Here is a 69473-nt window from a genome sequence, read left to right as displayed (position 1 = left end):
GTCAAGTTACCGTACTTTGTAAAGATGTTCTTTGAAGTGTAAGTGGGAAAGCCCTTGTGAGCTTTGCTGTAAAGCCCCTGTATTGTGCTCTCTTTCAGGTGGGATGTGTGTGGGCTGAAATTCCGAGCTGCGGTTGTGCATGAGAATACACCCTTCGTGGTACCCCATCTCCGGGACGTTCTCAGCTCTGTGCGTTCAGTCCCCCAGGAACCGTGGACCTTAATTTACCTTGTTAAGTTCAGACCACCTCTTCTTTCCTCTCTCCTGCCCATTTCCGTGTTCTTTCTGTCCTTCAATACTTCTGTAGCTTCCCATCATGTTCTGTTCTCCCAGCAGGTCTCATTGTGTGCAGAAACTGGTGGGGGTTGTGCTGTATCCCCACCTCCTGCTTCCAGTGGGTGTTGTGAGAGTGTCACTGCTCCTGAGTCTTTTTGACCCAAAGGCTTATGGCAGGTAGACACATAGCGTTGGATCACTTTTTTCTTTCCGGTGAAATAAATGGTTTTTCAACTTAGGGAATGTGTGCTTTGAGAGAGTTCTTACTTGGGCTTGTGTCTGGGTTCTTTATTTGTCTCTGGAAGAGAAGGGGAGGGTATAAAGTCAGTTCTGGGTGAACGTCACTGCAGTTGTTCTCCTTATTGTAGATAGGATTTATAGGTGCCAAAGGTAAAAGAGGGCTTATATAGAAGAACCCAGGTAGGCAGGCTTATTCCATTAAAGACTTTCTGTCTCTCATACACCTTTGTTATAAAACCATCAACTTACTAGGAGTTTTGAGATGTGGGACTTTTCCCTGCTTGAGAAACAGTTGTCACCCACCCCTTACTACTAACATTCCAACCACCCAATCAGTACATCTAGTTTGACTTGCTTTCCAAGGAAGAGGTCTAGAATAAGGAAGGGTTTGAGGGAGCAGGAGGTCAGCTTTCACTTCATGCCATATGGAAAATTAAGTTGTGGCTCCAACAGCATTCTGCTGTTTTCCTAGGCCAGTAAGCAACACCTTTTGATGCCTTTCACCATCTATTTGTACAGTTCTGCCAAAATCCAAAGAATTCCTCAGTGGCCCCACTAGTACCTCATTTCCTTTAGAATGATAGGCATAGAAGAAGGACCCAGAAGTGAGCTTTAGATTATTTAACAAGGATGGGGGGTGAGTACAAGGAAGAGCCACTGCTTCTTAGTTCCATGCTTTTATCAAAACAGACTGTCTTGCAGATGTTTTTTGTCTGTACTTTCTTGCTCTAGTTTTAATGTATATAGTGGGGTTCTGTCTGGTTAGGGCATTTCCCAGCATCATTCAACAAATACTCAGCACCTACTGTATGCCGGGCCTTATGCTTTTAGGAAAGGTGGGTTGTGGTAATGGGAGATAAGAAAAAGCAGCTGGTTTTTAGTTGAGTAGTCTCTCAGATTTTCCTACTTAATGTTTCTAATTCATAGATGGCTGAGATGGGGATAACAGTACAACTTGTAATTTATTGGATATTTGTTCTCTGAAACCCTGTGAGAAGTGTTTTATGTGTTAATCTCCCAGCCACCATTTTACTGAATATGGAAGTTGTCTTTGGTGAGAGGTCACGTGGTAAAGACAACAGTTCTGGGAAAACTGTTGGTGGAGTTGGGATTAGGGGTGGGAAGAGTTATTGGCTCCTACAGATAAGAAGTGATCAACAAAGAAGATTATGACTAATATCTAGGCTAGGTCCTTGTATTTGTCTTTATCTTCCCTGGCTGGCTTGGTTTTCTGCCACTGCCACTTAGAACCTGCTTTGGTTCCTTTTTTCCGCCAGAGATGGACCCATTACTGATCAGCACTGATGAACATACCCCTTGGTCCAATGGGTGGGGTTGGCAATTTTCAAAAGATGGGCACTAGCAGTGTTCACTGATTGAACAAATAAAAATTTTCAGTGATTTTCTGCAAGGTACTGTTTTAGGTCTAGATCTGGAGCTTATATTCTAAGAGAGGGAGACTACATACTGTCAAGTAGAGCATTTAGATGGGAATGGTCAATGAAGGTGGTGACGTGTCACAGTGGATTAAATATGGAAGTAATATATTTTTGCATGATAAAGCATTCTTTCTCCCTCTGAGAGCATCATCTCCCTGTAACAGACAACCTGAGTTTTTCATGACTGCCAGAATCTGGACTGGTTTAATGCTGTATTCCTACTATAGTGTTGTTTTTTTTGTCTTTTTTTTTTTTTTTTTTGCCTTTTTTTAAAAAATTACTGTTGAAAAACACTGTTAAGAACAGTGGAAAAGTAGTTCTAAAACTTTAAAAAGGTGTTTTGAAATGATTGAATTCGCTATTTCAACATTACATTTTGTGAAATTATTTTTGTGTGAATTTCCAATCCAGTGTATCTCGAGTTGAGGCCAAATAGTCTGCCCTGTGTCATTGACAAAGTTATACTGCTAACGCTTAGCCTCAGGAGTTGTACAGTAGTTTTTTAAGAGTGATGCTTTAATACACTAGCTTTCTGTAGCCTTCCACTTTTTTTTTTTGGCTGCGCTGCGTGTCTTGTGGGATCTTAGTTCCGCACCAGGGGATTGAACCCGGGCCCTCAGCAGTGAAAGCACTGAGTCCTAACCACCAGACAGCCAGGGAATTCCCATGTAGCCTTCCACTTTTCTTTTCGTTCTGTTGAGTAAACTGTGGTTGGCATCCACCTGAGAGCTTGCTTTGCACATTGTGAAGTACTCACTGGTTACCTACTACGTGTAAGTACCATGTGGAGAATAAAGATGATTAGGTGCCTGTCCTTACTTTGCCTACACAGGCAGCTTTCTGCATAGGCAATTTGGGTGTGCAAATAACTGGTATATATGTTAGGTGGAGATAGGAATGGTTACACCATTCTGTTGTGATGGCATCTGGCCAAGCCCGATTCTGGATGAATCAGAGGACTTAGGAGGGCAGTTTTCAGGATGATACTGATTTGGTGTTAGATTAACTTTCACTTAAAAGTCATCCACACACCCTCAAAATTGGGGTTGACTTGGAATGCTAAATTAAACCAGGCTTCTTATCCCAGAGCTACATCAGCAATAAGCTAGACTCTAGGGGGATAGAGTAGTGAGAGGTAGACTGTTTGCATTGTCGTATTAAATGCTGGTGCAAATTACTGAAGTAGAATTTGCTTAGTACTGGAATTCTCCATGTGGTCTCATGCAGAGGCAAACGGAATTCCCAGAAATGATGGCAATGGGAAGTCTCAGGACTGCTTTTCTGCTTTGGCTTGGAGAACAGTACTCTAGGTTGCAGCAAGGGAAAGTTGGGTTCTAGAATGGAATGACTCTAAGACTGATTTTGAAACTTAGCATATTTGAGTATCTTGAGGAAATTTTGGTTCATTTGAAGAGTTAGCTCAATTGCTGATAAGAAAATAGAAAATAAATGAAAAAATGTAAATGCTAATTCCAGAGTAAACAAAAACTCATAAAATATAATTAGGAGCTCTACCGAGTCATAATCATGGCAGCATGAACTAAATTGGGAGAATAGGGAAGTGTGGATGGGTAAGTAATGGGGTGTGTAAGAGCAAAATTAAAAATTTCATAATAGAAATCAATAGATAGGGACTCCTGGTGTCCAACGCGGGGGCCCTGGGTTCGATCCATGGTCAGGGAACTAGATCCTGCACGACACACACACACACACAAAAAAATCCCGCATGCCACAACGAAGATCCCGTACACAGCAGTGAAGATTCTACGTGCCTTAACTGAGACCTGGCGCAGCCAAATATTACCAAAAAAAAATTAATAGATAATTTCTTAAAGTGGTAGATGGAGAACAGTGAGCATCTTACTCAGACACAAAGGTAAGGAACGCTGAAAAGAGCTAAGATCTGTTGCTTCTGGGGAGGATGGGGCAAGAGACGTGAAAGCCTTGTTATATTTGCTAAATCATGTGCGTGGATAATTTTTCTTTTTTTGCGGTACGTGGACCTCTCACTGTTGTGGCCTCTCCCGTTGTGGAGCACAGGCTCCGCATGCGCAGGCTCAGCGGCCATGGCTCACGGGCCCAGCCGCTCTGCGGCATGTGGGATCTTCCCGGACCGGGGCACGAACCCGTGTCCCCTGCATCGGCAGGCGGACTCAACCACTGCGCCACCAGGCAAGCCCGTTCGTGGATAAAGTTTTATGCTAACGGCTTTTTTCTGACTTAAGCCTGAGATGATGGCTTAACTTAGGAAACCTTCCAACTTCTCACCAAATGCAAATTTTCTGACATGAGTAGGGCCTAGTATTATTCACTGGCAGGTAAATAACACCCCTGAGATACAGGATAGGGGTGGTGCTAGCAGTTTGTCAAGGAGATAAGACACCAAAGAAGGAAGGGGCTTAGCTAATGATAAGTAAATCTTAAAGTTGAATTGAGTATGTTACTACTGCTCATGTTTTCTCTAACTTGTCGAGGCCAATAGGGAAACTGAGTACTATGCTCTTAGTCCACTGGGGCTGGTTCTTTGAAGGGCTAAGCCTGCTGGTTCAGTAGAGTACCTCTACTGAACATGCTGAATTGTTTGTACTCAGTTAAACTACGAGATGGGACCTCTCTCATTTTCACTATGTAGGGAATATTGAAACCAGATTGAGTTTGGAGCTTCCTTAGCACCTGGGGTCCCCAACCCCCAGGCCGTGGACCGGTACTGGTCTGCTTATGAACTGGTCCGCACAGCCAGGAGGTGAGTGGCAGGCGAGGGAGTGAGCGAAGCTTCATCTGCGGCTCCCCATCACTCGCATTACCACCTGAATACCCCGCCCCCGTTCGCGGAAAAATTGTCTTCCATGAAACCACTCCCTGGTGCCAAAAAGGTTGGGGACCAATGGTATAGATCATCCAACCTGATCTGTTCCATCTAGCCTATTGCAAGGGGAAGGAGGATCGTTTTTACATACTAGCTTGAGCTGGACTAGGACATTCTGATTTTATTTATAGACTTGAAATGGTTTGAAGAGCAGACTTTCGTAGTAAATGATGAAAAGTTTTCCCTGGAGAGCCAGAGAAGCAGGGAACTAAGATGCCCAAAAAGGTTTCCTGTAGAATTTCAGCATGGCACATCTTGTAAAATTCAGGATGCCCAGCAAAGATAGGGAACCAGATTTTGAATATTTACCTCAATTTAAAAAATTATGGAATGAATATATATATATATATATATATATATATATATATATTTCCCCCACATTTTTTAATATCAGAAATTTGAATGTATCTTAATATCCATAGTTTAATTGGCAGTGTTTTGATTTTAGTGGTACATAAAATCACGATGCATCTTAAAATCAATGATGACCTTAAAATCAGTGGCATTTGGATTAGATGAAATATAGTTACTTTGCATGAGTGCAAGTGTATCTGTAAGTTATATTCCTAGAGATGGAATGGCATTTTACATTTTGCTACATGTCAGATTGTTCTCAGCATTTATTCCAGTTTTTCAAATGTTTCTTTAAACCCTCATCAGTGCATTTGTTCATCTTTCCCAACCCGATGGGTTAAATGGTATCTTATTATAGTTACACTTAGTGTCTATTTTTATAATGAATGAGGTTGATCATCTATATTTTTAAGAGCCATTTGCATTTTTTGTCTTTTCATATCCTTAGTCCTTACCTTTTTTTAAAAATTGGGTCTTCATGTTAACTGACTTGTGGAAGCAATGTATATGTTTAGGAAATTAGCTCTTTGTGGTAAGAGTTGCTAGTGTTTTTCCCAATTTGTCATTTTATTCATGATGTTTTTGCCATGTAAGAAAATAAAATGTATGGTAGTTGAATTTCCAGCCTTTATTCTTAGGACTTCAGGATTTGCATCGTATTTGGGATTTCTGCACTTGAAGAACATAAGAAAATTCCTACTTTTTTCCTGATACTTTAATAGTTTCATTTTTTAACTAAAAGTTTAATCTATTTGGAATTTATTTGATATAAAGTATGAGGTAGATACCTGACTTTGCTTTCTAGGTGGCCACTCAGCTGGGGACCAAATTGAAAGAAATCTCAATTTAATTGCAGTAGAACTAAAGGAATGAAAATAGTGTTAGAACATCATATTTCCTCTTCTGATTATAAGAAGCAAGAAATTTTAGCACTTTTCATGGAAGACTGGAATGAACGGGATACAGATGCGTCCTACCTACTCTAACAAAACCTGCTTATCCAGAGGGAACCACTGCCTTAGACCCTTTAAATCACAGTCTGTAGGGGTTGGCCTTGGGGGAAAAGTCAACCCTGGTTGTAAATCTGTGCCTAGAGTGCTCTGAATAATGTATTTAGGCTTTACTTTATAGAGTATAAATCGGATTTGTTGTGGTTTGGCATGCCTGTCCTCCAGGGATTCAATCTGTAGGAGTCAACCTACAGAACCTACCAAACAACCAATAGTGCTCCCCAATCCAATTGTGACAATGCCCAGGACTTCTCTAATAGTATTGAACCTACAGGGACCCAATGTGCCTCTATTTGTCAAGATGGATGAGAATGACATTTCTCTCCTCACCTATTCCTTCTCTGTCTTACACTGTTTCCATCTCTGGTGGACAGCATGCGGAACAATTAGGGGTAGATACATAAATTTTAATCCCTTTTGAAAATTTTTTTCTTTGTCAAGTTATCCCCCCTTGGCAATCCAAAACAAAGCTTATTTGAGGGTTGCTTTTTTTTTTTTTTAATATTTGTTTATTAGGCTGCTCCAAATAAATTGTTGTGGCACGTGGGATCTTCATTGCAGCATGCAGGATCTTCTAGTTGTGGCAGGCAGGCTCTTAGTTGTGGCATGGATGTGGGATGTAGTTCCCTATCGAACCTGGCCCCCTGCATTGGGAGTGTGGAGTCTTAATCGCTGGACCACCAGGGGAGTCCTTTTTTTGAGGTTTTTAGAACCACCTCATATTTGGTGAAGGAGCTCTTCTACTTGATTGGCGATATATCTGTTCCAGTTTCATATAGGTGCATTGCCGTATTTGGCCTGTTCTTATGTTTGCTATTTTGGAGTTTACTTATGTCCCATGGCCTTTTTCTTGAATTAGGCTTTAAGGCTATAGGTAGCCTTTTACAATACGTAAGTTATCTGGCTGGAAGACATACCTTAGACTTATAAAATTATGGGCCATTATGTTGGCCTAAGTGGAGATCTTATCCCCCAGATGTCCTACTGGGTGGAAGACTTTACCCAACTGGTTTTCTGCAGTGGTTGTGTAGGTCAAGCTATAGCTTATTAGCAGATACCTTACTCTCTTGGTGCCCAAAGCCATGGGTTTTTTGTTTTTATTTTCCCCTCTTGGTGTCCTGTTCGGCTACATTCTCGTGCTGCAACAAGAACAGCCTTAAAAATTTTTTTTAACACCCACCTCCCTGCAGTTTCACTAAAGTATTTGACTGACTTGGAGTGTATAGACCAGCATTCTTACTGTTTGGTCCAATTTTTCATCAGAGATTAATTTCTTATGTAGTTACTATAACTTTGGATTTAGAAAGAGTCATGTTAGAACCATACTGATTTGCTTTACCAAAGTGGCAAATGAAATAATAAACAGTACCTGGGCATCCTCCAAAGTCAGTCATAAATTAACTTAGTCATTAAACAATTTCTTTAAACAAATTTCCTTTAGGTTTTGGTGTTGAATGTCTCTTTCTTTTTAATAAATTCATTTATTTTATTTTTGGCTGTGTTGGGCCTTTGTTGCTGCGCATGGGCTTTCTCTAGTTGTGGAGAGCGGGGGCTACTCTTCGTTGCGGTGCGCGGGCTTCTCATTGCGGTGGCTTCTCTTGTTTCGGAGCACGGGCTCTAGGCGCGTGGGCTTCAGAGTTGTGGCCTGTGGGCTCTAGAGCGCAGGCTCAGTAGTTGTGGCGCACGGGCTTGGTTGCTCCGCGGCACGTGGGATCTTCCTGGTCCAGGGCTCGAACCCGTGACTGACAGGCGGATTCTTAACTACTGCACCACCAGGGAAGCCCTTGAATGTCTTTTAAGATAGCAGATGGATAAGAAACCTGGTTGGCAGTGTTTTCCCCCTTCATCAAGGGGGAATGGGTAAATCATCTCAGTGGTGCACCATTCTTAAACACCAGTTGATACAGAAGTGTGTTTTGTTTTTTTGGTTTGGAGACAATCCTTCAAAAATGCCATCCTCTTAGTCTTTTGAAATTTATTTCTTATCTTCAACTCAGCCATCTTCTGTCATTCCAGATTGCTTTCTTTAATATTCTAATCCTTTTGATCCCATTGGAACTCCCAGCTCATTGATTTTACTTTTCATTGTCCCTCACCCTCTAATGTTATCACCTCCTTATCCAACTTGAAAACCATAGCCAATCACTTTCAGTCCTTTGCTACCCCATCATTTTTCTTGCAAGCCCAAAGCCTACCCAGTCCCCAGCTTTATCATACTTGGCAAAACCACAACCCAGATTAAATGCAGTTCATCTATTCATTTGTCTGACTGATGAGGCTGAAGGTTGCTGGAGAAAAACAATCTCAGTGACTGCTCTCACTTTAAATAAATTATTACAAACGTTATATCTTGTGTAGACCCATAATTCTGTTAGGCAGAATTAGAGAATAGGTCCTTGGTCCATTTGCCCTCCCATTCACTTCCTCTCCTCTCATGCTTATTTACCTAATGAATGATGTGTTTCGCACCTTGCAGAAGAAACTGAAGCAATCAGAAAAGAATTAACATTCTCAGCACACTTATTCACCTTCCAGCATCCCAATTAACTGCACTTATCTAAGGCTAGTTGCTCTACTTATGCATTAGGGCCCTTCTTCTTGTTCCTGTAGTTCTTTTCCTCTCATATCATCCATTTTTCCTTTTTATTAAATCAGTCTTGTTAGCATTACAGACATTCTGTCATTCCCATTTTACAAACGTCTTGACTCTTTCCCCTGCCAATTATCACTTTATTTCTTCCTTTTGTACAAAACTCAGAAGTGTTTTATATGGTTTCTTTCTCTAATGATTGCTTTCCATTTTCTCTTAAACCCTCTTTAATCAGGCTTTTAAAACCCTGCCATTCCACAGGAATGTTGCTAGTGATTTCATGCTAAATCGTGAAATGATTTTTTTTAAACGTAAAAAAGGTCAGGGCTTATTTCTTGTTCATGCCACATGTCTATTATGGTTGACATGCTGGTGGTTTCTCCTCTTTGTTAGTCTTATCACCCAAACTAATGGAAGCTCCACCATCTGAAACTTCCATTCCAACCCAAGACAGACAGTGAACATAGTAAATAAGTAAACTGTGTGTTAGGAAATAAGAGCTTTGTATTAAAAAGGGTAGAGTTGCGTAAGGAGGACTGGGAGAGCTAGAGCAACATATGTGGGTGTAGATTACTGAGAAACTGAGATTTAAATAGACTTGAATGAGGTGGAAGTTGGCCATACAGCCCTCTAGTATTCCAAGTAGAGAGAACAGCTTGAGCAAGGGCCTGGAGGTGGGATTGTAGCTGGCCAGTTCTCAAAGTAAGGAGGCCAGAGGCAAGAGTGGAGTGATGGGGGAGGGTGGGGTAGGTAGAAGAGGTCAGGTAGGTAAATGATCACCTGGGGCACTTCTGGTCTTTACTCTGAATAAAATAGTCTTGCATTGTTTTTAAGCAGAGGAATCTCATGATGTGATGCACTCTGGCTGAAAATGATGGTTATACCCACATTCAGTCCGTTAGGAAATCTTATTGGCTCTACTTCTTAGAATCTTCCTGTTAATATTCTAGTCAGAGCCACCAGCATTTCTCACCTGGATTTCCTAAATTCTTTACTAATTAATGTCCCTGCTTCTACATTGTTTACAACGGGAGTGATCCTTTTAAAACAGAAATCAGATAACATCACAAAATGCTCAAACCCCCTCTCCCCCCAGGGGCTTTTCGTTTCAGTAAGAGTCGGATGCCAAGGTCTGTAAAGCCCTACATGATCTGCCCCCTCCTCTTAGCTGACTTTGTCCTCCTCTCCTTTGCTCACTTGGCTTCAGCCATACTGTACGCCGCACTTTTTATACATCTTATTCAATGCCAGGGCCCTTCCTCCCTTAGTATTTGCACCAGCTAGTCCTCTAGATATTCCTTAAAGGCCTGTTTTTTTTTGTTTTAAAAACAGATTGGGGTTTTCAAGGTGGAAAGGAAGCTGATAAGTTTTCAGGACTGTTAACAATTAGGCTAGGGCCCCTCTATTATCACCAGTTTCCTTGGCTTTACCCACCATGTAGATTCCAGTCCCAGACTTTCTCCTCTATGCTCAAGCAAGCTGTATGTCTACATACGAGGCCATAGAAGCTTGATACTGAATCTATATCCATGGTTTCCTCTAATTTGGATAAGCCCCAATCTCTCCAAATAGTTATATGGAGTTTCTCTTTGGGGACAGTGGTCCTTGGTAAATGCTACCATTTGTCAAGAGGAAGGGATCAGATGAGGAGAGGAAAACTTGATTATATAAGAAGTGACAGTTGGGGAGGACCTCTTGCTGTTGCTGTTACCGACATTGGTTGGGTGTTTTCATGTACTAGAAACTGGACCTCTGCAGTTTTCACATGAAATCACCTCACCCCTTCCTTTCAATTCCCTAGGGCCTACAGTCCTAGAAAAATTGAACCAGAGAATTGAACCTTTTAATTCCCCATGCACACTACCTAAGGCAGATGGTAAGGCTGGTGTTCCCAGCGTTCTCCTGGGCCCTCTTCTCTCTACACTCTCTCTCTGTCTAGGTCAGTGGTTCTCAACCACTGGTGATTTCCCCTCTTCACTCTTCACCCTTTGCCTAGGACATTTGACAATGTCTGAAGTCCTTTTTAACTGTCAAAGTTGGGAGGATGCTACTGGCATCTAATGGGTGAAGGCCAGGGATGCTGCTACACAGCCTATGATGCACAGGATAGCCTCCTCTCCCACACACAGAACTACCCAGCCCCAAATATCAGTAGTGCCAAGGTTGACACCCTGTTCTAAGGGATTTCATTAGCTGCCTTGGCTTTGTGTACCATCTAAAGTTGTGCTGTCCAGTATAAGAGCCACAGGCACATATGGTGCTGTGAGTATGTAATACCCATGGGATTTCGAAAGCTTCATATGAAAAAGAATGTAAAAATACTCATTTTTTAATGATCATATGTTGAAATAATATTTTGGATATATTAGGTGAAATACAATACATTATTAAAAATAACACAATTTCACCTGTTTCTTTTTACTTTTAAAAATGTCGCTATTAGTAGTTTTCAATGATTACCCATGTGGCTTTTGCAGTTCACTTTATATTTCTGTTGCATAATGCTGATCTAGATGCTGAAGACTCAAATTTACATCTCTTGTCCCAAATCTCTTCTCTGTGCTCAAAGTTCAGGGATCCAAAGACCTGCTTGAGCATTCTCCTTGGTTGTCAACAGAATATCTCAAACTTGATGTGTGTGAAATGGAACTCCTGAGTCACCCCACTCCAAAATAATTTCTCCTCCAACCTTCCCTATTTCTTTAAATGGTGTTACCATCCATGTAGCCGCTCCAGCCAGATTCCTGGTAGTCATCCTTGATTCTTCCCTCATTTCTTATTCCCCTCGTCTGTCCCTTAGCATATTTTATATCAAACGTTGCCACTTCTGTCCATGTCTTTGCCACACCACAGTGGAGACCATACAGTCCCACCAGGACTATTGCAGTGGCATTCTGACGTCTCTTTTTCTCCTTCCTTTTTTTCCTCTGGTCATCTTTCAATTTAATCTCCATTCAGGAGCCGAGATGATGTTGTTAGATATAAATTAGATTGTCACTCCATAACTCCAGCTTCCTATTGTGTTTAAAATGCCAGTCCTTAGGCCTTGAAATATCTGGCCTCTACCCCGAACTCCAGTGTCATCGCAGGCCCCCCACCCACCTTTCTCTAACCACACTGGCCCTCCTTTCAGATCCTGTTCACCAAAAACTTTCTTGCCTCAGGACCTTCTTTCTACCTGGAAGGACTTTCCCCTTGACCACTTTAAGATTAATTTCTTACCTTCAGGTCTTAGCTTCAGGATCAAGCATCAGAGCGCCCTCCTTGACAGCCTCTAAGAGATGCCCCCTTATTCTTCCCTGCCATTTTGCCCAGTTTTTGTATTTTGTGGTACTTATCTCAGTTTCTTTGCTTACTCATTTAGTGAATATTTTCCTCACAGAATTGTAAGGGGGACAGGAAACTACCCCAGTGCCTGGCAACAGTGCCTGACATGTAACAGGCTTTTAATAATAGATCTGTATATATGTAAGCTATCATTAGAATGATGTGCTCCTCCTGGGACATACTACCCTCTGCCCTTGCCCTCATCCATTCATTGCCCTAGCAGTTACCAGTCATTCAGGAAACTGAGTGCCAGCATAGGACCAGACCCGGGGGTAGGACTGGAGGATTCCTGGATGGCCCTTGCTAGGGTTGGTGGTGTGCCCCATCCCATAAGTCAGCAGTCAAGAAAGACAGAGGTGGTGGAACTGATAACCTAGGAGGGCCCTTCAGCTTTGAGATTTGGTGATCCCTAAGGGCAGAGCTTGAGTGGGTTTGTGTCTAGGTCCCACAGCTGGGAAAGAAAGGAGGGGGAGCTGGAATCTTTGAAGACTGAAGAGGGAGTGATGACAGCTCTCCTCCCTCTAGCTCCCTACATGGATAGGGTGGAACCCTCTCTTTTGCTTGCACACATCACAGTTCATCTGTGATAATAATGGCCAATTGAGTGCTTTGCATTTACTCCGAACAACTCTAAGAGGAAGTTTACAATGAGGAAACGGGCTCTGAAAGGTTAAATTGCATGTCTAAGACTACAGAAAGGGCTTGGATTTAAGTTCTGGCTTAATTTAAGTCCAGCTCCGGAGCCTGAATTTCAGCCATTAGTCTAGTGAGTGTCCTGAGACATGTGGCAGTGCGAGCTCCACTCCCAGTCGCAGTCAGGGTTCTGACTTCCCTGCAGGGTCCGGACCTCCGAGCTTCCTCCAGCCAGACCTGCGCCGGCCCATCTTGAGCTTGGCTTACCTTGTCCGGTTCAGTGCAGTGTGGTTCCAGGTGGGGGGGGTGGGGGTGGGGGTGGGCGTGTGGCAGCAGTGGCATGGTCTCTGGAGTGTTGGCCACTTACTCAGCTTAGGTGGTCTTGGCCCAAATACCTCTTTGTGTCCCTATGGAGAGGCGAGGTATGATTCACAAACACAGCCACTGAAGCGTATTGGCCATGCCCCAACGTGGAGGGACTATAACGGTACTTAGGGTGGGGAGTGCCTTTTCCCTAACCACTCATTTTCCTAATTCTCATAGCCACTGTCCTGCCTCTGAGATAAGAGCCAAGGGTGGGCCAGGGCCGCTATCACTGGAAGTCTAGTTCACCTTGCCAAATGCAGAGGCTTACCCCGCCCCCAAGTAGGGTAGATAGAGTCTAGCCTTAGGACTGCTGGGTGCCTTTGCCAACTGTTCGTCTCCATTTCAGTAGCTTCTTTCTTTGGCTTTCTGCTGTGGTGAATAGGCAGTAGGAATCGGGGGTCTTTTTTCCTCACCACTGTGTGTTTGTGGGGAGGGTGGCCAAATTATTTAATCTTTCTAAACTTCAGTTGCTTTAATTACCAGGGGAGCCAAAGGATGCTACCTCATTGGGTTCTTGTGGATTAGTAGAGATAATGGGTGTCATTAAATCTGTAGGGCTGTTGTGCGGTTTAAATTTGGCCTGGATCCTCAGAGGGCCTGCAAACCTAAGACACTGCTGACTGAAATCATCTTGCCAGACCTTTCCCTCTTCCTTTGTGGGTTCCTGGGACTGAACAGTCATTTCTTGCACTTCGGTTCTCCTTGGCAATAGAGCATAGCCCTGATCTTAAGAAAGCCTTGAGGTGGATTCCTCTGACAAAGCTGACAGCTCTTCCTAGGAATGTATTTTTATTTCCTCCTTTCTCCTCCCAGGTATGCCAGAGACACTTCATCTCAGGCCCAGATTTGTGAGCCAAATTCTGACAAGCCATGAGGCCAATCTTAGGCACGTTGCTTCCCTTTCCTGGGCTACCTTGCAGCCAGCAAACCCTTTCCTGCCCAGTGGACAAGCTCTGTGCAGTGCATTGAGTGCCCTGAGGGCGTCTTATCTCTCTGTGCCACACTGTCTAACTTCATCGTGGAGGAAAGGGGAGATTGGAGTCCGCCACAGGCCTAAGAGGCAGGGTTTGGGCTGCAGTGGTCTCAGCGTTTGCCAGGCTGGAGCGTTTGCCAGACTGTCCTGCCAGTGATACGGGCTCCAAGTCCATCCATGTTGCTGCAAACGGTAGCTGTTTGTTTCCCCCCACCGCCCTAAGGAAGGTGTTGAGTAACAGCCAGGGGTTCAGAGACACCACCTGGGGGAATCTGGATGCTTTTCTCCCAGCTGCAGTGTTTGAGTCAGTCTGCGGTTTCTTTTGCCTTGTACTTGAAGTACCTCAGAGTGCTGCTGCTGTGGCTGGGCCTTGCTTGAGTGGTGCCCAGAACCCCACCTCCAATAGCTGACGGCTCAAGAAGAAATTCATGGAGAGGGAAGGCCTCAGGTATTATTCTAGCCTTTTCTTTTCTCCAAACTGGGCCAGCGATGTCCTCTCGGCCTTCATCCCTCACAAACATTTCACCCTCTTTGTGGACTACTGATAAGTATTCTCATTTCAAAGGAGAGAAATATTAAAAAAAGAGTTTTAATCTTAAGGCACCAAGAATAAGCTATAGAGTTTTGGTAGGATTGCATAAATAATTGTCCTCTGAACTCTCACAATGCTTTTACATTTTTTCTTTTTTTATATATAAATTTATTTATTTTATTTTTGGCTGTGTTGGGTCTTCGTTGCTGCGCGTGGGTTTTCTCTAGTTGTGGCGAGCAGGGGCTACTCTTCGTTGCGGTGTGCGGGCTTCTCATTGCAGTGGCTTCTCTTGTTGCAGAGCACGGGCTCTAGGTGTGTGGGCCTCAGTAGTTGTGGCCTGTGGACTCTGGAGCGCAGGCTCAGTAGTTGTGGCGCACGGGCTTAGTTGCTCCGTGGCATGTGGGATCTTCCTGGTCCAGGGCTCGAACCTGTGTCCCCTGCATTGACAGGTGGATTCTTAACCACTGCACCACCAGGGAAGCCCTACATTTCTTATAGCAGTTACTGTTTTGGTCATACTTTCTCATCTCTTAAGATCTCTGAGATCTATCTCATCTCCCTCGCCCTTCAGCATTCAGTGGTGCCTAGTGTAAAACCCTTAGGTAGGGCCTGGCCCGCAACAGGTGCTCAGAAATGTTAGAGTGGGAGAGGCACAACCCATCCCTGTAAAGGCTTGATCAGTCAGCCTCAGGATTTAAACGCTGCCCCCTTGAATCACATTTCCTTATGAATGGTTGTTTTCCTGTCCTTGAGGTATTTTTTCTGCCTTTAAAACAAAACATAAACTCTATCGGCTTCATGATTAGGGGAGAGACCTCTGTTATATATCAGGCAAATCTCACTATTCACTTCTTTTAAACTTTTAAAAAGTATTTTAAAAATTGAATTCTTTAAATTCAATAGTGCTTTACAATTTTCAAAAGTTTCACACGATTTCATATAATCCTATAACACTTCCCCCCCACGCCCACCCCTGTACTGCCCCTCTCCTTTCCCTCTCCCCACTGGTAACCACAAGTTGGTTTCTGTCACTAAGTCTGCTTCCTTTTGTTTTATTCACTAGTTGTATTTTTTAGATTCCACATGTAAGTGGTATCATACAGTATTTGTCTTATTTCACTTAGCATAATGCCCTCCAAGTCCATCCATGTTGCTGCAAATGGCAAAATTTCATTTTTTATGGCTGAGTGGAATTCTATTATATATATTTATATACCACATCTTCCTTTATCCATTCATCTGTTGATGTATGTTTAGGTTGTTTCCATACCTTGGCAATTGTAAATAATGCTGCTATGAATGTTGGAGTGTAATGCTATTCACTTTTGTTCTGTCCAATCACAATGATCTTTCAGGAAAAATGAATCTGATCCTGTTACCTTCAAACTTAAAACCCTTTAATAGCTTGCATTAAGTCTTTATTTATTTATTTATGGCTGTGTTGGATCTTCATTGCTGCGAGCGGGCTTTCTCTAGTTGCAGCAAGCGGGGGCTACTGTTCATTGCTGTGCACGGGCTTCTCACCGTGGTGGCCTCTCTTGTCAAGGAACACGGGCTCTAGGCACGTGGGCTTCAGTAGTTGTGGCACACAGGCTCAGTTGTGGCTCGTGGGCTCTAGAGCGCAGAATCAGTAGTTGCGCACGGGCTTAGTTGCTCCGCGGCATGTGGGATCTTCCCGGACCAGGGCTGGAACCTGTGTCCCCTGCACTGGCGGTGGATTCTTAACCACTGCGCCACCAGGGAAGTCCCCCAGTTAGTCTTAAAGATGAAATTCCTTAACACAGCCCGCAAGTCTCTCGTGAACTCTGCTGGAACTTACCTCTTCAAATTTCTGCTACACAGATTTCTCCTGCCACAGAGCTCCCTTTCTGGTTCCTAATGGGCACCACTCTTCCTTGATCAGGATCCTTCACATATGTTGTTTCAACCTGGAATAGCAACTGCCCCCCCGCAGCTGTCCCCCAAAGTCAGTCACTATTTACATGTTTTCAAGGCACCCTGTACTTGTCCCTCTGTTGTGCTTATGACAGACGTGGTCAAAGTTTGCTTTCAACTAGAAATCACATGGCTCATTCATCACCCAAATCTTGGCCCAGAAGCAATTCAAATCACTGATGAATGAATTCCAGAGCTTTTAGTGTGAGAGGCCTAGTGGGATTCTAAAATGGTCTATAATGAGCAACTTGGTCTTGGTGAATAAAAGGAATTTTGTACCCACAACATGCAATTTCTAAACTGAGGTTTAGAAATAAACCTATTTGTTCCTATTCAACAGTCCTCTTATGTTGGCTGAAAACTAACCCCTTTCCCAGTGTCATCTGTTTTGGGTAGAGTGAAAGGATTTTCTAAGGGAGAAATATTTTATATGATTCTTCAAGGCTTTTCTCCTCCTAAGAAACTTACAATATTTTACCGTTTATTATTTTCTAAATTAATTAATTTTTTTGGCCACACCACACAGCATTCTGGATCTTAGTTCCCCGACCAGGGATCAGACTCGTGCCCCCCGCAGTGGAAGTGCGGAATCTTAACAGCTGTCCCAGCGGAAGTCTCTACTTTACCATTTAAAGTGTGCTGTGCAGTACAGTAGCCGCTAGCCACGCGGCTAGTTATCATTAAGATAAAAACTTCAGTTTCTCAGCTTCACTAGCACATTTCAAGTGCTTAACAGGCACATGTAGCTAGTAGCTACGAATCGGACAGCACAGATAGAGAACACTTCCAACACTGCCAAAAGTTTGACTGGACAGTGACGTAAAACTGTTTTGCAGAATCCAGTGTTTTTTCTAGCTTGTCCTGCCAGTGATATGGAAATCAAGATATGTTAAATTTCTGTGTTAACTTAGCACAGAGGACGACCAGAGATTTTGGAGAGGCTAGCAAAAGCTGTACATACTGTATTCCTTTGCTCTGTCCGATGCCTTGCAGATCAATCATCACAAGGAAATCCCAGTATCTCTGCCTTCTTTTTTGTAAAACAAGGACAATCCCACTTCCTTGGGGAATACTGGAGCTAACATGGATATTGTATATACATCATCACTAGGAGTGTGTGCATAGAGAGATTAACCTCTCCAGATTGTTGTATCCTACCCCCAAAAATCAAGGAAAAGTTTTGCTTCACCTATGTCAAAAGTATTTTAAGAAGTACAAAATATGTGGGGAAAGTACTGTATAATTGTTAGATAAAGGTTCACAGAATTTATATCACCATGTGATACAGGATATAATAAAGCTTAAGTGGGGTTGAGTCCATCATTAAACTTGTTTTATGAGGATCTAAGCCATGATAAGAAAATAGCATGTCCATAAATCTTTTAAAAAAATTTCTAGAGGACACATTTTATTGCAGAATATTATCACTGCCAGTTATGAATACCCTACTTGCTTTTCTGCTCAAGATACACGTTTCTCCGTATCATCGTAACTATTGTATTCACTTTAGCCAAAGTCTAATCCTAGTTTAAATTGTGAATTTAAATGAACATGTACTATGAAGTCAAAGTGAGAATCTGACAGGTCCTTTGTTCTGGCTCAGCCTTTTCCTGATGCAGGGTTCTCTCTGTGGGGCTTACTTCTATCACTACTAACCTGGGTTTGCTGGCCTATAAAAGGGGAAAAGCAACTCTGGTTATTTAGAGAGAAGCATCTGACTACCAGGTACAGCATATTTATCAATGTCTCAAGATGCTGGCTCACTTATCTCCACTTAATTGCTGCAGCCATACTACTTATCTCACTAAATCCTTCCTTGTACATCAAAATTTCAGATACCTATTCTGTCACTGAAGTTTGTGGTTTGAGCACAACTGAAAAAGAACCAGAAGATATCGGTGGTAAATAAGTCACACAAATACAAAAAGATACTTAAGTGTTAGAAACGTTTATTTGTCAAAATATTTAAAAAAAAAAGGGGGGGGGGAGAAGTGGAGTAAAACAAGGCTAAATTTCAGCTAATGCTGTACCATGATCACAGGTCAGACATAAAAAAACAAAACAAACAAAACAACAACAACCAAAACCCCAATGGTCCTAGCAGTTTCAGAAGATTAGCTTCAATGTTAGAGTCCAGAGCTAACAGAGAAGAGTAAAAGGCTGCTTGCCACTACATGGTCATTTTAAAGGGAAAGGAGATGTTGCAGGTAGACAGGGAGAAGGGTTCAACTCCTAAGGAAAGCAAGATAAGAGGGATTCCACTGTACAGGAAAAAGGGGATGCCAGCATAATCCTTACCTAGGGCTGCTCAGAGGCTGAGAACATAAGGAATAGAGTGAAAGGCTACAGAGACTAGTATCAGGAGGAAAGAAAAGTCAACTTAGAAGAATTAAATTAAGAAAGAAAACATAGTTGGTCACAAACTCCTTTGTTTACTGAAACATGAAGCAATGGAAACATCCCGGCAAAGGGGACCGCGCGGAGCAAGTTCTCATATATGACCGCAGCCCGAGGGTTCAGTCCGCAATTATCCTACCTGAAAGAGAGCACAACACAAGAGGCTTACACAATGCCTGGAGAGCAGCTTGGCTCCGAGTACAAGGGCCCCGGTCCCGTCCTGTATTCCAGGGGGAAAGAAAAGAACAGAACAAAACAAAACCAAGTCAGACCGGATCAAACTTACAACTCTCATAATTACCTAGGAGTCTTCTATGGCTATATATAGGAATTTACTTTTAGCTATATATAGAACAAGAAGCAGTCTATCTGGAAGACTGCTGTGTTGGTGATAAACATATCTTTCTCACCAATCTTTTAGGCAAGACTACTTCTGTGATACAAGGCTACTGTCGCTGCAACAAAGGGCATACAGATATTATCAAGAACCATAATTTATCCAGAACAATCAGAAGATGCCAAGGTCTCAAATATGGCCAACTGCAGTCTTCTAAATTTGTCTCATTTTTAATCTTTCATAGTGAACAAATTTTCAGAAATGGGTATCACAATCACAAAGGGTATCAAGGAGTGGTTCATTCATCCTCCAACATATCTGCCTATCATACTGTCACAGATTTAGAGCCATAATTCCAGTAGTTCCTTTAATTGACCAAATCTCCCTTACCAAATCAAAAGAAGAAATCCTAAATTCTCTAATTCTTCCACTGATGATGGGAACTCCAGACACCAATGGCTGGGGGAAAAAAAAAGTTAACTCACACCAAGTTCCTCTACTTATTACAGACAAAGGGCCAAATCTTGGTCTTGATCTGTGCCAATCGACTTCAAAAGTTGTGACGTTCTTGAATCAGTTCTGCTAGGGTGAGACCCGAATTTGGATCCCCAACAGTTCTGGAGTATTTCATCCTGGCAGCCTCATTAACATCAGGCTCCTGGGACTGCAACCAACTCAAGGTTATTCAGTCCATTTGAGGTTCACACCTGGAAGGTAAGTTTCTTTAAAAGTCATCACTAAGAAGAGGTTAGTTGAACAACCACTGCTCGCAGTCAAAAACCACTTAAAAAATACCTTAGCAATACCCTTTAAAGACCACAATATACACTAATTTAATATTTAACTTTGGAACATATCTGAGAGAAATATAAGTTATCCGATAGAAGATACCACCTTACTTTAGAGGCATATCCTACTTCATGGCAGATCCAGCAGCAATAAAAGTAAAAATTAATGGCAAACTACACTAGTTGTAAGACTGTCCTCTTCACGCACATGAACACGCACTACACAGCGGTCTCGGGATCCGTCTTGTCATGGTCATATAGGACATAACTTATCACAGGTTCACATCATATTTGCTTCCCACTACGTAAAAGGGCAAATTCCTGTCACTTGGCTTTCTTCTACACATATACCAAAAGGGTACTCAGGAACCCTGAAAACTCAGTGGTAACTCAGTTTAACTTTGCTATGAGGCCTCCAGTTCTACTGATGGTCAATTTCAAGGTAGAAGGAAAACTATGAGAACAGAAAGTTATAATGCAATTTCCACTCAGATGAAGAGATTTATCAATCTCTAGATACTCCTAGTTATTCTTGACATTCAAACATCTTTGCTATACATTTTCTGAAGTAGGAAAAACTGCAAGGTTACCACCAATGGGACTTACACACATCAGAAAATTACCTGTTTTATCTAGCTCCTTAAATGTTCCTCTCAAACAAACAAACCCACAAAATTTGCTGGAAGAAATGGTAAGTGTCAGGCTCTAAATGACAGCATCATAAGCCATGCAGAAATACGGCTTAAGTGCCCACACAGAACACGATGCTCTGGATTACTAACAAGGAAGGGACTCCATGGGACAATGGCATCAAAACGTTCTGCTTTCAAGCAAGTATCCTGGAACTAAACACCTAGAATTTAGAGGGTTTTATTTGGCTTATAGATATGTTAGAAGAGTTTCCTCTGATAAAGGCTCATGACCGAAGTAGTAGTTTTATTAGCAAATTGGATGTCTGAAGTTACAGCTTAAATTCTCACTGGTGACATTCATTATTAACTCCTGAACCTGTACTCTTCAGCGTACACTACAGTGACTTTTGTGGTGGAAAGAGAAAGTGGTTTTGGACTCAGGCACGCCTGAGTTTGAATTCTGGCTCTACCTCTCAACTACCAAGTGACTTTAGGCAAAGGACTTAACCCTCTGAGCCTTAGTTCCCTTCTCCATAAAAGAAAATATCTTAAAGGCCAGCTGTATAATTAAATGATATAATGTACAAAGAGGGCACTCAACAAGTGTTAGTTCTCTTAACTATGTCTCTGTAACCCAGATCTGCTTACACTTGATTAAAGAAAAATATTCTCACTAACAAACTGAGTTGCTGTTGTTCTCTCAGAAGGAACAAGCTGGTTGGTTGGAGTTGTAAACTAAAACCTCAACAGGCCAAATGAACCCCTGGCCTAAGTTAGAGAAACACTTAAGACTAACATGCAATTTATACCTTTTGGATACTGTTCTGACAGCAAACGGATGGCTTTAGCCTCCTCTATGTGTCACAGGTCTCCCTCCTGGGGAACTAAATGGAATCTCTTAACCACACCCACCCCACTCTCACCTCCAGTTTTTAAAAGGCTGAGTACCGTGCTCGGTCCACATACTGCTCCCGCTCATACCGGGCCATGTCATACAGAGAATTCCGTGCAGCTGCTGAAGTCTGAGACAGCTCACTCTCTGGCCCATAACCGTAGCCCTCTCCAACTGTGGGGAGCACAGCTGCAGCACGACGCAGGGGGCTCCTGTCCCTTCCGTAATAGGAGGAAGTGGTGGCAGCGGCAGCAGCCATAGCAGCTGAGGTGGCAGCAGCGCCTGAGTTTGGCAACAGGTGTCTGTCGTAGGGATCAACAGAAGTGGAGTTGAGGTGACTGGTCACAGCTGTGCTCTGGACTTGAGGCAGATGGGACATGGTCTGCTCTGCGTAGTTGTATGCGGAAGCTGCTGCTGCTGCTGCCACTGCCTCGTAAGAACGGACTCGGTAACGCTTATAGTAGTCGAGCGCTCCATACGCATCGTTGTAATACATGGATTCCCCGTAGCCCATGGCGTAAGGTGTGCGCACTGCTCCATACTGTTCGTTATACTGCTCGGTAAAGTCCGCCACACGACCCGTACGATCTACTGGACACTCTTTGGACCAATGCCCCTCTTTCCCACACCGATAGCAGCCACTCTGGTCTCCCATCCCAGGGGCAGTCCGAAGCCGGCTGGTAGACAACTGCACGTGCATTCGTTTGCCTTGAGGAAACAGACGTAAGAAGATTTATTATAACTCATTGACATTCTTTATCCTCCCCAAAATGAAAGTGAACTAGTTGGCAAAAGACACGCAAACATACGCACACTCCTGCAACCCTATTTCAGCAATCCCCTCCAAAAGAAGTTGAAGTTTTAACAGACGAGAGCTAGAAAATTTAAGTTCTCAGAAACCAGTCAATACTCTCTACTTACACCAGTAGATCGGGATTCCCTCCTACTTCCGTCTCCACAACTTTCTTCTCCAACACAGAAATTGAGAAAGTTTCCACTTTTCACTACTAAGACCATTATTAATTCTAACCATTCAAAACCTGACAGTTTTTCCAAATCAAATATCCAACAAAACCTCAGTTATGCCAGAGGAAAGCATCCTACCTCTCAATGATTTACTCAGGGCCACATAAGGCCTAAGCATTTACTGTAGCTTAAAAACCACAGCAGGGCTTCCCTGGTGGCACAGTGGTTGAGAGTCCGCCTGCCGGTGCAGGGGACAGGGGTTCGTGCCCCGGTCCGGGAAGGTCCCACATGCCGCGGAGCAGCTGGGCCCATGAGCCATGGCCGCTGAGCCTGCGCTCCGCAACGGGAGAGGCCACAACAGTGAGAGGCCCGCGTACTGCAAAAACAATACAAACAAACAAAAAAAAAACCAGCAATATGCTGTCCATCTTGTTTCCTCCAGCCATTTTTGCAGGTGTCACCAGAAGGCTATGTTGGGTACACAAATCATACCTGGCTCATCATCTGCTTCAACTCTAGTACCTCTAAGAGTTTGTTATAAGACCCTCCACATTTCAACCCCACCCCCACTTTTTTCAGCAAGGGTGAACCCATGCCTACTGTGGAAAAGAAAACTACTTGACCTAGGCCTGTCAACAGCTAGAATTAGATCTTGAAGCAGTACTGGTTTCTTAGGGACAGTGTGCTTCCATGTAATGGAATGATTGGCATTTCATCCTACTATGTAGTTTACAATTCTTTATAGGGGATTATCTACTTGTTAGAAAAATGCAGCATTTGCCTAAAGGCTTCTGGGCACCCATACAAACAAGCCACATCCATACTTCCAGAAAATGACCAGAACGAGGAACAGCTAAGAGAAGAAACAATCTTTGCCCTGGCCGTGTGTACCATCAAGCCCAGGGACCCTAACTAATGAAAGCATCCAAGGTCTTTAAAAGCAGTTTGAGAAAGGCATATTCTTGGCAGCATTTAGTGCCAAACTGCCTAAGACTCTGGAGGTCAAGTCAATGCTTTACAAATTGTAGCCAAAAGGCAGCCAGTACAGATGTAGAGAACATCACTCTAAAGGGCGGCTCAGAACAAATCCCCCCTCCACGATCAGTAAGTTGCTCTCTCTTTAACAGACCTTGTTCTGGATGCAGCTATGCGATAGGAGGCCTCGTGCTCCACCATCCTGTTGGAAACAGCCCGATTCAGGACGGCAGCCAGAACAGCGCCATGCACTGACCCTGAGAGGGGAGCGGGTTAGTGCAGTAATATCACTTTAGTCAAACTCAGTTCTGCCCAATGTCCAACATTCCTACCACCCCAGTTTCTAGCAGTTGCCGCCTCAAACTTAAAACCCTTTCTTTAGTGGAAACAAAGGTGCTCAGGTTTTTACTTCCAGCTGCTAGTAGAGAGGCAGCATCCACCATCAACACTGATACCGTCAACAGATACCAAATGGCAGTAATTCTCTGAAAGCAGCAGTTAGCCATCCCAGTATTTTCAGAGATTTAGATACTCCCATTCTTAGAAGTTATTATGGGCCAAATGCTAACTGTGCTTAGAACAGAAACACACGGATTTTTGCCCCAATTTATATCCCAAATGTAGAATTCCCTATAATTTAGACTGGAGGATTACAAGTTAACTTGGCTTTCAAACATGCACGGTGACATTAATCTGTGTGAAAGACACAAACTGTGCTCCAATTCTGAAGTTAGTGTAACAATGCCGATCTAAAGAACAGCCAATCCAGAGGACTAGACGTACACTTTTAAGGAAAATATTTAACTTGCTCCTTTATAGATTATGGGTCCATTTTCTTTGAGAACTAAAACCCAGGTTTTTTTGCCCCCACTTTGATGTTTCTATTAATACATCCAGTCTTCACCACTGATTTAGAGCAGAACTCAGAAGTTTATAAACATCTGTGACAAAATCTACCTCTGTAGTAGCTGTGAAAAGGATTCAGGTAAAAAAATTTTTTACCTAGAACTAAAAGATCTGCAACAGAAGTGACAGGTTTTTTTTTTTCACATAATCTTTCCAGAGGTTGTAACTAGGCTTTTGATTTAACTCCCCTAAGGCAGCGGTTCCCAACCTTTTTGGCACCAGGGACCTTTTTTGTGGAAGACAGTTTTTCCAAAGACCAGGGTGATGGGGGGGGGGAGGGGTTTGGATGATTCAAGCGCATTGCATTTATTGTGCCCTTTATTTCTGTTATTATTACATCAGCTCCACCTCCGATCATCAGGCATTAGAGTCCAGGGTGGGGGGGGCCCTGCCCTAAAGTTCTTATAATTGAAATATACTGTGCTTCTCTATTACCTTAAGGATCCAGGGCAAAGAAAATTGAAAGAAGATTAAATTCTACCACTCTACTACACTTTGGCTTTGGAGAGGCCAAAAGCTTTAAGATTTTCTGAGATCTCCAAAACATTACTGAGATGTGTTGCCAACATTTCCCAGAAAACCAGCCCCTGCAAAAGTGTTTTGTTTTGAAACAAAGAGGAGGGCAACTTGGGGTCCTCACTGCTGAGCTCCTATCAAGGGATATAGCTGATATACAACTGTACTCCATTTTAATGCTTGTTTATATATTGGGGGAAAAACGAAACATCTGAACTCTTACATATCATTCCCAATTCAGCTGCCTGAGTTTTTACTTGGGATAGCTTCTTTAGGGTCTTCCAATGCAAACTTGTTTGCTAACTCAATAGTGGTTCAGTTCACTGCTGCCGGTGGAGAGGAAACATCCTGAAAGACCCAGGTAAACTCAGATTCTGCTGCTTTCTTTCAGAAGTCATACAATGAGGAAGCCTATGGCAGCCATTAACACATAAAGGTTCAAAAGATGCCCAAAGTGGCACTCTTAAGAGGCCCCTTTCATTAGGAGATGACTGAAAAGGCTTTATGGAAAAATGTGACAAATTGGTATTTAGATTGTATTTTCTGTAAAACTGCAACTTATTATCCAATGCTAAACTTTCTCTTGTCATCTGGAAAAAAAACAGAGCTGGTTATAAAAATGTCTGTACGTACGTACCGTACGCCGTTGAGTGCTTTTTCCAGGGGCCCAGGCTAAGAACATGAAAAACCAAATAAAGGATCCTTTTCTTCCAATAAAGACATTTAAAAAAAGATCTCATGGATCATTGCGTTACTCAGATATCTGCTTCCTGAATTAAACTCACTATATTAAAACAAACATTCCTTTCAAGCCTACTCCCCCCAGTTAACCGATTTCCATATACTTATTTTGGCCCCTACCCTTTTATTCCATTGCATATTAAATAGGCAAGAACATGCGGTATTATACTAGAATACCTCTGCACTTTGTACCTGAGTTTAATTGCACTTTTTACATTTTGCTTGTTACTTGTCAAGAGAGAACCCCCATTTCCCCAACGCTGTCCATTCACGATCCCCTCCCTCATCAAATGAAAATAATTAAGAATATTTTTAAAGCTGTCTGAAGTGCAACAGCTAATAATGAAAGCCAACTATTACATTTTAAGTAAGTTTCTAACCTTAACAGAAACACTCATTGTTGCAAACACCACTCACCTTTCATCATACAGTGCTTTTACTGTTAAAACACTTTCACATCTTATTACCTCATTCTAGCCTCACTACCATCCTGTGAAGGAGGTACGGCAGGGATCGTTAATTCTATTTTATAAGTGGGGAGAATGAAGCGTTGAGAGGTTAAAACACTTGTCCAAAGTCATACGACAAGTTAACGGTAGAAAGTATCTACAACTTTTGCCCTGTGTTTTAGAGTAGCTAAAGGCCAAGACAACACTGGCTGAGGCCAGAGATATCTGACGCACCATGTGTAATCTACTATTTGCAAACTTTCTTACCCTTTTCTGGTCAATTTTTCCTCTTCTCCATTTCTTTTCTGTTTTCTAGGTTTAGTAGAGGACCCTTAAGTACTTCTTAACAACCCTTTTAGTGGCACTCAGAGAAAAAATGGTCTTAATTTATGAACCTGAAAAGCGGCTATAAACGTGCGGTCCAAGATGATAGGTCAACAAAAAACTTGAAGAACAGCGCTGTACAACAGAACTTTCTGTGACGATGGAAACGTTCCATACCTGCACCAACACACTAACCACTAGCCTCATATGACTTCTGAGTGCTTGAAATGTGTGCAGCACAACCGAGAAACTGAATTTTAAAATTTATTTAATTTCAATTTAATAGCCACATGTGGCTAGTGGCCACCATATTAGCACAGTCCTAGAGTCTTCAGTCAACCTCTTGTGGTATTAATGACAACATATGTATGTTTATTAATGACATAAGTAATTCGATACAACACCCTTACTGGAATCTCCTCAGAAGCAGGACTATCATTCCCATTCAACCTACCTAATATTTTTAGAAATTTCCTTTTTTCCCCTTAGGGTTAAATAGTAGTAGCTGGAGCAGAATAGTCCATGGCATCGCTTTTGGCTCTGCTTGTATAGTTCAGACCGAACAAACCTGAGTATTCAAAAGACACTCCCCCAAATCCAGATTCACCACCCAGATTTATAATATAGGGACTCTTTGAGATGTCTTCATTGTTCTTTCCCACCACAGCCCATCACCCAAGGCAGTGAAGAGTATAAACCCTAAGCACTGAAACTCTCAAAAGGCTTCCTTGTCATAACAAAAAAAGCAGGTAACCCACAGACCTTTATCCTCCCTTCTCCCATGAGATACTCATTTGCCCAGGCAGATTAAACTTCCAACAGCACCCAAATGAATGATGGCCTGCAGGATAAAGTAACCCACCGTTTGCAATTCTACAAAGTTGCTGAGGAACATCTCGGCAAATCTGGAAAGGAGAAGTGTTTGCTTCTCCAAGAGTAAGCTGTGCTTAAGTGTGGTAAACACACAATCTTTCTATCATTTCCGGCTAAAACGGAATGGAAGAAACCACCCTGCCAGCCCCACAGTCCTGTGTTCTTGCCTCTGTCTAGAGCTAGACCTCACTCAGTTTTGCCACCCAGGCCCCAGAGCAGTTCACCTTGAAACTCTGTGTTGTCAAGGCCCCTGATGGCCTCCACTGCATCCTCTGCCCGCTCCATGTGTACGAAAGCATAATCTTTCACGATGTCACATTCGATGACCGGACCATACTCCTCAAACTTGGCCCGAAGCTCTTGGTTGGTACAAGTAGGACTGATGTTGCCTACATGCAACTTGGTTGAAGCTTTGCTCTTATTCTTGCTGGCTTCCACGTTGATGTTCACCCCGTGCAGCTTGTAGTGGTGCAGGTTGCGTATGGCATCCTCGGCCGCCGTCTTGTCCTCTATGTGCACAAAGCCGTAGTTCTTAATGATGTCACACTCCAGCACCTTCCCATACTGCTCGAAGAGTGAGCGGATCTCCTGCTCTGTGGCCTCCCGGGGCAGGTTTCCAATGAACAGCTTCACCATCCTGACAAGAGCCTGGAAAAGAAAAAAGGAGATTTCCAAAAGTTAGGGGTGGAGGAAAAAATTTCAGTGCATTGCATTTTGGATTAATCCTCCAAAGTTCTTGGCACCATCAAGATCCTCACAGAGACGTTCATTATGTTTTCAACAGCGGCAGGAAAGGTTTACTCTTAAGGAGTAGCGTGAGTTGTGTGTGACACTCGAACAGGTCGAGTGTCAGCAGGCAGTGCACAAGCCCATCATCTCCGTTAAATGAGGCGCATTTTAGGTAACAGGGTTAGCTGAAAATACTCTTTTTGGGGGGCAGGTAAGAGAAGAGTCCAAGCAGGGGGCAAGAAGCATATATCTTACTGTCCCTGGTAACAAGGTTTTGGAGGGAAATCTGTGTACCTCTCTTCCGTGCCGCATCACCTTTCAAGATATTCTAAGAATTAAAAGGCCCCCTTTGCCCCAACCTAGGACACCCACGCCCCAGCGGCCCAACTCCAGTTCCTTCGCCCCAACAAAGACTCGACCCGACCTCTGCCCCGCCCCCTCCGGAAACCCGGCCCCGCCTCCTCCCGGTGTCTTCCCCGGACCTCCCGCAGCAAGAGGAGAAACCCTAACCCAGGGCCAACCCCGTCAGCCAGGGGCCGGCCCGGCCCTCTCTCAGGCTCCCCACACACCCACAAGAACCCCTCGCACCTCCGGGTGGCGGCGACGGCGGCGGCGGCGGCTCCCGCGTCAGAGAGAACCCTACAAAATGGCGACGGCCGCTCAAGCCTCAGCGTGACCGGGCCCTTTCTCGCGCGCCAGCTCACGCACGCGCGAGTGCGCGCTGCCCCGCCTCACCCTCGCGGGAGCCGGACGACCAATCCCGCGGCCGCATACAAATGGCTGCCCTGGGCTCTGCTCCCAGTCGCCCCAATACGGGGGCGGGGCCAACTGGTGACGGTACTGCGGGAGGAGGTCAGCCCGCCCCCTGGCCTGACTAGCCAATCACCACCTTGGAAGGTGGGCGGTCGTCGCTCAAGCGTCAGAAGGTTTCTGGACGCAACCACTGACTTGGTGAAATCAGAAGCCCGGGAGAATCACTAAGCGTCACAATGGATCGTGCTGTTGGGCCATGTGGGGGAGCGGGGGGTGGGGGAGGAAGGCGGCTGCGGAAGAAAAAGGGTTATCTCACTGGGCCCCCTAAAAGCGGGTTTTCTTAGCGCCTGCCAGCCTCTATGGCAGTTTGGGACAACATTTTAGAAATAGAGGCGCGCCACATTTTAAGCCAACCTAGTCTTTTTTTGGTAGAGCTTTTATACATAATTTAAAATTTTTAAATTGCAAACACGTTATGCATTGGTGAGGAAAAGGAGAACCAAAGATGGCAGAGCTGAGATGGCTCTAAGAGGCATTCTATCCTAGCTGCACTTAATCAGTCAAGTTTTGTCACATATACATGAAGGCTGGTTTTCTCTCCCTAGCTAGAGAATTAAGCTCTAATTCTGTGTCCTTCACAGTTCTGATCCGTGGTGAGCACACCAAAGGAGGCCCAGAGAGGTTTCTTGTTTTGGGGGTAGGCCAGGTCTCCGTGTCCACACCAAGCTGCTGGAGGACTGGGCAACTGAGTCCCTGAGCCCTTTCCGGCTTTCAAAATTCAGCTGTGGTCCAAGGGCACCTCCTGGTGGTAAAAAGGAAGATATTGAGGTGGATTACTCTCTGTCACCTTTGAACAAAGAGTAGAAGTTTATGGAGATTGATGGACTGAGCTTATCTCCAAGTAGAGCATGCCAGGGTGGTTGTCAATCATCATTACTCCTTGGTATGCTTTCTGATGCTGTTAGGCACAAATTCTGCAGGCTGACCTCTTCCTCTCCAACTACGTTGTTATGTTTCTTTCACTGAATTCTTTGTTTCCCAGCAATTTCAGAAGAGGCACTGTCCTTCCAATTCTGATAACAATCATGCTTGTCTCCCACATAATTCTATTTACCTCTCCCCTTTCCTTCTCCTCTTGGTCGTTTCCACTTTCTCTCTACACTCAGACTTTTAAAACATGTATAGGGACCTCCTTGCCCATATCTGAAATAGCTTTCACTCATCTTCACTGTTATGGTTTTTTAAGTTGGGTTTCTTCCCTGTGTTCCAGGACAGACTTCCACAAATAGAGTCTGAACCTGCTGTCGCCCACCTTCGTGCACTGTGTTTCGGGTTCTGTCCTCCTCTCCAATGCCCCAAGTTTTCTGAGGTCACCAAAACTAATGTCCTTTTAACAGTTTTCACCCTTCTAAAATTTTCATTCATTCACCATCCTTTTCTCCTGTGTTTTTATGCTGTTCCTCCTCATAGCTCTGACTATACCATTACATCTCCTTCCCCCCATCTATTTCCCTGTTCTTATCTATTCCCTGTTACCTCCCTTCCCCTTCCCTCATAGGCAACCAGTAAATGAGTTTAGTGTGTATTATTTTGTTTGTTTTCTTGCAAGACATGTCTTTTTTTTAATTGAAGTATATTTTTTTAAATGTCTTGTAAGACATGTCTTTTTTTTAAATTGATTTACAATGTTGTGTTAGTTTCTGGTATACGGCAAAGTGATTCATTTTTATATATACGTATATTATTTTTCATATTCTTTTCCATTATAGGTTATTACAGGATATTGAATATAGTTCCCTGTGCTATACAGTAGAACCTTGCTGTTTATCTATTTTATATACAGTAGTTTGCATCTGCTAATCCCAAACTCCTAATTTATCCCTCCCCCACCTTCCCCTTTGGTAACCGTAAGTTTGTTTTCTACAAGACGTGTCTTTTTAGTGCACATTTACTTTTTCCCTTTAGAAAAAGTTTTATTGTGGAAAATTACAAAAAGGCACAAATAGAGAATATTATGCACTCCTGTGGACCCCTTACTCAGCATTGACAGTTATCAGCATTTTGCTGATCTTATTTTGTGTAGCCCCTCTACTTTTTGTGTGGGTGGGTAGGTGGGCTGGAGTTTTTTAAGGCAAATCCCAGACATAATGTCATTCGCCTGTAAGGTTTTCACTAACTGCCTCTAAAGCATCAGTTCTATGCTATGCTAATTTCATCTAATATTTATATTTAAAATTTTCCTAGGTTGTCCCAAGTATCCCTTTTTACATTTGGTTTTTCCTAATATGGATATAGACAAAGCCTGCCCATTGTTCATTTGGGTTAGTTAATTTTGCAAATGTTTATGTAAATTGTGTTGTATAGCTCACTGTTTCTCTTTTCACTAAGCACTAAGTTACTGTGTGGTGTCTAACTATTGAGTAATACTCCACAGTGTGCAGCCACCATGTTTTGCCTAATCCATATCCCAGCATAGCACACTCAGGTTGCCTCCCAACTCCTTAGTGTTGCTATAAACAAGGTTGCAGTGGACATCCTTATGTTAATTCTGAGCGCCCTAATGGTTTGGTGTGAGAATTTGAGGGGAGATAAGCCCAGGGGTGGGATTGCTGGGTTGCTGGGTCATAGGATATACTTGGAACTAACTTGTCCAAGTAGTGCCAGGTTGTCCTCTGGAAACCAGTCTACCCTCCCACCTGAGGGGCCCTGCACATCTCAGTGTCTCTGCCAATGTTTCCCATTATCCAGTTGTCTAATTTTGGGCAGTATAATAGGTATAAAGTGGTATATCGTTGCTTTAATTTGCATTTCTCTGATTACTAATGATTCTAAGCATCTCTTATTTCTCTGAAGTGTGGGAGGTTGACTCTTCTGTAACTTCCCTATTCGTATCTTTTCCCCATGTTTCTTGTCAGGTTACAGTCTCCTTTTTGTTTGCAGGACTTTCTTGTATGTTCTAGATATTAATCTCTTATTGGTTTCAAATATCTTCTCTCATTCCACCAAATTATTAACTTTGTCCATGGAGTCCTTCCTTCACTGAACAGAAATCCTTACTTTTTTTTTTTTTTTTTTTTTTTGCGGTACGTGGGCCTGTCACTGTTGTGGCCTCTCCCGTCGTGGGGCACAGCCTCCGGACGTGCAGGCTCAGCGGCCATGGCTCACAGGCCCAGCTGCTCCGCGGCATGTGGGATCTTCCCGGACCGGGGCACGAACCCGTGTCCCCTACATCGGCAGGCGGACTCTCAACAGCTGCGCCACCAGGGAAGCCCGAAATCCTTAATTTTTTTATGTGATCAACTTAATCAATTTTTGTCTTAAAGTTTGTGCTTTTGAAGTTTTGTATAAAATGTCCTTTTCCATCCCCCTGAGTCACAAATATATTCTCCTACATTTTCTTCTATTAACATTAATGTTTTTACCTTTCACATTTAGGTCTGTAGTCCGTTTAGAGCAGTGCTGTCCAAACAGAAATATAATGTGAACAACATATACAAAATTTTCTGGTAAACACATTTAAGAAATAAAAGGAAACAGTTGAAATTAACTTTAATATTTTCAAAATCCAATATAGCTAAACTATTTCAACATATAATCAGTATAAAAATTATTGAGATGTTTTAAATTCTTTTTTCTCCTCTTCAGTTTTCAAACTCTGGAAAACATTTTACACTTACAGCACATCTCAATTTGGACTAGCCACATATCAAGTGGCTAGTAGCCGCGTATGGCCTGTGGCTACCATACCAGATAGCACAGATCTAGAGTTCACCCTTGGAGGTGGGGTTAGGTAAGAACGCAAACATTTTTATCTAAATAATTAATCCATTTTTATCTGTCCCTATTTCCCCATTGATTTGTGGAACCCGCATTATTGTATTTTTGTGCTCTGATCTGCCTCATATCCGTCACTCCGTTCCATTCTGTCATCTTTCCTGGAACTTTCCCTGTCTTCCGCTCATTCCTGAAGGTGTCTCCCAAGACTTACTTCCTGACTTTATGCTTATCCTCTTCTATGTCCTGTCCTTAAGGATTCCTGGACTCAGGTAGCTTCAGCTACCATAAATGCTCAAACCATATTTTTATTACATCTCCATTCATAACGTCTGACCGCATTCTGCAGGACTGCTTCACTTGGCTGCCCTATTTACAAGTTAAAATGATAACTTCTCCATTGGTTCCTCACACCCATATACATTTCCTTCTAAAATCTCCAGTTATTGCTTTCTCTCCCAACCCACAGGCTTGTCACCATGGAGTACAAATACCCAGATTCCCTGAGCACGCCGCAATGTGTGATTTTCTCTTCCTTCATACGGTGGAGATTTTACAGTTATACCTGAAGAACAAAAGAAGGTGTCTGTGTAGTGCTGATGTATTACTCCATTTACTCCCACGACAGATTATTCCAGTTACATTATCCACATGTTTACTTCGGCATACCGAATCTGCTCTTCTTAAGAGAAAGGGATAATTATTCTGTGTACTATCTGGTCTACCACATCTCATGTTTGGAAACGTTCTGGGCCTGCACACACCTGACCCTTTGTCACGGCTGATGATAGTCAGGGTCTGCTCAGCCAGGGCCCTTGGCCGATTATGCTAAAGATGGGTATGCTTTCCTGGAAAGACCTCTGAGCCCCCAAAAGAAATGGTTGTTTGTATATGGGAAGCAATGAAAGAACAAGGCTTTTCCTATAGGAGGCCACCAAGGCAAATACTATTGCCCTGAAACCTCCAGTTGCCGAGCCAGAGACAAGAGGGAAAGCCCCCTGCTCCTTTTTTTTATACTTCACTGGATCTAAAATACGTTCTCCTGTGTTTTCGTTTGCACACTTAGGATGTATCTCGTGGCTTCCCAGGGTGATCTCATTCTATTGGTCAGTGGACTGGGAACCTGTTACTTATCTGATCCCTGTCTGAACTCCCTCGATCCCCTATTGGGGTCCTCTCTATTGAGACAGAAGGTGGCAGTCAGTAATCACCACCTACATGCTCCACTCTCCACTGTCAGGCTGAGCAGGGGCTGAGACTAGGCTGTCTTCCATTCTTGAAAACAGCTGAGAGAATCACGAGTGACGAAACTTGTGCACCAGGGAAGCAGTCATTCACTGCCTCAATACTGCTTGTTAATATCATGGTGAACGTCTCTGGTCTGAAAAGAGGTTTGACACTGGTCATCCCAGCAAAGAGGAGGTCATTGTCATGGGGAAATGAGGAGACTCACAGGATAATGTGGTTCTTGGCGGGATGCTGGGGGCAGAGCGGGAAACCTGACGCACAGGAGACCAGGGCCAGAAGGAGGAACAGGGGCATGGGCAGAGAGGCTTGTGGTCAGGAAAGCAAAGACACCCAGAGGCAGTAAGAGAAGCTGAGCTGTTTAATCACCTCCTTGGCCAGACTCAAGGCCGTGGTTGCCCCTGAACAACTCACACCCGGAAGCTGTTGAGAGTTGCTGGAGATGGAGGGGCTGCTTGAGTCAGAGGATGAGGGAGGATGGGAAGGGGGAGCTTCGGCGTCTCTGACCTGTCATCTGGCAATCTTGCCCCCAGGTCCTGCTTCAGCTCTGAGAGGTTCCTGGCTGGTCCCCAGGGGCAAGGACTCGATGGCGTGCCCTAGCTGTGGCAGGAGAATGACCCCGAGGCAGGGGCAGCCATTCCCCACGTGGCCTATGGAGAGGGTGCTGTGCTGTGGTGGGGATAGAGGCGTAAGGCTAGGGGAAGAGGGAAGAAGGGGGGGAGTGGAATTGGGGGTTGCCTGGGCCCCACCACCAGTCTGGAATTAAATAGCAGAAGAGAAGGGTTGCCCTTGGGGACACTGACTTGTCTCCAGAGACAGTTCCTGGTGATGGGTTGACCTTGGCAGCAGACCCTAGCAGCAGGCAGTTGTCCCAACAAGAGGGTCCCTGTCGACGGTCCCTGGCAGTTTCCTGGACAGAGGGAGGCAGCTGGCCTGGGAGTCTCGCCCCCAACTACTTGTTCTTCTTGAAGAAGCTGAAGCGCTTTTCTCGCTCTCGTTCTCTGCCATCCTTGCTGCGAAGTACGACAGGTCCCTCCGCCCCGACCGGTGATACCGGGGGCATGGTCATGGCCCGGGTCATGCCCCGGGTGGCAGTGGGCACCGCTGGCTCTTCAGGCTCTCCAGAGGCCGAGGACACAGTGGCAATGGCTGCATTCACCACCCTCAACCACGAGCTCATCTCTGCCTGCAGTGGGGCGTGGAAAGACAACTGGTCAGCTTGGAGGATGCTATGCTTGGGTGGCTGGCTCGCCCACAGTGGGGAAGTGGAAGAGGAGGAGGTGGAGATGACTGCCTCATCTCACTGGAGAAAAAGGCCCCTTTAAGGTAGGGAACATGTTTTGGTGTGGCCTTCACAAACATCCAGTTGGCACATTGTGGGTTGTCTGATATCGAAGAATGAGACACTTCAGACAAGGAAAAAGAGAGAGGCGAGGGAAGAAAGAAATGTGCATCTGGAGGTTCTAAGACTTCCCAGAGAGAAGGGGGACACGGGAGGAGAAGGGACAGCTCACCTCATCCTTGGCCTGGAATAAATATTCTTTCCCATCCTGTAAGCTGTTGGGAGAGAGAGAAACTTCAGGGCAGAGCTGAGACTCTGATTGGCCAGATCAGGGCTGGTGAGAGCTCACTATCACCCAGAGACCAGGCTGGAGAACATGCCCGGGAACCTCAGAGCCAGATCAGACACGTTCTGCACGTTCTTCAGAGTCCCAGGACTGTGCCAAAGCACATCCTTCCTGATTGGCTGCCGAGGACCAGGAGCAGGCAGGGGCAGGCCCCCGGAGGTACCTGGAGACAGGGGAGCGCCAGCATCCTGCCTCAAGACCTCCCAGGCAGGATAACTTTTCAGCTTGACAGGCCTGCGTCTTGGTGCTTCGGCTCCCCTTAGTGTGGAATACAGCCAGATCCTCCGCCTCTCCCTCCTTGACCTCTCTGTCCCCTAGTGGCTCCCCTGTGCCTTGTATCACTGTGACCTTCCCTCCCATCCTGAGGGCACGTTCCATTCCTACCCCAGCTTGAAGACATGCTTGCGCTTTCGATAATCAAAGGCAACGCTGCCCTGGGCTCTGGCCAGGCTGACAGGCACTTCTCCGTGGTACGGCACTCCTGCACTGGCTGCCTTAGCATCCTTGTAAAAGCCAAGGCTCCCACGCCGCAGGACACAGTACACGTTCTGCCATGACCTGGGAGAGACATGGTGCAGGTGACGAGGAGGAGACGCAGGTGACCGACTGGCCTTTGAGGGGCCAGGCATCCTGGGAACAGCTTGGCTGTCCAGGGACTCCCAGTGCCACTCCTGTCATTAGGCCCCTCGTCTCTACACCCTCCCGGCCCTCACCTGAGGCCCCACCTGCTCCTGAGTCCTACCCCCCACCCCCCCAGTCTAGGAAGAGGTTCTGGGCAAGCCTCTCCAGAAGGCAGGAGCTGCAGAGGCCGCAGGCACCACATGACCAGACCCAGTACCTGTTGGCGGCCTTCTTGCCAAAGGCCTCCATCTCCTGTTTGCGGCACAGCAGCCCCTCCATCTGTTCTTGGGCAGAGAGCTCCGGGCCGCGGGTGGGCAAGGTGGCAACCCGGGCTGACTCGGATGACCTGCTCTGGGGCATTATAGGAGGGGTTGGGCCCCGTGTCCGGGTCGGCTTCTCTCCCCGTGGCCCATTGGCCTCGTCCCCAGCACCAGACCCCTGTGAAGAAAATGGTGTCTGTGTCAAAAGATAAGATGGGGGCTTCCCCAGTGGTGCAGTGGTTGAGAGTCCGCCTGCCGATGCAGGGGACACGGGTTCGTGCCCCAGTCCGGGAGGATCCCACATGCCGTGGAGTGGCTGGGCCCGTGAGCCATGGCCGCTGAGCCTGCGCGTCCGGAGCCCGTGCTCCGCAACGGGAGAGGCCACAGCGTGAGAGGCCCGCGTAAAGCAAAAAACAAACAAACAAAAAAGATAAGATGGGAGACACCTAGCCTGCAGGTCGCGAAGCTGGAAGTCCATGAGCTGGTCTTGCCACCTCCACGTTTCCTCTGAGTCTCTGCCCTCTCCTGACCCTGCTGTCCCCACCGCCCAGCTCATACCCCCATTTCATCCCATATCTCCCAGTTATCGATACCCACACCTCCAGGAGAAACTCACAGGCCCTTCTGGGAAGCTGCCCTGCTCAAGTCTCTGTTGTTCCACCAGGGGCTACAAGGACAAGACGCTGTAAGCAGATGTGCAAGGGGAGGGGCTAAGATTCTGATGGGGGCACTTGGGGCAGCAGGAGTCACCTGTGGGGCTTCCGCATCTGTGCAGACGCCGTTCACGCTGGCTGGCTGTGAGGATGCTGGCAGGCGGGGCTGGGCTCTGGAACGGCAGAGGTGACAGAGAACGTGAAGTCTGTGTGTTGCTGTGGCTCAGCCCCCTCTTCCTCCCCGAAGTGTCCCACCTCTCACCTGTCCCAGGTAGCATCGGGAGCTGTCTGGCTGTCCAGCAGGGCCCCTTCAGGCACACTGGCTGTGGGCTCTGGGGCAGGGGGCTGTTTCCTCCGTTCCTCTTCCTCCCTCTTTCTTTTCCGCTCCTTCTCCTGCTCCTCCAGCTGTCAAAAAATTCTGAGGTCAGAGCATGGAAGGTCCCAGGCATTGGGGAAAGCTGAAATGTCTCAGCTCTAGTCTGATGAAGCAGGAAGAATGGAGACTATAATTCCAGATGAAGGTGGGGATTAGGAGTTATGGGGGGGATGGTGTCTCTTAGTGCCACCCAGGGAAACAGATGGCTCCTAAAGCTCAGGTGACAACAGGGCACTCTTGGCTTACATCTGGGAGATGCTGGGGCAATGGGAAGAGAAGAAATGCCTTCTTCAAGCAGGAGAGTGCGCAAAGTCTGGGGCAGTGGGATGGGCCCGGTACTCCTGGGGCCCTGTAGCCCTCACCGCCGTGAGCTTCTCCAGTGCGCTGAAACGCTCCTCCCAGGCCACTGCGGACTTCTGGAAGGCTTCGTGCCGCTTGATGAGGCTCTCGACTTCATCGACTGTGCAACCCAGCTCAGCACTTCGCACCAACGGCTCCTGGCTGCACAGCCAGGCCTCCGCCATACCTGCGTCTCTCCCAAACACGAGCACCTCCAAAACTGCAGGCAAATCAGGGTGGGCAATGACAGGGTATTATAGCCACAGCAGCTTCAAGCACAGGGACACAGAGAAAGCCACTGCCCCAGAGCAGGAGCTTAGGGCAGAGCCAGGCAGTGCCAAGGGTGGGGGCCTTGAATTCCACGCCCCAGATTCCTGGTCTCACCTACTCTGGAAACTACAGGGTGCAAGACCCCCAGCCGCTCCCTCACCGCCCAGGGCCTGGAGCCCTCAGTTTCCTACAGCGGCTCACCAAGCTGCAGCCAGTCCATCTTCTCCTGCCACTTGTCAGCTGTCTCCTGGCGCCGTGCCTGAAGCTGAGACAGCTTCTCTGAGATCTGGGTCGGGGCGGGGTGTGGGGGGGGAGATGCGAGTTAGCACCCAGAGGGGCCTTGCCAGGGTCCCTGGGGGTCTCACATGGGGGAACCAGTGATTTCTGATTTCAAGAGGCAGACAGTTCTGGGAGAAAGACAAAACGGGGAGATCCCTGAACAGCACTAAGGGGAAGGTGAAAGGTTTCTGCAAAGAAAGAATGAAAGGAAGCAGGAAGACTCAGAGGAGAAATCAGCATTCAGCCCTCCCCCGTGAGGGCGCCCGGCTACGCCCAGGCCTCACCCACCTCCTCAGCCGCGTAGTGGCTCCTGGCGAGCAGCCCCTGTCCCATGTCGATGCAAGAGGAGAAGCGGTCAGCCCTGGCCTCTATCTCCGCCTTGATGCCTTGGTGGTTCTTGATGACCAGGTCTGCGGAGGAAACATCCCTGGGGGCACGGAGACCACATCACCCGCTGCCCACAACCCTATCCCGGCCACCAGCCCATAACCCCCGGAGGCCGCCAGGCTCTGTGGGCCTCACCGGGGCCGCTCCTGGGCATCCATCTGCAGGTTCACTCCGTCCATCCACAGCATCAGCTCCCGGACAGCCTTGAAGAAGCGGAACTTGTCCGTGGTGTCCAGCAGCAGCTGGCGGCGGGCAGCAGAGCTTCCCTGAAGTTGCGCCCAGGCCTCGGCCACGGCCTGCATGTGGCGGCCGATCTCCTCGGCCTTGTCTCCGGCGTAGGCCTTCTGGAGCCGGTGGCCGTCATCCTGCACCTGCTGGGCCTGCCGGGGCCCAGGTCAAAGTCAGGCAGAGTTGGGAGACTCTGAGGGGCTGCAACCTTCCTCAGTCCTGACCTCTGCTCAAGACCTCCTGCCCATTTTACCAGCCGGAGAAGCAGGGGGAGGAGCTGGTGGGGGGGGAGGTGCTGGGAAAGATGAGGGCTGGAGTCCAGAGTAAGCCCTGTCATACTCTGCCCTATAGGGTCTTACCAGGGGGCCTGGGCTTAACCTGGGGATCAACCCTTTAAAAGGGTCACTAGCCGATGAGCTTTCAGAGGCCTGTCCAGCTCGTGGGGGACCTCAAAGATTGCTAGAGTGAGAATTTCGGCCTGAAGAAGGGACTTCAGTGTGGGGCCGACCGGGTTTAAATGGCTGCAGGAAGGATCTATGCTTATTTTGTGTAGGTCTAACACCTGAGTGGGACCAACAGATGGATTTTAGTACACCATGAAGAACCTTCTACCCACCAGGACCATGTGATAATGTCACGGGCCCTCAAAGAGCCTGGTCATTACAGGTGTGGACGGGGTGGCTAGATGTCCCCTGGCCAGAGACGGTTTCCTGGAACCATCCTAACGTCATCCCTACGTGGCCCTGCAGAGGATGCGACCCCTCCAGCCTCCCCATGTTCCCCACGGAGTCTCCTCTAAGCCCCCTCGTCCCTCCCCCCTGCCTCCATCCATGCTTGAGTCAGACCTGGGCGCTGAGGGCCTGGATGTCGTGCTCAAAGGCACAGTGCCGGCGCTGCAGGGCCTCGGCAGCGTTGAGGTCCCGGCCGGTCCCGTCTGGAAGCTGCTGCTGCTTGTGCTGCACCCGCGCCAGGGCCTGGCGCGCACCGTGCAGGAAGCGCTGCAGCTCGTGTGCGGCTGCCAGCACCTGACCCCGCGTGTCCAGCAGCTCGAGCAGGTCAGCCCAGGCCTCATTGAGACCGTCCTTCCACTCAGCCACCGTGGCCCGGGCGGCATGGCCCCCGGCGATGAGCCCGTTGGCCAAGGCGTTGGCGCTGTCCACGCGCTCCTGGCCGATCGTGCTCGTGTCCCGGGAGAACTCTCGGAATTTGTCCCGGAGCATCTGGCAGAGGAAGCGGTTGCACGGACAGCACTGTGATGTGGTCCCTGACTTGCAGGGCAAGTCCTTTCACCCCAGACTGAGAACCCACTTCTTTCCCTGGGCCACATGAGCCAAAGTAGATTTCTTCAGCAGGGCCGACTTAGGCAGCAGAAGCAACTGGAAGAAGCACTGACCCTGGATTTGACTGACACGCCCAGCCTCCAGCCCCCAGCAAAGGGGAACTTGGAACCTTGAGTCTTCAGACAAGGATACCCTAACTATGGTCCATATTTCGGCACCAGTGAGTGTCCAACCCCCAAACCGTGGGGAGGAATCTCAAGTCCCCAGTGTACTGGTGAGTTCTGCTGGAAAACAGTGATCGGTCATTTCCTTTTGGCCCGCGTCTATGCGCAGCCCCACGTCCTCCTTTCTGCACGATTCTCCCAATTAAATATCTCAGAACCCAGAGGACAGCGTCTGCACGACCTGGTCTTGCACCCCTGCCCCTTGGTGCTCCGCCCAGGATGAAGTGCTAGTCTCCCAGGGGCCCTGGTGGACAGCCAGACAGCACCCCATGCTACCTGGGACAGGATGAAGTTCTAGTCTACCCTTCCCGGAGCCCACCTGTGGCCACTGTCCTCCCCGCACTCACAGTCACGTGCTCGTAGTCCTGGCCCAGCTCGTGCGAGGCTGCCACCACCTCGCGCTCCTGGATCCACTGCTCCAGGTCGTCCAGCTCCCGGCGGAGCTGGCACAGACGCAGGTGCTCGTGCAGGCGCTCCCGCCGCTCTCCCGCCAGCTCCTTCAGGCTGGCGTACAGCTTGTCCACCTGGGCTTGGCGGATCGATATGCGCGTGCTGCGGGGGAGGGGAGGACACACTGCTCTGACCCCTAGTCTATCCCAGAGAGTCCTGCCCCCCAGCTGCTCGCCAAGTCCCTCCTTCTCCAGCTTTCTAGATGGTCGTGTACACATGCAGTACGGAAGGCTCTGCAATCTCTGGGCCTTTCTGGAACTGGCTCCCCTCTCCCCCAGGGACTGGCCTGGGGGTCCAGGTGCTATGCTCACCTCTCTGGGTGCTCGTGATCAATCATGTCTTGGCTGCTGGCTGCCAGCTGGTGGATGGTCTGGGCGTAGTCGGCCAGGGCTTGTTCCAATACCTGATGCTTCTTCACCTCTGCCTGGGCACTCAGCTCGTCCTGGGGGAGGGGAGAGGGGCAGCAGAGAATAGGGGGAGGGGGGAGGAAAGCCGTAGCCTGCGCTCTGGTCTGGCTCTCACCTTGGCCTTCTCCTGGCCCATCATGTGTAACTCCTGCTCGCCCATCCAGGCCTCTGCCTCTGCGGCGTCACGGTAGAACTGCTGGGCCCGCAGGGCCTCCTCCAGTCGCTTCCCTCGAAGCTCCAACTCGTGGCCCAGGCGCTTCCACATTTCCTGTAGCTCAGCCAGCTCCGGGCCTGCTGCCGCCGCACCCAGAGCGCGCTGTCGCTCCGTTAGGTCCGCGATCCGCGGCTCGTGGCCCTGGATCTCCTTCTGCAGGGTCTGTCCGTGGCGACAGAGGAGGAGACTGAAAGGCTTGCCGAGGGACCCCCTCACCCTACATCCCCCCTTACGCTTACTCAACAGCAAGCCCCCCTTCACACCATTGTTTCTCATCCTCCCTGCGTCCTCTCACCTCCCCTCTTTTCTGGCCCATGACGCCCCTTCAGTCCACACGATCTCCCACCAGGGGAACCCACCCTCCCGAGGTGAGGAAAGGCGAACCACTGAAGTCTAGAATTACACCCAGCAACCAGGGGGAGCCAGAGGAACCCCAGTTCTTAAGAAAACACACTTTCAAGTCTGGGGAGGCTCTTGGGACCCTTTCTTCTGCCTTTAGCCTCTGCCTCACCTGGTTTTTCTTCATGAGGAGCTGGACACTGGGCAGGTCCCTGCCATGCTCCATGGAGCTAGCCACGGGGAGCCGCTCCGTCACCCACAACTGGATACGAAAGTGGGGGTTAGTGGAGGTCCGGAGGGCAAAGTCCGAGCTAGGGGTTGGATAGTGGGGACTCCTGGGGGAAGGTTTTCTAGGGTTCCCGGTTCTGGGGCCAAGGGACCTAGAGGGTGTCCCTAGAGGGTTGACTTTCAGTGCCAAAGGGAAGAGAAAACAGAGCACTGCTGGCATTCCCCCCAGCATCCAAGAAGGAGATTAGAGAGCCAAAGACAGCCCCGTCCCAGGCGCCGGAGACTCACGATCTCATCCTCCACATCCCGGTGGAACTGGTGCTGCTCGCGAGAGGCTTGCAGACGCCGGCAACGCTCCTTCATGGGCTGGCACAGGGCCCTGAACTTCTCCTCCACAGCCCGCGAGGTCCTCTCCACCTCCCCTGCACCCTGGTCTTCCTGGGCCAGAGCTTTTGCCTGTGCCTGGATTGCTTCCACCTCCTTCTCTCGCACAGCCATCTCCCTTTCCAGCATCTGCCAACCGGAAGAGGAAGGAGGTGTTATCACCGTGCCTCCACCTTCAAACTCAGCGGAGACTCTGGTCTATATCGAGCCAATCATGAATTCTTATCCCTGGGGCTCAGTCCAGGGAGAGTATCTCTTCATGGCCTACATCAGTGGATCTCAAACTTTAATACATATGAGAATCCAGGGGGTGTGAGAACTGTGCTAGCTATCAATTTACTGTCTCTCAGTCCCCAATCCATCTCAGTTCCAAGTCCATCTTTGCCCATTTTGAGTCACTGGAACTGGACCCTGTAAAAATATTTCTCCTTTGCCAGCTGGTGCAACACTAGGCCTTGTCCGTAGAGGGCGCTGGAGGGACACCTGGATGCACAGGCGGGGCAGAGGCTTCTAGCTACGGTTCCAGTGTGCTTTCCTTCTTGCTCCTGCGGTACAACTGCCCACGGTGTGCAGGAGACCCGGTGGCCCTCACCCTCCAGCAGGTTTTGCTGGCATCTCAGTGGCAACTTCCTGATGGCCAGCCTTGGCCTGCCAGATTCAGACCTGCTCTGGTCTGTGACACCCCAGCAAATTTCTACACCATCCAGCGGGCCTCTGCCTTCACCAGTGAGGTCTGAAACTCAGCCTTGGGGTAGGAGGAGGGCATCCCATTCCTTCCTGGGCGCCCCCTCCTCAGTCCTAGAGGCAGTAGCTGCTCCCTACATGTGCTATTCCTGCATTCTTTAGACCAGGGGTCAGCAAACCCCGCCCCTGGCTGGGTTTTGTAAATCAAGTTTTATTGGCATACAGCCACACCAGTCTTTTTACGCATCGACTATGGCTGCTTTTACCCTAGGAGGACAGAGCTGAACAGTTGTGACAGAGACTGTATGACCCTCAAAGCTCAAAATACTATTTGGCCCTTTACAGAAAAATGTTTTCTGATCCCTGTTTTGGAGTTCTCTTTACCCCACTGGCAGGTAACCCTCTTTTATTAGTTAGTAGTTCTTTTCACTAAAGTTTCCTTGTTCAAGTTTGTGTGTGGTTTCTGTCTCCCGACTTTACTCTGACTGACACACACTCCCAGAGATTCTGACATTGGTGGCCCGTGGAAGTCGCCTTGAGAAATACCAGTGAAGATGCTGTCTGCGAGGGCTGAGGATGGTCTCGTGAACCTCAAGAGCTACTGACTCCCCCCTCGTTTCTTCTGCTGTTCACCAGTCCCACCAAAGGCCCGCCGTGTACCTGCTGCTTCTTGAGCAGGATGTTGACGCTGGTGAGGTCCTTGCCATAGTCGTCGGAGTGCAGCTGGGCCTGCAGGCTCTCCAGCCAGCTCTCCAGGGCAGAGCAGCTCTGGGCAAACAGCTCAGCTCGGTTGGCATCAAAGAGGCTGCGGGCTTTGGCCTGGGTGGTGGTCTCCAGCTCGTCCCAGCGCCTGTGCAGGTCGTCTAGCTTCTCCCACACCAGAGCTTTCAGCTCCGGCTTCTCCAGAGTCAGCTCCCGCCCTTCCTGGGTGTGGGACAAGGAAGGGGTCAGTGTCAGAATTAGATACCACTGAATACGAGCCGATAGCAGAACAGGGACCTAAAGGGCAGCAGAGACCTGAAGTAAGGGCTATCCTACCGAGTTCTTGGGTGTTCTCCAAGCTTTTTAAGCTCTCCTACCCTCACTGCTGAGTAAACCCTACTCCTTCCTCAAGGTCCCATCAAACCTCGTCTCAGGGCTTCCCTGGTGGCGCAGTGGTTGAGAGTCCGCCTGCTGATGCAGGGGACACGGGTTCGTATCCCGGTCCAGGAAGATCCCATGTGCCGCGGAGCGGCTGGGCCCGTGAGCCATGGCCACTGAGCCTGCGTGTCCGGAGCCTGTGCTCCGCAACAGGAGAGGCCACAACAGTGAGAGGCCTGCGTACCGCAAAAAAAACCCCCAAAACACAACCTTGTCTCAGTTAAGAGGCCACTGCGCTCTCTCCTTATTTTGAGTTCCCTGGTGCTTGTGGTTTTCAGTGTCATATTGCACGTGCTATTGTGTTATCGGCCATCATTTTGTGTTTCTCAGCTCATTACCTCTCACCTGAACTATGGCAAGTGACTCTCACCTGGTTTCCCCACTCCCAGCTCTTCTTCTTGAGAACTTTGGTTTCTGGGGAGGTGAGGGCAGCGTGACTTGATCTGTACGCAAGGTGGCCTGGAAGTGCCAGGGAGTTATGCCCCCAGAAGCAGTCCTCAACCAGCGACAGCCAGGGCATTGGTGGACCAACGCTGGGAGCCCTTGCTTTGGTTGGGATAACTCTGATGCATGTTCCACACCGTCGCCCAGGTGTCCCATGAGGACTGAGTGCCAGGTGCCCACTGGGGTAACTGGCATGGCAGTGGACCCTTCACTGACTACCTTCCCTTCTCCGCCTCACCTCCCCACCCGCTACTGGCATTCCCGTGATCACCTCCCGTGGAAGTGGCCTGCACTGGAAACCTTGCTTCTAGGGGAACACAAACCAAGACACTGCCTTCAGGCCAGGATGAAGAGCACCGCTGGGTAACTTTACCAACCGTCGGCACAATCCACTCTGATGCACAGTCCTTACGTGGTGATCGGGGCTTTTCATGACCCGGCCTGGCAGGCTTTTCCCACCTTTCCTTCCATGGCCGCTTCACGCATTCTGTGCTCCTGCCAGAAGGACTTACGCCCTTGCTCCTGGACAGGTGCCCCACTTCCACACCCCTGGTTTCTGGTTTCTCTACCAAGAAACATCTTTCCCTCAACACCTCTGCCTGTCCAAATTCTACTCGTCCTTCATGGACTGCCCCGCTGGCCCCTGCTTCTAGGATTCCCACATCTCCTCTCTCCTTAGTGCCCAGGCTTTATCAGGCTCTCTCATTATATTTGTTATATTCTGCTTTGGATTGACTTTAGCTGTTTGTGTACATGTCTCATATCCTGGCTCCTGTGTCATTCCTTGAGGGTGGAGCCTGCAATGGAATCACCTTTGTTCCCCACTCAGTGCCTAATACAAGGCCTTGTACAGAGTAGCACAAAGTAAATATTTGCTGAACAAATGGAGAAACTGGATCCACACTGGTCTCTTCCTCTTCCCAACCGTCATGCCCTTGAGGGAAGGAAAGCATCTTTTTATATACCTTGCGGCACCTAGAGTGCTGAGCACACAGGATGTTGTCCAGGAATACTTGCTGAGTAGAAATTAAGTTCTGCCTGCGCTCAGCTCGAGGCAGAGGTGGGTGGGAGACCAAATACCGGGAAAGCAAGACTCAAAAACGAGGTTGGCAAACTGTGGCCCGAGGGCCAAATCTGGCCCACCACCTGTTTTTATAAATAAAGTTTTATTGGAACCCAGCTACACTCATTCGCTTATGTATTCCCTGTGGCTGATTTGGCACCACACTGGCAGAGTTGAGTAATAACAGCAGAAACTGCGTGGCCTGCAAAGCCTAAGATATTTTCCGCCTGGCCCTTCAGAGAAGTTTGATGACCCCACTGAAGAGTGCCCTCCTGCTCTGGACCAGGAACAGATATCGTGCTGACCCAAAGCTGCAGTCTGGCTCCGTACTAATTTGCCTTTTCTCAAAGTTCTGGAGTCACTGTCCCATTGACCTAAGACATTTGCTCCCCAGACCATTTCTTTCCACCTTGGAAGTTTGGCACTAAGGGCTCCATGATCTCTAAGCCAGATCCTGAAGCCAGGACCCTCCCCTGCACTGCGGCTGGGATGCTGAAGGGAGGAGGCTCCAAAGGCTTCCTTCTTGCTGCCCCCGTCCCATTGCTCACCTTGTCCACCTTGTCCAACCAGTCCTTGTTGGCGGCCAGCTCGGCCATGAACGCCTGGTGCTTCTGCCACTTGGTGTGCAGGTTGCGGGCCTCATCATAGGACACGTCCTGGGCTGTCAGCATCTTCTCGTCAATCCAGAGTTTCAGCTGGACCGATCATGGAGCAGGGATGGAGAAGGGCAGAATACACTTCAGAGAGAGGGAAGCGTGAAGCGGGAAGGGGGCGAGGGTGAGTCGGGGGAGGTGGGGGATGTGGGGAGAAGCCAGGCAGGGATTCACATGCTCAGGTGACACTGCAGTGGACTGACTCCAGGCTCAGAGAGCGAGGGCGTTGTGGGAAAGGGTGGCCAGGGAACGTCAGAGGCGACGGGGGGACTGAGAGCCTCACCTCGTGACAGTCTTGTAAGAAACACTGCCGCTCTCGGTTGTCCCGAAGACGGCCCAAAAGCTGCTGCACTGCTTCTTGATTCTTCCTGTGTCTGTAATGACAGGCCCCTGTGAAGCCCTTGAACTTGCTATGAAAGAGTTATGACCCTCTAACTAACCTAGAAGCCCTCAGTCCTCCTCCTCTGGGGACAATACCTTCCGGGAGCGCTACAAGTCAACCCAGCAACCCTGAGGCCCAGTGTCCAGCTACCCTAGGAGACTTCGGGGAGGCGGAACTTCCCCGCCTGTGACTCAGTCCCTCTCGGACCACTTGGTTTTTCCTCCTCTGCTTTTTGTCAGCTCCCCACCCCCATCTGTCGGTCTGAGTGCCATGTTCATCCTGTTTTCACCTGGTCCCCTTTAGGGACCCTCATTTGCCCACTGTCCTCATCATACCTCCTCTCTATGGAGTCTGCCTTCTCTTGGATCTTCTCGGCATGGATGTTGCCCTCAGACACCAGCTGGCGCCCGGCTTCCAGGAGCCCGCGGATCCGCTCACCGTTGGCATCCATGGTGCTCATGAAGTCTTCCAGTTTTTTAATGGCGGCATCAGCAGCCTGGAGTGTCCCCGGCATCTCCGTGTGAGACAAAACATATTCCTGTGCGGGAGGGGAGATACCGAGCTCATTTCTCAACCTCTCAGAAGGAACCTACCAAAGGGCCCATCTGAGACATGGAAGCCAACCAGGTAGGGACAGGCAGACTCTGGCTCTGAAGACGGAGGGATGGTGCCTGATTATGTGGGAGTCTCAGAAAGTTAGAACGGAGCTGGGCTGGAGGGCCTTTAATACTCCAAGTCCTGTTCCATCTTATTTATAGCTGCTGATTACATTTCTGTTATATGACAAGCCAGGTTTTCTATTTCTTCTCTAGTCAGTTTTGGTAAGTTATGTTTACATCTTTTTTTTTTTACTCCCTTTTTTTTTTTTTTGCGGTACGCTGGCCTCTCACTGTTGTGGCCTCTCCCGTTGCGGAGCACAGGCTCCGGACGCGCAGGCTCAGCGGCCATGGCTCACGGGCCCCTCCGCTCTGCGGCATGTGGGATCTTCCCGGCCCGGGGCATGAACCCGTGTCCCCTGCATCGGCAGGCGGACTCTCAACCACTGTGCCACCAGGGGAGCCCCCGTATTTTTTTTTTAACGTGTTCTCCCTGCCCATCCTGTTCCCTCACCTACTCCATGTGCTGCGTTTACCTCCTCATCCACCACTCCTTCACATTCCTTTGGTCCCTATTTCCCACTTTTTCCTGGTTGGGACTTTGCCCCCCGGACTCTTACCTGGCTGCTGAGCACGCCCTCGGCCTGGCGAGCATCCCGCAGGAACCCCTGGAAGCCATGGGCCTGGGCAAGACGGCCTTGTCGGCTCTCCCACATGCGGCCCAGCTCCTCCCAGCCGGTTCCCAGCGCTTCGAGTCGCTGCCGTAGGAAGAGGCACTGGGGATCGGCCTGGTCCCGGGTCACCTCCTCACCCACGGCCCGAAGCTGGCTGTACTCGCTCCGGGCCCGCTCTACCTCTCCCCGCAGGGCTGCATGTTGGGCCAGGAGGGCCTCTGCCTCAGGCAGGGTGGCCGGCCCTTCTTCAGAGGCCACGGAGGTCTGCGTGCGGCCGAGCCAGGCCTGGAAGTCATCCAAGCTGCGCAGGAAGTCCTGCAGCCGCCGCGCCTCGCCCAGCGACTCCTCTCGTCGCCGCATGGTGGCCCTGAGGTCCTCCCAGCCGGCTTGCACCTCTCCAAGCCGGGCGCTGATGGCAGGGGCTTGGGCGGGGTGGCCAGCAGCCAGGGCATTTGCCTCTCGGGTCAGTTCGCCCACCCGGGCAGCGATGGCCTCCAGGTCCCTCTCGGTGCCAGCCAGCTTACGCTGCAGCGCCAGCACCCCGGCCAGGTCATTGCCCAGGCCCTGGGTGGACTCGATGACCTTGGTCTTTTCTCTCATCCAGGCCTGGGTCTCTGTGCACTCTAAGTGGTAGTTCTGGATGCTCAGGGCTGACGTCAGAGCTGCCTTCTTGCCGTCCGCCAGGGACCGAAACTGCTGCCACCTGAGGGCAGAGGGAGTGTCCGGAACTGCTCAGCTTTCCCGCCCTGTGCAGGTAGATGGGAAGCTTCTTCCTGCTCTCTCGCCCTTGGTATAACCTACCGCCTGCTTCTGCCGTTTAGAGAGCCTGCTCCCCACTCATCTTCCCGTGACTCCTCCTTGTCTGCTCCCTGTCCAGGCACCAGCCCCTTCAGACGACCTTTACCCCACTTCCATCTCTTTCATCACCACCCCCCTCCGACATATTTCAGATGGCTTTCCCTCCTCATTTTAGCCTCTCTCCCATGCCCTACAGAACTCTCTTCCAGCTGCCGTCCTGTCTGCTGCATCCTTTCTCACCCCACCTGTGGTTGAGCTGCTTCTGGGTGTTGACAATGCTGTCCTTCCCCGGGGGGTTGGCCTTCAGCAACTGCTCTGCGATGTCATTCACAGCAGTAATTCGCGCTGCAAGGGCGTTCATTTCAGGCTCCAGGGTCTCGAACCTGATGGGGTGGAAGAGCTGGGCATGAGTGGTGGGAAGCAGCGGTGCGCTGGTCCACCTCCCTTAGATGCATGCCCACGAGAACTCCTCTCCGTCAACATGAGGCTTATTGACAGGAGTCTCTGCACCTCTTCCCTACGTGGTTCATAGCATCTGTGGATCAAGGGGGAGCCCCCAACTCCCCCCAGACAAGTAGAAAAACTGTCATCTCTAGAGTGGCTCAAAAACATGGTAAAAATTAAAGGTGAGGACCAGCTAGACAACAAGTCAAACTAATCCCTGGCACAGGCCTTCACCCTTCAGCAGAACCTCCCTTATTCCTCCTGGGACTTACCCCTTAGCTGCCTACCTGGGTCCCACCTTACTAATATGTGTTAAAAAATGAGTTGATAATGAAAAAAATTTAAGTGATAAAGATGTGAAGCATAACTTCTCCTGGAACATTTCATATTCTCATAGAGCAGAGTCTGCAAATGGGCCACGTAATAAATATTTTAGGTTTTGTGAGCCATTCGGTCTTTATCACGAATATTCAGCTCTGCTGTTTTAGTGCAAAAGCAGACACAGGGATGACATGCAAATGAATGGGCATGGCTATGTTCCAATAAAGCTTTATTTACAAAAACAGGCAGAGGCTGTATTTGGCATAGGGGTTTCTGACTCCTGTCATGGGATATATTGAAAAAAGCAACAAAACATCTTTAATTACATTTTTAAAACCACCAGGAAATTTGACTAGAGATTGAGTAGTAGGGACTTCCCTGGTGGTCCAGTGGTAAAGCATCTGCCTTCCAATGCAGGGGATGCGGGTTCCATCCCTGGTCAGGGAACTAAGATCCCACACGCCACAGGGCAGCTAAGCCCGTGCGCCTCAACTATTGAGCCCGTGCGCCACAACTGGAAAGAGAAAACCCACACGCCAGAACTAGAGAGAAGCCCGTGCGCCACAACGAAAGATCCCACATGCCGCAACAAAGATCCCGAGTACCGCAACTAAGACCCAGTGCAGCCAAAAAAGAAAAACAAATAAATAAATAAGTAAACCAACAGAAGGAAAAAGAAGATTGAGTAGTAGGTGATATCAAGGAATTGCTAATTTTGTTTTATGTGATAATGGTATTGTGTGTGGTTCTATAAGAAAATCATCATTTCTAAATTATTTTAGGATTTCTTATTCTGTAAATAAAGCTACTTCACGAGGGGTTAATCAGTGTCTCTGTCTAAAAGGTTTATAACTTCAAAGCCTTAGCTAGTCTAAGCCTGCACACACAATTACAAAATAGTGTACCCATATTGCAAATTTCTGTGCTCCTGGAGAATACAGAGGTGAAACGTTAATACTGGGGATTTGCTTCTGAAAAGGACAATTAATCAAACAGAGCAAGATACTGACGACGACTGAATTTGGGTGATGGCTGTATAGGAGTTTGCGGTATAATGTTTCTATTTCTGAGGCTATTTAACGTTTCTCATTAAAGCAGAAACCAGACGACTGGCAAGACTCCAAAGGATGTAGCCAGAGCAGGTGGCACCCGCCATACACCACACACATGGGGACCACCCTATACACTGGCCCCAAACTCGCAAGGCCACTGGGGAGGGTGGGGCGTGAGCAGGGCCCACCTTTGCTGCACGACCTCCAGGTCCTCCAGGCGCTCAGGCAGGGCGAGCCCGTTTAGCCACTGCTCCTTCTCCTCCACCCAGAGCCCGCAGGCCCCCGCCTCGCTGAGCATGGTGTAGAGCGCCAGGGCCGCCTCCAGGGCACGTGCGCGCTCGCCCGCGCGGGCCAGCAGCTCCTCGTAGTGCCTCTCCAGGGTGGGCAGCCGGCCCTGCACCTCAGGCGTGCGGCTCAGCACGGGAGGCAGGGCCGCGGCCTGCTCCCTCAGGGTGTCCAGGGTGGGCCGGTGGCCTCGGATCTCTTCCTCCAGGGCCCGATGCTGCCGGGCCAGGGCCTGCGTGGAGAACTCGTCATGTCCCAGCTCGGGGCTGGACACCAGGCGCAGCGCGTCCACCAGCCAGGCCTCCATGTCGTTTGCGTCCGCCTGGAACTGGTAGAGGCTGGCGGCCTGGGCGAGCCGCTGGGCGCGCTCCTCCGCCAGGGCCTCCAGCTTCTCCCACTGCGCCTGGAGCTCGGCGGTGCGGGCGGCGGCCTGGCCTGCCCCGGGGTGGCCCTCGGCCACTAACTGCTGGCCTTGCTCCAGGGTGAGCTTCAGGGGCCCCAGCCGGCCGCTCATCTCGCCTCGCAGGGCTGTGTGCTTGTTGAGCAGGCGGAGGACGCCGGTCAGGTCCCGGCCGGTTTCTGCTGAGGCCAGCAGGTGCTGCTGCTCCCGCACCCAGGCCTCTGCCTCGCCCACCTCCCAGAGGAAGCGCCAGAGTCGCCGGGACTCCTCCAGCCGGGCCCGCCGAGCCGCTGCCAACTTGCACAGCGACTCATAGTTCTGCTCCAGGGCGGCCACCCGCTCCAACACCAGCTGGGGGTCGCACGGTTTGTACTCTGAAACAGTCACAACAGAGGGCCAAGAGCTGTGGCCCAGCCCTCTCCTGCCCCCTGTGCACTCCTAGTTACGAATCCCCCCACCCCACTCTCTTAGCTCTGTCGCCCACCGTCCACCCATCATCTTTCCTGTCCCCAGGTTTTTCCGGTCTTGCTCCCCCCCCACCTTTTCTCCAGTTCCTCCCCCTCCCGGTTTTCACCTTTTCCTGGGTCGCAGAAGCGCAGTGCAGAGGCGCTGACGGCCCGCACCCTCTCAGCCTGTACCGCAATGTCGGCTTCCACCAGCTCGTGCAGCTGCAGCAGGTCCTCCACTCCAGCCAGATGCTTGCCCAGGTCCTGGGACTGCAGCCGGCCCTGCGAGGCGCATGCAGCATGTCGATGGCCGTCTGAGAGCCGCCCGGTTCCCTCCCAGTCAGGCCTCTTGCCCCGCCACACACAGGCACTAACCTCGTCCCATCTTCCTGGATCAACCACACATCCTGACCTCTTGGGGCGGCTCCAGGTGTTGCACCCAGGTGAGCACACATGCTCCCAGCTGTCAGCCCTCACTCGCACACATAGTGACCCCTGAGTTCTCTCCTGGCACCCTGGCCTCTTTGTACTCAACTCCCCTCCTGCCGAATAACTTTCCTGCTAAACCCTGCTCCTGGAGTCTCCGCTCTGAGTCATCATCTCAGCACCAGAATTACTGCCACCCTCCTGTGGTCGTGGCTCAGTCCCCAGCACCCCAGCAATCGTCACATCTCTGCAGACCTATCCACATCGCTGTCTCTCGCCTAGATCACCGCAACAGCCTGTGACTGGTCTCTCTCTGCTCCCACTCTGGCTGCCCACAGCCATTCTTCAAATAGCAGTCAAAGTGACATTTAAAAAAAATGTAAAAACGCAGAATCATGTCTCTCCCCCTTTTCAAAACCTTCTAATCACTTTCAATGCTCCATGTTACTCTGAGTAAAATCCAAACTCCCTGACCAGGCCTGTAAGCCCTAAGCGAGCAGGCTGCTTCCTCCCTTACCTCATCCCCTGTCCCCTCCCTGTTCTTACAGCAGCCCACCCCCACCCCCCGGCCTCCTTTCTCATCCGGAACATGCCACACGTGAGCAGGCCAAGGGCCTTTCTGTTCCTTCTGCCTGGAAACATTCTCTCCTTAGATCTCCCTGTGCTGGCTCCTTGGGACACTCTGCTCTCAGCCTAAATGGCATTTTTCAGAGAGGCCTTCCTGGACGACTCCATCGCACGGCCTGTCTCCCTTTCCTCATAGGTTTCACGCCCACCTGCTATGCTGTTTATTGACAGGCCCACGGGTTTGATCATCAGCCTCCTCCCACTGGAACGTGAGCCCCCTGAGGACAGGGAGCTGTTTGCTCTGTTCATCTGAACCGGGGACAGGGCCCTGGACTGGTACATCCTCTGCAAAGGTTCGGCTGAGCAGATGGGCGAACGTGCCCTTCGTACTCCCACGGTCCCGACCACCTTGACCCCACCTTCGCATCCGCTGGTACCTTCATCTCTTCCATCCAGTCCATGAGGTAGAGCAGGTCCTGGAACACCTTCTGCAGCTCCAGGTTGAGGAGGAGCCGCTCCCGCCGGGCGGCCACCATCTGCCGCAAGAAGTCCCAGAGCCGTGCCACGTTGTTCTGCCGCGCGGCGATGCGCTTGATGTCGTGGTAGTGCTCAGCGGCCAGCTCGGCGGCCACGGCGCCCACCGCCTGCACCCGGCCGCTGTAGGCCACGATGTCCGTCTCGATGGCTTCGTGCTTCCGCACTGCTGCCTCCACGGCGGCCAGCTCCAGCCCAAAGTTGTCCTGGGGCGGGGACAGGGAGGGAGGGCTGGGAGCTCCGGGAGCCACTCTGCTCACCCCTGCCCCCCCACCCCCGGAGCACCTCTGCTGCGAGGTGCCAACTCCACGGGGTGGCTCTCAGCGTCCTCTCTATCCCACCCCATCCTGTCTCACCAGCCCTTCTCCTGTTCAACGCTCTGGCCCCTGGTTCCCGGGCTCTTGGTCTCCAAGTCTGTGTGATGGAGTTCTTGTTTCTTTAGCTCCCCACCTCGCAGGGCTCCTTATCCACCACTCTCTCTCACTCTCCCATGTCTCCAGACCTGCCTGGACAGGCCAAGAGCCCCCCACCGTGTCCTACCTGGGACACAAGGCGCTGGTTCTCGCTGAGCCAGGTCTCCCGCATGGCGGCCTTGCGGTCGAAGCGGGCGGCCAGCTGCTCCAGCTTCTCCTGGCGGATCAGCTCTGTGCGCAGGGCCAGCTCACGCTCATGCTCAGCTTTCTCCAGCCGCTCCCAGGCCTGCGAGGTGGAGACAGGATTAGTGCTAAAGGGCCAGGGCTCAGGAAGTGAGGGCGGGGAGGGGTCACCGGGGCTGGGGGTGCAGGGTGGGTCCCAGGGAAGCTCGGTCTAGTGGGTCTGTGGAATGCGGTCAGACGCCTGTGCAGGGAAATATGAGGAACAGGGTGGCGTGAATGCCATGGAGCCCCATGAAAACCACATCTGCTGGTGGACAAAGACGGGAGGGGGACAGGGAACAGTGGAAATCACTGGATTTGTTTCTGGTGGTGGGGCTGTGGGCGAACCCTATTACTTTTGTTAATCTTATGCTGTCTGTGAAAAAAATGAAACAAAAGTAGGGCCAGTGAGTCGAGGATATGCTGAACAATAAGGGATTGGGGTATAATTTGCATGGAGAGACCGAGGGAGGAGGAAGGGGACGTGCAGGACTCGGGAGAGGATGTGGGAGTCACGCCTGCACCCGGGATGGGTGGGGTTCAAGCCAGGCCGAGGGTTCAAGCAGGGACAGTAGGGGCTGGTGCTGAGGATGGGTCGTCCCAGGGATGGAAGGGAGGCTGTGGACCTTGTTGATGTCAGAGATGAGCCGGCCCTCGCGGGGCGTGTAGACCTTCTGGTTGTTGGCCCGCAGCTTGCTCTGGATGGTGAAGAGCAGCACTTCCAAGTTCCCTTTCTCAGTGAACCTGAGGCAGGAGGCCAGGTGGGGTCAGAGTCAAAGGCCACGAGGGGCCCGGGGGCTCTTTACATTTCAGAATGAAGTTGTTCTGTGTTGCTTTTCTTCTTATAAAAGCTTGTGAAAATACTGGCCAACCACGTTTAAAAAGAACCTAATTTTAGGGCTTCCCTGGTGGTGCAGTGGTTGAGAGTCCGCCTGCCGATGCAGGGGACATGGGTTTGTGCCCCGGTCCGGGAAGATCCCACATGCCGCGGAGCGGCTGGGCCCGTGAGCCATGGCCGCTGAGCCTGCGCGTCCGGAGCCTGTGCTCAGCAGCGGGAGAGGCCACAACAGTGAGAGACCCGCGTACCGCCAATAAATAAATAAATAAGAACCTAATTTTAAAACAACTGAAAACCACACAGACACGACCACTGTCACCCTTGGGCATGTATGTACTGCATTTTTGCTTTACACAGATGGGATCGTACCATAACCATAGCTAACATTTGTGGAGGACTCACTCACGGAGAGCCAGGCCCTGTTCTCAGGGCTTTGCATGCACTAACTCCTTCTCACTGTTACCTACATTCTCTCATTACCCCCATTTTCCAGATGTGAAAACCGAGGCACAGACAGGCTAAATAATGCCCAATGCTCACAAGGGTAGGTGGCAGAGCCAGGATGTGAACTCAGGTACTTTGAATCTGGACGCTTAGCCCTTTGCTCTCTGCCATCCACAGACAACTGTCTTGTAACTCTTATGTTTCATGAACGTCTTTTCAGGTGAATAAATGCATTTCTCCGATATTATTTTCAGTGGCTGTACCATGACTTATTTTTCTTTTACAAAGGTCACGTTCGTGAATATCCTTGAAGCTACATCTTTGTTCAATGCCCAGAAGAGGACTTTCTGGGTCAAAGGGCACACCTCAAATCATTCCCTGGAATGCACCGGAACAGATGTTTTCTGGCTTAATGTTAGTTTTGGAGCTGACACACATTAACTCCAAAAGAGCCCCAAAACAAAAAACACAGAAGTTTTAGCATGTACCGTATAGAATCATCTAGTAGTAATTCCATACTTCAACAGTCAGTTGCTAAAGTACATAAATGATAAGAACCTGTGCAATGTGCAAGTGACCAGCCACATGCACGTATTGCCAGCGACAACCTGCCTGTCGGATCCAATCCCCTGTCCTTAAGCTGGGATTGGGTTGCCGAGACACCCCGACCAATCTCTTCCGAGTAGACCGCACCGGCTCTACATACCGTGGCAATCATTTCCACAGCATGATTTCTTGTAATGGGTGACCATTAAAAGTTTTTTACTTTGGAAACTGCTACTGGGGCTCTGAGCGGGGGGAAACGAGCCTCCACTGCATTTATGTGCTGTCGCATCTCCCTCCCAAAAGGCTCCCCTCATTTAGGCTTCCCGCCGTGTGAGCACAGCTTGGGGCAGGCAGGCCGTGGCAGGGTGTGGCTCAGGGACACCTACTTGGGTGGCTTCTCCACAGTGCGGTAGGAATTGAAGGACTGGAGCTGGTTCTGGACACCACTCAGGGAGTTGGCCAGCTGCCGGTCATTGAGGGTCACGATCGTTTGCTCAATCCACTGTAGCAGCTCTGAGGCCAGGGACTCATACTTCTCCACCAGGCGCTCGGCCTCCATGGCGTGGTCCAGCACCTGTGAAACCGTGCTGTGGGTTCCCTGGCCCAGTCCTCCCCTGCTCCTGCTTTAGGGGAGTAGGACCCCTAGGCCAGGCCTCCTCTGGTCTTTATGCCTACCACCCCCATGCTGGAGAGTACCTTGCCAATTCTTTTGCCTTCCACGGCCAGGGCCTTCATCTTGGAGAAATAGTGGTAGTAAGTAGCCACGTAGGTAATAATTGATTTCTCATCTGGTTGGTCAACATTCACATCTGAGAAAAAGGACCACTCAGATCAGGCCGAGATTAGAAACCTGCCTCCCAGAAGTATGCCCACAACTCGAATCACTTACTCCAATCCTAGGGGCCTCCTAGCCCTCCCAGGCTGATGATATCTTTCCAGCTCCCTTCAGAGTAAAATGACAAATAAACTATTTGGACTACAAGGGCATGAAAAGCTAACCTTTCTATTCCCCCTCTTCCTAGAAACAAGCGGAGTTTAAAATCCAGAAGCCCAAAGAGGCTTTTACCCAGTGTAAAATTAGTTGTTTGGAGGAAGAGAGACAGGAAAAGAAATAGCATTCCCATTGGGGGATGGATCGTGGACTTATGGGCTGGAAAGATGCCCAAGAAGTCATCCAATTCAGGGGCAGCAAGACAGAAGGTATGAACGAGGCCTCCTGAACCCAGAATGTTCAGAGGGATGGGCCCAGGGAGCCCTGGAAGCAGGGACAGAGGCCAGTTCTCAGGGCCATCTTGGGGCACAGTCATGGCTATTTCTTACCTCAGTCCCAAAGTTCAGCTGTGGGCCCAGGAGGTGAGTGTCCTTCAAGCCAAATTAACTCCTACCACGAGGACACCAAGGCTGACTATGACTTGAAATCTCTTAATTGGTTCTCTTAATTGGGCCAGCTTGTATCCTACCTACAGGGAAGACTATTAGACCAGAAGCCCTCCTGACCACCTCTGACCTCCCACAGGCAGGCGGGAGCCACGGAAATCATCTCAGAAAGTTATGGGATACGAGGCTTTACTTAAATATTCTTTATCATAGCTGTGCTTCTCAAATGCTCTCCCAGGAACCTTGTACTTGGCCTGCTTCGATCACTACTTAGCTGATGTTTGTCACTCTGGACTAAGAAGCACGGGAACAGGGACTACAGGTGGGATGGAAGACAGGGAGAAAGTAACCAAGTCTGAAATCTGCCCAAGGAGCATTTCCAGCAAGGAAGTCACTCGGCCCTTCCGTCCTTCCCTTTGCTGGCTGCACCAAGACTGCTCTCTGCTCTCCCAGAGAGGTGACTGAGGAAACAGGCTCTGGAGCCAGGCTGCCTGAATTTGAATCTCAGCTCCACCAGCCGTATGACCTTGGGGAGGTCACTCAAGCTTTACAGGCCCCTGTCTTCTCTTCCATAAATGGAGCAGGATATTGATTTCAAAGGGGGTGTCGTGAGGATTAAATTAATTAGAGCACGTCAAGTGTAGTGCCAGGTACAAAACAAGAGCTCAGTGGCCATTCCCAGTCTCATCAGCATTAGATCAGAACCACAGGGGCCAATGAGTAGGGTCAGCTGACCATAAGGCCAGTGCTTCGTGAGACCTCAAGGTCACGGAGCTTAATTTAGAATCCTAGAGTTTTGGGATTAGAAGGGCCCTTAGAGACCACGGAGACCAAATCTTCTCATTTTAGAGATGAGGAAACCGAGCCGCAGAGAGGCCAAGCGACTGGCTCTATGTCACAGAGCTGCTCCGTAGAGGGGCTGGGATAGAACCATACCCCAGGGCTCTTTCTGCCACGGGGCTGCCTTTCTTCCTATATTGAGATCTACTTTCCACGCCATAAAATTCACCCCTTTAAAGTATTCTATTCCACGGTTTTTAGTACATTCACAAGACTGTGCCACCGTCACCACGATCTAAATCCGGAACATTTCCGTCACTTCCCAAAGAAACCCCGTAGCCATCTGAGCGATCTGCAGTTCCTTCCCGTTCTCGCCGCCCTCAGCCCCTGGCACCCACTCATCTACCTTCTGTCTCTAACCCACAGCCTCTCTGCCCCACCTTCAGGATCCAGCAGCTTCGTAAGTCCCAGCTCCTTCTCAGCCAGATTGAAAGCGTTCTGCAGATTGTAATGTGCATTACACTTCTTCAGGGACTCAAAATCCAGCAGGTCTGGCCTGGGTGGGGAAGGAATATAGAAGGTATCAAGGGCACGTGAGATTCTGAAGAGGAAAAGTAAACCAGCCCTATCTTTCTCCCTAAGTCCCCAACCCTCCCCGCCCCAGGGCTCCCATCGCAAGCCCTCCATGCGGTAGGCACCCCGACATCCTGGCTCTTCTCCGAATGTTCCTTTCTCGTAACTGGCGTGTAGCTCATCTCATCTCACTGCTTTGTCTATGTGTGCCTGGGCCCACGGGTCATCAACCCCTCCGGTGACTCAGACGAGCTCTGAACCCCCGTCCCCTCACCGGTGTTTATGGACAATGGCGTTGAAGGCCAGCCCATCTCTCCAGCTGGTGGTGAAGTTGTGTACATTGACGTTGGGGTACCTGTAAACAGAGGCCAGGATAGACAGTGAGGAGGGCCACCCCGGCCTGTGCCTCGAGGATGGACCTCCAGCGTGTGGTTCCTGGCCCCCATCCTTCCTTTACTGCACAGCCTCGGGGCCTCCAACCCTCCAAGGCCACGCTGCCTGGGCAGCCTCACCCCGCGGTCTTCATCTGGCACCACAACAGCAGGGCATCCTTGGCTGACTTCTTCTCCTTATTGTCTTCTGTTTCCACACTTATGTCTTGGATCTAAGAAGGAAGGAAGGAAGGAAGGACAGAAGGAAGGAAGGGAGGAAGGCAGGCCCTCACTCCCTGAACAGGGGCTCCTGGAATTATCAGAGATGCTCAGAGATACACGGCAGGAAACTGCTCCTTAGATTCCTGGATTAGGGGTCCAAGGACAGAGCCTGGGGACCTTTCCTCCTGGGTCAGTGACCACAAAACTTCAGGTCAAAGGGATCTGAGGCAGCAGAATGGGGTGGGAACTCAGAAGAGTGGAAGTGCCTCGAAGCGAAGAATGCGGTTCCTGCAGGTGGGGGAACTGCAGGTAGTGGAGTGAACATTTCCTGACAGCTGGGTTTCAAAGGTGAAGCTGACAGAGCTCTGCTTAGGGCTGGAAGGAGCAGGGGAGGTCACACCCAGGGAGGAAGCAGGGGAATCAGGAGAGCTGTGATGGCGTTAGGACACTGGACTGTCTTTGCTCAGAGCATAAGAAGGAGTAGGGTGGCTGTTCTCTTTTGAGGGAGGTGAGCAGAGTTTGAGGCAGCGGAGTGGGCTGGTGACCGGACTCCAAATGTAGCTCTAAAACTCTCCGTGGGGAAGGACCAGTCTGTAAAATTTCCAGCCCCTTGTGCAGCGACATGTGGTCCTATAGCCCGTGACCAGTACACAGACCAGGCCACAGGGAATTTGCCACAGAAGTTTGACAACATCCACGCTGGCCTCCACCCTGTTTAATGAGGAGCGTCCCCTGATTTGGCGTAGGAGGTCCTAGGCCCTCCGTGTGTGCAGTGACCTCGGGGGCTGCAGCACCGGTGTGCAGGGCACCCACCGAGCAACACCGTGCGGGGTACCTGGAATCGAAGGATGATGGTCCACACCAGCCCGAGGGTCAGGCGGTGGTTCCCGTCCACAATGTCATGCGAGCCCACATTTTCCAGGTGCACTTTTTGCTCCTTCAGGAACTGCAGCGCCTTGTCCACATTCTCCAGGCAGTGGATCCGCATGCGGCCCTTTGTGGGCTTTGGCTGTCGAGGGACCGGGGACACAAAGCCATGGGACCGTGGGCCTCCTCTTCCTTCCCTCCTAGCTTTCCCAGGGCCCTGCTTCCTACACCTTCCCCATGACCTCCCTCAGGAATACAGGGCCCGCCCCAGGGAGCTAAAGCTGAGGTGCAGATGAGGCTTGAGGCAGATTAAGATTCCCAAGGGAATTAAGGACACCCAGAGTGGGTGGGAAAAAAATGTTTTCAATGGGGCCACTGTTCCTGTCTCCACGAAGCAATGCTCCTGGTTTAATTCACACAGCAAAGCCTCTCAAAATGAAACCATCCTCTGAGCAGAGGGCGGCCACTGCTTTCTGCTCTGTGCTGTCACTCTTCTCGTTCGGGGCCACTCCCATAGCTTGGTCCCCTTGACCACTGTCTCTCAGGCCTCCTCCTCCCTGGTGACCACAGCTCACCAGTGTCTCTCCCGAGAGCACCTCGAGGAGCCTCAGGAGGTTACGTCCATCCCGGAGGTCGCTGTACAGGTCTCCCACCCGGCATGTCACCCGGGCCAGGTGAGAGTTGACCCACTTGGTGAAGGTTTTCTTCTGCACAGCTTCTCGCTCATCTGTGGCAGCAACATGGGGTCATTTCTGCCCTTTAAGTACCGTGCACCTGCTTCTAAACACCAGTTGGTGGGGTTGGGGAAGTGAGGTCTGGGGAGGAGGAAGGGCAGGAAGACGGCCGGAAGGAAAACCCATAGCTTAAAAAGCCGGGAAATACAGAAATTGGAATGAGTTCATAAGCAAGGTGAAGAACAAAAATAAGAGATGGAAAACAGGCTTTGAGAAGAAAGGATGAAAGAAATTAGAAGCAGGGGACATGCAGGGGAGGTCTGGGATCAGGACTCTGTCATGTAACAGTGGTGAAATGCTGTTGCTTCACCCTTCAGGGCCTCACTTTCCTCATCTGTAAGATGGGCACATTACTTTCTCTTTCAGCAAGTCATTGTGTTGACGGAGACAATGTGTGTAAGATGAGGCATGAAGTGGCTCCTCCATGAGTTACTGTTTATAGGCATGATCTAACCCGAAGGAAAGAGTAAGAGTTGCTCAGGTCGGTCCAGCAGGAGGTATGGCTGTTCCCTTTTGGTGGTGGACAAAGGAGAGGGTGTGAACTTAAATTACAGCAGCTGCTGTTCCAAGTGGTCATTAGAAGGATGTGACATTATAGAGGCTGCAGGCCTCCTGAGTCAGCTTGCTCTCCTGGGATAATTTAAAGAAAAGACAGGCTCCTCTACTTCTGGGTTGACTCAATTGGTTGCAAGGGGATCCTGTCCCAGGACACTAATATTCCAATGCCAAGAGGGAAAACGTCATCGTGAAAGTAGGAAACAGGGGAAACAGTGAGTCCAAGAAACACAGGGTGGGGGCAGGGAGAAGCCAGGCAGAGTTTAGTGTCAATCTCAAAAAAAGTGAGGAGTGCCTGCTGCCTGGTCCACAGGGGGACCTGCTGATGAGGGGATGCTGTTACATTTCACAGAAAAATAAGAATTAAAAGTATTATAAATGACAACGTGAGGGAAGCGGCTCAGCCCATCGGAAGCTGCTCCGGCCACTAGGATTTCCACCAGTTCTCCCCAGAGGAGCCCAGTGCAAGGACCCAGTCCAAATGGCCAGGGCCTGAAGAGTCACTTGTCCTTCCATCTCAGCACCAGCATCTCGGAAACCGAAAAGACTCATCCCTTAATCTCACATTCCTATGCACCTCACCCATAAAGCATAGCGACACACCCATGTCTATTTCTGTCTTTCTTACCTCCAACCCCGTACCTGGGACAACCTTGGGGTCCTAGCAAATGCTCAGATATCCTGATGCTCTGTGGGCCTTCTCTCAGGGTCCACAGGCCCTGCCCGAGCCGGGGACTGCCCGGAACATCAGCCATTACTGGACCCACGGAGTCTGCCCTGATGCCAGGCACACGGGGGTGAGGCCGTTTTGGCGCACAGGTAGCATGAGAGGGGAAGATGTGGAAACGGGGGCAGCTAGGAGAAAAATGTGCAAAGCCAAGCGCCAGGGACAAAGTGTAACTTTACAAGGCGTCCACGGACACACAAGACACAGTGGCTCCCAGAGATACACTGCAGTATGGCCGCCAGGGTGAACACAGCCTGCTCAGACATATACCTGAGCCTGTCTGCACCAGCTCCCTTTGACACACTCCCTGGTTTCCACACACACTTAAGACACCCACTCAGAAACCCGGGGCAGCACAAACACGCCCTAGGTCCCTCGCCTACTGGCTCACTCTCCCAGTCTCCTTCCCTGACCACCCCAGCGGGCGTTTCCTCCCAAAGGCCGGAAAGTCTCAGCGAACCACGTTCGCTCCCCGCCTTCGAGGACACACGCCCAGCTGGGCCCCGACGCCGCCGTCACACCCGCTCTCGCTCTCACCGCCCCTCCAGCGGGTCCAAGCCTTTCCCGATTCTGTCAGCATCCCCGTGTTTCCCGGCCACTTGTAATTATTCCCCCGGCACTTTGTCTCCCAACACAAACGTCTGAGTCACAGAAGACGCTCCCCCCGACCCCGGGTTCCTGGTTCGGGCTCCTCTCCCACGCCCCCCGGGCCCCTCGCTCCGCGGGGCCCCCTCTCCGCGCGGCTCCCCTCCGCTCGCCCCCCGGAGCCCACCTTGAAGCTGCTTGAAGCGTCCCTCCAGCATGCTGGCGTATTGAGCCGGGCTGATGAAGGCAGCCGGCGAGAGCGGGAGGCCCCCGGGGTTCTGAACCTCTTCGACAGCCTCGTAGTAAAACTCGCCGGCCCCGTTCAGGCCGTGCCCGTGCGCCCTGCTCACTCCGTGCCCGTTCATGATGCTGCTGCCTCTCACTCTCCCGGGGCCCAGCGTCCATGCTCTGCCCGCGCCGTGGCGGGGCGCCGAGGGTCGGCTCCCCCTCGAGCCTGGGATCCCGCGAGCCTGGGGTCCCCGGGTGGCAGGGGGTGTGCCTCAGGGACGGTGGAAGTTTCGAGGAGTGGGAAAAAGGAGTCACGGGATGTCTGAGCCCCGAGCTGCGGGACCCGTCGTCAGAACACACCTGGCTGCGGCGAGAGGAGACGGAGGCAGCTCCAGACAAACAGGTCGGACAGTGACGGGGGAGGGGTGGGAGGCGGAGCTTTCCGGCTGGGGCAGGGCCAGGCCCCGCGGGCCGCAGGAGGGGAACTGCCGGCGCCTTAGAGACCTGCGCGTCTGGCCCCGAGTTGCCTCCGAGTACACAAGACCCGAGGGAGAGGCCCCCGAAGCAAAGTCCTGCTTTCCCAGGGTCTGCAGGTGTGATGAGGATGCCTCCTCTCTGTGACTCTGGGAGGTCCCCCTTCAGGATGTGGGCTTTGATCCCCAGCTCAGGGAGCAGAGAAAGAGAAATCCTTGAAGGGGCAAAGCCAGCTCAGTAGTACTAGCCAGGCACTGTGCTAGGTGTTTGCTTACATTCCTTCATTTGTGAGATAGGTGTTGTTATCTTCCTCACTTGTTTGTCATCCTCACCTCCAGTATCAGCTCCTTCCCTGCCATGGGGCCCATCAGGCCCTCCTCGGCCAGGCCATCCCAGGCCCCCAGTACACCCACTGCCGGGCACATCTACCCGATTTCCTTCCTACCTTTCTATGGGCTTCAGCCCTTGTCACTTACAAGCTACTCTTGCCCTTCTCCCATCTTCCTTCATTCAGTATTTATTTGGCACCTACCGGTGCGAGGCGCAGTGCTAGGCAAAGCCCATACAGCGACACCTCCTCAGGAGAGCCCGTTTAGTAGTGGAGATAAACACCTATTGACAGCATAGGTGGCATATGTCGCATGCACAAACATTGCAACAGTCCTGGGTATCACGTGTCGTGTGCACACAGACATCATGACCATTCTAGAAGCTACTCTTATCCAAAATCAGGGTACCAGGGAAACTTTCCCCCAGAGAGGTGAGATTCTCCATAACCCATGTCTTCTGCCTTCTCTCATCTATAGAAACAGCGATATGAGTATTTCACAAGCCAGCGTGTAGACCTAACGGGAAGGACAGGGAGGCCCAGCAGAAGTTGATAAGGGACCCCCAGAAGCAATGGCTACCACATGGGGATCCTCAGAATGGTGTTGGGCTGGCTGAAAAGAATTACCTGGAGAGCTTAAAAATTCCGATTCCTGGACCTTAGGTCCAAAGATTCTAATTTGGTGTGTCCAGAAAGGGGTTTGAGAACCTATATTTGTGAAAACATCCGTGGGTGATCCTGTAAAAAGTTTGGGAACTACCCCCCTCAGTGTCTCCCTTCTTATAGGAGGCCACCCCACCCATGCTGGGAGCACCACCTCTCAGGAAGGAGTAGCTGTGACCTCTCCCACTGCACTGGGCTGGGAGGCCAGCAGGTCAGTGGAAAAGACAAGGGTGGCATGGAGGAGGGAAACCAAAAGGGTGGGTGGCCTTGGGGTGTGTGGGTGACTCAGCCCCACGACAGCCGCAGCCGGTGGTGTCGGGTGGCAGCCGCACTCTTGTTGCCATGACAACTCCTCCCCAGAACGCAGGGAGGCCCGTCGAACGGGTTTGCTTGTGTTCGCAGGGGCTGAAGGAGAGAACCGAAGCCATAGGGGAGGGCAGGGGCTGAGGCAGGCGGGGAGAATGGGCGGCTGCGGAAACCAGAGGCAGGCAGAGGGAACCTGCTTCAGGGAACCAGGAGATGAAACAGAGGGAGGAACAGGCGGCAGGTGGAAGGAACAGGTGGGGAGGGAGCGGAGAGGCTACTGGGCTAGGAGGGGGAACAGGTGTGAGAGATGACAGTGGAAATCAAGGAAGAGACAAGAGGATGAAAGGTAAGGGAGAGGTGGGTGGAAACAGAATAGCAAGACTAAGCGCAAAAGAATTAAGGAACATGACTCAGGGATAGAGGCCAGGAAGTCAGCTGAGCGCGGAAGGGAACACAGCTGAGTCCCAGGGTCAGCACGGCTTCTCCCTGCTTGTGGGGAAGGAAGCTGGGCATGTTATGGATAGTGTGCAGTTTGTTCTTGAGGCTGGAGTTGGGGACCAGGGGCTTGGTAGGGTGATCTGGATTTCCCGCTCTAGTGCAGCAGCTTAGGAAGAGTCGGTCTTCCCATGAAGTTGAAGGACTCTTCATGACAAGCTTCCCATCCCACATCCATTCTCAGCATCTCCCCCGGCCCTCCCCTGACCTCACCTGCCAGGGCCTTAATTCGAGACCTCTCAAAGAGGCGGGCCGAGCTGCTGTCATTGTCCCAGTCCGAGTCGGGCAGGTCCCAGCGGTTGTTGATGTCACTGTACTGGCCCTGGATCTCCAAGCTGTCAAAGTCTGTGGGTGACAGGGTGCTGCTCATGGTGGTGGATGGCCTCCTGCTCCTGCAAGGGGGAATGTGGCTGGTGAGGCGCCTCTCAAAGCCACTGAGTCCAACACTCACCATGTCCTCCTCTCTTCCTGCCCTAGATCTGCTCTGCTCTCCTGACGGCCAAAGGTTGTGGCCGTTGTTTTCACCAATGGAAATCATCCCCCAGTGGGAGAGAGGAAGCCATGGTGGAGAAGCAGAGAGACAGGAACACAACAGACACGCGTGGAGTGAGGCTGGAAGGCAGCAGTGTCTCAGAGCGACATAGTGGAGATGAAGGTCTCCAGAACCTCAGGCCAGAGAGGGACAGTGGGCAGGGGGCCGAAGGTGGCGATGGCCCTCAGCGTGGCTCAGGACAGCAATGTGGACACCAGGGCAATGCAGGAAGCAGGCCTGGGACCCCTTGGGCAATAGTGAGTATAAACCGGAGTTCTTTCATTCCTGGTTCCACAAACTGTTCTGAGTGCCCCCGCCCCCACCCCCACCCCCAAGATGGCCTCCTATACCCTGTAAACCAGGGATCATCCCCACACCCCCGGGCCGCGGACCAGTATGGGTCCATGGCCTGATAGGAACCAGGCTGCAGAGCAGGAGGCGAGTGGCGGGGGAGGGAGAGAAGCGTCATCTGCAGCTCCCCATCGCTCCTCATCGCTGGCATTACCACCATCCCCCCCACCCCCATGAAACCAAAAGGTTGGGGACTGCTGCTATAAGCGATTTGATGTGAAAAGACCCACATCCTGCTCTCAGGCCAAGATGCATCTACGATACACCAGGAAGACTGATGCACTGCTAGTAAGCATGGATCAAGAGCCCAGGAGTTCAAAGGAGGACACAGTATGGTTATCTCCCCTTGTTTTCCTTTTACTTGTGACAGAGAATACTTAATAGGTGCTCAATGAATGTCAGCTGTGATATGTGTCCTCGCCATTTACATGCATCACCTCATTGCAACCCTCTGTGGGGCAAGGGTCCATTATCATCCCCATTTCATAGATGACGAAGTTGCTCCATGAAAGTTAAATCACGGTTCAGGGTCACTGGGAGGCAGCTGGAAGGCGCAGAGCTGGGTTTTGAAGTAAGATTCTTTTTGACTCTGGAGGACAAGCTCTTAATCATAACATTTACATGTTCTTGAACTTCCTGGAGCCCTTCAGAGCTCCCTTCTAGGGCCCAGGCTGGGGAAACTGGGACCATGTGTGCTCGCCAGCACAACTCACGACTCTATTTTACACCAACAAACCCTGTCCTTCTCCAAACTAACAAATGAGTTTCAGATTAGCTTCTAGGGATTTTTTTTTTTAAACCTCTACTATCCAAAGTTCTCGAGTAATTCAGCAGCCATTCAAGAGAATGGAGGGGGCTGACTCTGTAACTGAACCCCAAATTCTTCATTTCTCATTTTCCTAGTGCCTCTTAAATACAAAGACATCTTCATCCTTAGCACCACTTCCTAGGGTTGGGGCTATGACCTTGGCAGTCTCTGGCTCTAGAAAGAAGGTATGGTACCTCTTGGGGGAAGGAAGAAAGAATGGGTGGTGAGTTGTGGGTGGTTAGCGAGATGTGAGATGTGTTCCCATGGGTGTACAGGGCAGAACTTGGCTTCTGTCATTAAGTGGTTTCATCAAGCAGAACCCGCCCCACTTGAAGGCCAGGACTGTCTACCCCTCCCTTTTCTCCCCAAAAGAAAACACACACAAACATTTCCCTGGGAGTTAAGGTCTCAGGTTCCTAGATTTGGGCTTTTCATTCCTTGTAATAGGAAAGAGAGCTTCGTTTTTACTAGGCTGAGGACTCCTTTAAAATCCATCATTTCCCCTAATCCCCAGCAGATTCTTTGAATTTGCTCTGTAAATATTTATATAAAAATAAATTCGAGGGCAGACTCAAGTCATTCTGAGCAAAGAGTGCTGTAGGCAAGGTGTGACCTGAACTAGAGTCCCCGAATACTCTCAGCCACTGGACAGGGGAGCAGCCTAAGCCCTGGGACCGATTCGAATTCCATTTCTCTGGGCCCCTCAGATTAGGGCTTCTTCCACAGCAGCCATGCTCACACTTAGCTCTGGGATGCACATCTCTAGCACTCCCGCTCTCCCTGCACAGAGCTCTCCACAAAAAAACCCTACATACAATGTCCCGCCTTCTATTCTGTGACCCTTTTTCCTTTTATCAGGAGTCACAAACCTACTAAAGCCAGCCCCCAGGGGTATGGCCAATGAGCTGTTATAAAAGAACTAATTTGGGATTCTTTTAGGTAGGCTTGTGCTTTCCACTTCTCTACAGGCCCCACCATTCCCTGTTGGCTCCTTCCCAGCCTTGTCACACATTTTTGTTACCTGCTTGGCCCCTGAAGGCCTCTGAGGTTTTCAAACCTTGTTTTATATCTTTGTACTCCACAAAGAGCAGAAACTTAAAGAAGCAGACTGTCAGACCCCATCGCCAAATTGCTGTGTGTCCCCAGGACCTCTGGAAGCTGTACAAAACCTAAACATATACCTCTTTGGCTTCTTTTTGGTGATCCAACTTTGTCCTCCTGACGGATCCTATTGGGACCAAGGCATGGGATCCAGACCTCTCAGGGAGGTCTGCGTGTTACAGCCTCTCCTATAACCTGGGGGAGAAAATATGAAGCTGGAACCTCCCCTTCTCCCAAATAAAATGGTCCCCTGGCTAAATCCAATTTGAGACATACATGCTTTTCATCCTGAGTTTCCAAGATGCCTCCCATCATATAGATAAGGAACCAAGATGGCACTGGTGTCCTTAGATCAGTGGTCCCCCAATTTTTTGGCCCCAGGGACTGGTTTCGTGGAAGACAATTTTTCCATGGACGGTGGTGGTGCGGGGAGGATGGTTCAGGCAGTAATGCGAGCGATGGGGAGTGGCAGATGAAGCTTCACTCACTCACCCACTGCTCACTCCTGCTGTGTGGCCGGGTTCCTAACAGGCCGCAGACCCATACCTGTCCACGGCCCAGGGGTTGGGGACCCTTGCCTTAGGTCACAGGTCCCCATGGGGCCACCATGTTGGGACTCCAAGGAGCTTATTCCCATAGTGAGTGATGCTTTCTGGTGTCCTTCAGCACAGTAGTTCTGAGGGCCTCTGAGTTTTGGTTTTCAAGCATTTGGGCTCTGCAGACCCCTGGCCTTTTGGACAATATGCTGTGTTCTGTGTTCCCTGCTGCCATGTCCAGAGTCCTGTAGTTTTCTGGTTGAGTTTCTCTACATAGATCCCATCCTGGTTTCTCTTCTCTGATTTACCATTCCTCGCTTATGAGTTGGGTCTCCATGCTCATTTCCTTAGTCAGCCTGTGTCCCAGCCCCATGACCGCCTAAATCAACTCTATGCTGGGGAATCATCAACCTGATTCTTCTCCATGGATTCCTGGACTCTGGCAATAGAACGGTACAGCAGCTAATCCAGATTACAGTTTCACCAATGTCTTATTCTTAGCCACTGACCTGGAGGCCAGGCCCAAGTAGCTTACATTGTTCATGCTATGGTAAAGCCAACTCCCGCCAGCTGCACGCTTGGGGTCCTGCTAGATTATATGCCCAAGCGCTGCTGGATGCGGACTCTGCTCAGCCTAGAGCTGGTCCTCAAGGGCAGCTGCCCCCCTTCCCCTTTCCTCCCTTTCACTGGCCTGTAAAGCTAGAAATCCTATCCCCCCGGGCTAGAGTCTGTCTTGTACCCTAATTCCTTCTCTCGACACATCCTCCTCCTGATTAATTCTTTCCCTCCCTCAGAGACAGTTGATCATTCCCTCCTCTGTGCTCCCACAGCACTTCAGAGTGCAGCTATTATTACACTTATCACATTGTATTACAGTTAGTTGTTTATGTGTCTCTCTGCCTGCTCCACTTTTAACCCATTGAGGACAAGGGCTGCATCTTACTCATGTTGGTGTTTTCCCAATAGATATTGAATAAAGAGATATTGAATGAACTAATAAAGACCTATTGGATAGCACAGGGAACTGTGCTCAGTACTCTGTAATGACCTATACGGGAAAGGAACCTAAAAAAGAGTGGAGAT

The 69473-nt window shown here is 49.7% G+C and overlaps 3 protein-coding genes across 11 annotated transcripts in view; 1 reads left to right on the top strand and 2 right to left on the bottom strand.

Moving 5' to 3' along the window:
* LOC112402078 (RNA-binding protein 4) overlaps window positions 1–514 on the top strand; it is a 7616-nt gene extending 7102 nt beyond the window's left edge. For all 4 annotated transcript variants that reach the window (XR_003003672.1, XM_024748630.1, XM_024748628.1 and 1 more), the window contains one exon: window positions 99–514. Coding sequence is in view for 1 of the 4 variants with exons in the window: in XM_024748630.1 (XP_024604398.1) it covers window positions 99–118 (20 nt within the window). In the remaining 3 variants the exon portion in view is untranslated. The remainder of the gene's footprint in view (window positions 1–98) is intronic.
* A 15759-nt stretch (window positions 515–16273) lies between these two features.
* Window positions 16274–28805, bottom strand: LOC112402076 (RNA-binding protein 4B). Of its 5 annotated transcripts, none has more exons than XM_024748625.1 (4): window positions 28361–28467; window positions 27562–27985; window positions 21619–22295; window positions 16274–19077 (listed from the first exon to the last, which is right to left on the bottom strand). In XM_024748625.1, exons 1-3 carry the CDS (start codon window positions 28376–28378, stop codon window positions 21628–21630), a joined length of 1110 nt encoding a protein of 369 aa, XP_024604393.1. In that variant the 5' UTR covers window positions 28379–28467; the 3' UTR covers window positions 16274–19077; window positions 21619–21627. The 5 variants fall into 5 exon arrangements, with proteins under 5 accessions (XP_024604393.1, XP_024604395.1, XP_024604392.1 ...); XM_024748627.1 differs by lacking the exon at window positions 28361–28467 and adding an exon at window positions 28655–28805 and having other exon boundaries at window positions 18474–19077; XM_024748624.1 differs by lacking the exon at window positions 16274–19077 and adding an exon at window positions 19657–19734.
* Window positions 28806–34176: 5371 nt separating this feature from the next.
* SPTBN2 (spectrin beta, non-erythrocytic 2) lies at window positions 34177–63171 on the bottom strand. 2 transcript variants are annotated; one of them, XM_024749128.1, is made up of 36 exons: window positions 62756–63171; window positions 60543–60694; window positions 59936–60109; window positions 59020–59111; window positions 58782–58862; window positions 58375–58490; window positions 56474–56586; window positions 56164–56351; window positions 54576–54693; window positions 53855–54013; window positions 53218–53520; window positions 51916–52069; window positions 50845–51715; window positions 49085–49222; window positions 47988–48744; window positions 47107–47309; window positions 46673–46763; window positions 46285–46431; window positions 43750–44013; window positions 42310–42534; window positions 41966–42055; window positions 41356–41616; window positions 41145–41275; window positions 40731–40935; window positions 39725–40099; window positions 38787–39031; window positions 38553–38691; window positions 38187–38271; window positions 37739–37935; window positions 37263–37405; window positions 37098–37173; window positions 36964–37014; window positions 36305–36525; window positions 35851–36024; window positions 35353–35395; window positions 34177–35024 (listed from the first exon to the last, which is right to left on the bottom strand). In XM_024749128.1, exons 1-36 carry the CDS (start codon window positions 62931–62933, stop codon window positions 34791–34793), a joined length of 7194 nt encoding a protein of 2397 aa, XP_024604896.1. In that variant the 5' UTR covers window positions 62934–63171; the 3' UTR covers window positions 34177–34790. The 2 variants fall into 2 exon arrangements, with proteins under 2 accessions (XP_024604896.1, XP_024604897.1); XM_024749129.1 differs by lacking the exon at window positions 36964–37014.
* Between the last annotated feature and the right edge of the window lie 6302 nt (window positions 63172–69473).

The sequence above is a fragment of the Neophocaena asiaeorientalis genome, unplaced genomic scaffold, assembly GCF_003031525.2.
Source record: "Neophocaena asiaeorientalis asiaeorientalis breed wild unplaced genomic scaffold, Neophocaena_asiaeorientalis_V1.1 scaffold43, whole genome shotgun sequence".
NCBI lineage: Eukaryota > Metazoa > Chordata > Mammalia > Artiodactyla > Phocoenidae > Neophocaena > Neophocaena asiaeorientalis.
This window is presented reverse-complemented; position numbering and strand designations above follow the sequence as displayed.

What these genes read in the sequence shown, in the direction of transcription:
- LOC112402076 (XM_024748625.1), bottom strand. An exon ending in TGACAACACAGAGTTTCAAG is followed by an intron (nt 22,296 to 27,561) that starts GTGAACTGCTCT and finishes TGTTTCCTCAAG; the next exon opens with GCAAACGAATGCACGTGCAG.
- SPTBN2 (XM_024749128.1), bottom strand. Translation starts at nt 62,933, where the DNA reads ATGAACGGGCACGGAGTGAGCAGGGCGCACGGGCACGGCCTGAACGGG. An exon ending in TCCTCATGAAGAAAAACCAG is followed by an intron (nt 41,617 to 41,965) that starts GTGAGGCAGAGG and finishes CGCCACGGACAG; the next exon opens with ACCCTGCAGAAGGAGATCCA. An exon ending in TGGGCCAGGAGAAGGCCAAG is followed by an intron (nt 41,276 to 41,355) that starts GTGAGAGCCAGA and finishes CCCCTCCCCCAG; the next exon opens with GACGAGCTGAGTGCCCAGGC.